Genomic DNA, 72,089 nt, shown 5'->3' with positions numbered 1-72,089 from the left:
CCTCCTGGCAAAAAACGCGGCAAAAATCGCGGAAAAATAACCGTGGCAAAAACCGCGGCATAAAAATTGCGTCAAAACACCGCGGTTTTTTTGCCAGGAGGTGTAGATTGGATGCATGAATATGGTATAAAAATTTCAGCACAAAATCTGCATCTCTTGGCCAAAAAAACTGCGATTTTACTGCTAGGAGATGCAGGTCTGTGAACTCAGTGAGCTCCACCTGAGGTCAGGCTACCTGCGATCACAGATGCAAATTACCTGAGTGACGTCACCGCTCAATGCGCAGCTCATTCATTCTCTGGAGCTCACAGAGAGCGGTCGGTCGTGCCGCTCTCTGTGATATTTAGATGTAGAAGAGCTGAAGCGGCGTGGGACGTCGTGTGGATTACATCGGAGCTGCAGGTTGTTTGGGCTTAATAAAGTGGTGAAGGAGGGGATGTTTGTACTTTATTCCAAATAAAGGATTTTTTTCTGTATCTGTGTTTATTTACTGTCACTTACAGGTTAGTGTGATGCAGGTATCTGATAGACGCCCGCACCATCACACAACCTAGGGTTTAGTAGCAGCCATGTGCTGTTATTAACCCCTGCTATTACCCCGACTGGCACCGCATCACGCCACCGGGAAGAGCCGGTATCGCACACCGAAGAGCCGGTATCGCACACCGGTATGGTCACATCTAATAGATGCGGCACTACCTGGCGGCTGTGGGCTGGAATACCAGCTGCCAGCCGGCGTTATCTTGGCTGGGGATGAAAATAGGGGGAACCGAACGTCGTTTCTTTTTTTATTTTCACCGGAATCACACATGCGAGGGGTTCACGCGAGTCTGCCATGGCAGCACCCGGCAAAGCCTTGCACGTGTGACTTTGGGCACTGTATCCACAGCACAGATACAGTGCGACAGCTGGGGCTGCAGCCGCGCGCTATAACTGTGCTGCCGAGTGCCGAGTGTTTATTTTCACCACCGTGAACTGACCGACAGTGCACTGCTTTCCCCGCCCACCGGCCGTCCTGTCGCCTGTGATTGGTTGCAGTCAGCTGACACTCCAGATGGGGGCGCGTGTAGCTGCAACCAATTACCCGCGCCGATGGGCGGGGAAAACAATGAATATTGAATTGTCGGCTCCGGAAGGTAAAAGCATGACCTGGAAGGAGTGTGCCGCCATGACAGCGCCTCGGTGAGTATGCCGCGCTCCCTCCTACCACCCTATCCCGTACACAAATTTTTATCTCCGGATTCCGGTCCCCATTGACTTATATGGGCACCGGAGTCCGGAAAGGATCGGACTTATTTTTAAGTCTATCAATGACCTGCCGACCCCGGATTATTGGCTGTTCGATCACACTATTCATAAACAGTACAAAAATTCTCAGAGAGAACAACATCCCATACAAGGGGGGCTTTACAGTGACATTAATCATATCCAAAGAAGGGCATAAGCATGTGGCAAGCAACCCGGACCAAGTCCTTCAATTATGCAAGGAATGGAACCTACTCACCCCCACCAAGGAACACCAAGATGGATTCTCACTACCACGTCATATTCCAGAAGAATGGTCGAAAGGCTAAAGCCACAGTCACATTTAGCGATCCCGAAATCAATGCGACCTGATAAGGATCGCTGGGAGGTCTCTGGTGAGATGTCACACAGTCAGACCTTACCAACGACTCAGTAACGATACAGGTCGCAGTAGGGACCTGTATAACGATCTCTGCTGTCATTGGGACCCTGTCACATAGTGTCAAACACAGCGATGTGTCCTGCCCAGCAGCCCAGAGAAAATGGTCCAGGACATTCAGCAACGACCGACGACCTTACAGCAGGGGCCAGGTCGTTGCTGGATGTCACACACAGCGACATCTCTAGCAAGATCGCTGTTGCGTCACCAAAACCGTGACTCAGCCGCGATGTCGCTAGCGATGTCGCTTAGTGAGACGAGGCCTTTAGTCTGATGAGAACTAGTCACAATCAGGCTATTGTGTGGCTCATTAACTAAAGAGACTGCTCAAGATTCCAGATAAGATGCAGTGACTGTCTTTGGTTAAAATTGGACATCTGCCCCTTCATGCCCTATCTAAAGGCCCCGTCACACTAAGCAACATCGCTAGCAACATCGCTGCTAACGAACAACTTTTGTGACGTTGCTAGCGATGTTGCTGTGTGTGACATCCAGCAACAACCCGGCCCCTGCTGTGAGGTCGTTGGTTGTTGCTGAATGTCCTGGGCCATTTTTTAGTTGTTGCTGTCCTGCTGTGAAGCACACATCGCTGTGTGTGACAGCGAGACAGCAACAACTAAATGTGCAGGCAGTAGGAGCCGGCTTCTGCAGAGGCTGGTAACCAATGTAAACATCGGGTAACCAAGAATCCCTGTCCTTGGTTACCCGATATTTACCTTTGATACCAGCCTCCGCCGCTCTCACTGTCAGTGCCGGCTCCTGCTCTGTGCACATGTAGCTGCAGGACACATCGGGTTAATTAACCCGATGTGTGCTGTAGCTAGGAGAGCAGGGAGCCAGCACTAAGCACTGTGCGCTGCTCCCTGCTCTGTGCACATTTAGCTGCAGTACACATCGGGTAATTACCCCGATGTGTGCTGTAACTAGGAGAGCAGGGAGCCAGCGCTCAGTGTGCGCTGCTCCCTGTTCTCTGCTCTGTTCTGTAGCTCCGTGCACTGGTAACCAAGGTAAATATCGGGTTGGTTACCGGATATTTACCTTAGTTACCAAGCGCAGCATCTTCCACGCGGCGCTGGGGGCTGGTCACTGGTTGCTGGTGAGCTCACCAGCAACTCGTGTAGCGACGCTCCAGCGATCCCTGCCAGGTCAGGTTGCTGGTGGGATCGCTGGAGCGTCGCAGTGTGACATCTCACCAGCAACCTCCTAGCAACTTACCAGCGATCCCTATCGTTGTTGGGATCGCTGGTAAGTTGCTTAGTGTGACTGGACCTTAAGTCAGGGGCCAGGTCGTTGCTGGATGTCACACACAACGACATCGCTAGCAAGATCGCTGTTGCGTCACCAAAACCGTGACTCTGCCGCGATGTCGCTAGCGATGTCGCTTAGGGGTGCTTCACACACAGCGAGCTCGCTGCCGAGATCGCTGCTGAGTCACGCTTTTTGTGACGCAGCAGTGACCTCATTAGCGATCTCGCTGTGTGTGACACTGAGCAGCGATCTGGCCCCTGCTGCGAGATCGCTGCTCGTTACACACAGCCCTGGTTCGTTTTCTTCAAAGCCGCTCTCCTGCTGTGACACACAGATCGCTGTGTGTGACAGCAAGAGAGCGACAAATGAAGCGAGCAGAGAGCAGGAGCCGGCGTCTGACAGCTGAGGTAAGCTGTATCCAAGATAAACATCGGGTAACCAAGGTGGTTACCCGATATTTACCTTAGTTACCAGCCTCTGCAGCTCTCACGCTGCCTGTGCTGCCGGCTCCGGCTCTCTGCACATGTAGCTGCTGTACACATCGGGTTAATTAACACGATGTGTACAGCAGCTAGGAGAGCAAGGAGCCAGCGCTAAGCAGTGTGCGCGGCTCCCTGCTCTCTGCACATGTAGCTGCATTACACATCGGGTTAATTAACCCGATGTGTACTGTAGCTAGGAGAGCAAGGAGCCAGCGCTCAGTGTGCGCGGCTCCCTGCTCCCTGCTCACACTGGTAACTAATGTAAACATCGGGTAACCATACCCGATGTTTACCTTAGTTACCAGTCTCCGCAGCTTCCAGACGGCGGCTCCGTGCAAGCGCAGCGTCGCTTGCACGTCGCTGCTGGCTGGGGGCTGTTCACTGGTCGCTGGTGAGATCTGCCTGTTTGACAGCTCACCAGCGACCATGTAGCGATGCAGCAGCGATCCTGACCAGGTCAGATCGCTGGTCGGATCGCTGCTGCATCGCTAAGTGTGAAGGTACCCTTAAGGTCCAGTCACACTAAGCAACTTACCAGCGATCCCAACAACGATAGGGATCGCTGGTAAGTTGCTAGGAGGTTGCTGGTGAGCTGTCACACTGCGATGCTCCAGCGATCCCACCAGCAACCTGACCTGGCAGGGATCGCTGGAGCGTGGCTACACGAGTTGCTGGTGAGCTCACCAGCAACCAGTGACCAGCCCCCAGTCTCCTAGTTACAGCACACATCAGGTTAATTAACCCGATGTGTGCTGCAGCTAAATGTGCACAGAGCAGGGAGCAGCGCACACTGAGCGCTGGCTCCTTGCTCTCCTAGTTACAGCACACATCGGGTTAATTGCCTGATGTGTGCTGCAGCTATCTGTGCACAGAGCAGGAGCCGGCACTGACAGTGAGAGCGGAGGAGGCTGGTATCAAAGGTAAATATCGGGTAACCAAGGACAGGGCTTCTTGGTTACCCGATGTTTACATTAGTTACCAGCCTCAGCAGAAGCTGGCTCCCTGCTCACTGCACATTAGTTGTTGCTGTCTCGCTGTCACACACAGCGATCTGTGCTTCACAGCAGGACAGCAACAACTAAAAAATGGCCCAGGACATTCAGCAACAACCAACGACCTCACAGCAGGGGCCAGGTTGTTGCTGGATGTCACACACAGCAACATCGCTAGCAACGTCACAAAAGTTGTTCGTTACCAGCGATGTTGCTAGCGATGTTGCTTAGTGTGACGGGGCCTTTAGTGAGACGAGGCCTTTAGTCTGATAACTAGTCACAATAAGGCTATTGTGTGGCTCATTAACTAAAGAGACTGCTCAAGATTCCAGATAAGATGCAGTGACTGTCTTTGGTTAAAATTGGACATCTGCCCCTTCATGCCCTATCTAAGTCAGTCTTTTATTTTGCTTCAAACCCTCTTTTTGGGACTTTTGGAGCTAGGAGCCGACCCTGCCACGGATCCCAATCCCTCCAGGCACCTGGGTCTGAATATAGACCTCTTCATCTTGCCCCTCAGAACTCCCTTGAACTTTAATTTTCTTTTTTGCTTTTTTCACTCATTGATTTTCCTGATTTTCCTTTTGAGCTTTCCCGTTTGGGATCGCCAGGTGCTTTTGTAAGGTTTTTTTTTCTCAGCACCTTGTTTAAGTTTGGGTGAAGGGCTCAGGCAGCCCCTGTTAGTGCCCTGTATTGTAGCTCAATTGAGCTATGTTGTTTGTTCTAGGTTTACTTGTTTCTTTTTTTTTTTTTTCAGATTGAGAAACTAACAGTCTGGTTGATATAACATGATCTATGTAGCAAGCAGCAATATTCTCGAAGGATGGACGTGTGCACAGGTGGTCTAGTTACTGTCACGCTCTCCGGGTCCCCTGCTCTGCTCCCCGGCTCACCTGCCACGCTCCCCGGCTTCCCTGCTTCGCTCCCCAGCTCCTCTGTCAGGCGTCCCCCGCTCCCCGGTCTCCAGCCTCCATCGCCTGCGGTCCCCAGGCGGCCCGGTCCCCGCTCCCGGCGCCCGTCGGCTACTCAGCCCCAGCCCGGCTCTCCTGCTTCCTGCTCACCGCTCCCTGCCCTGGCTTCTGGCACCCGGGCCTCGCGCATGCGCATTAGGGCGCGCGCGCGGTCATTGACCCTCTCTTAAAGGGCCAGCGTCCACTAACAGGAAATTGAACACACAGGTACAGGGTATAAAGGGGTTTAATGTCCAAGTGGACGGGGCCTGTTCTTCGTGTTTCCTAAGCTAGGAGTCAGGTCTCCTTGTCTCTGTGATATACTCACCTATCTCTCTTCTAGAGCCGCTCCTGCCTCGCCATCCGGTCCTGCCGATTCCCGAACCCCGAACGCTGACTATCTGCCATCCCGTCAGTCCGTACCATCTTTGATCCCTGTGGTGTTCCATCCTCTCGCTCCATCGGTTCCGGACTCTGCCTGACAACATCTCGGCCTCCGAACCTGAGCTCCGTCACCCGGACTACCATCAGTGACTCCGTGGTCCCAGGGACTTCTGCATTCCACTCTTTTGCACGGACTGTCCTGCTACCTGTAGTGCTCCGGCTACCGGACCCCTTGCCTTCAGTAAGGTGTTCGGCCCAGTGGATCCACCTCCTGGGTCTACCCGTCCACCTGGCCCTAACAGTAAGAACAGGCCATGGATCCCGCCCAAGCACTAGCGGCCTTGCAGGAGGAACTCACACGCCAGCGTGAGACCCAGACCCGCATGCTGAACTTCATGTCTTCTGTGGACGCCCGCCTGAACACGCTGCAAGCGTCGGTCACATCTTCGGCATCTCGAGCTTCCACTGTACAATCCACGGCCACAGCTCCCGTGGCAGCCTACTCGGATGCTTCCGGACTTAGTTTGGCCTCACCACCCCGGTACGCTGGAGATCCCAAGACCTGCAGGGGTTTCATCAATCAATGCTCTCTCCATTTCAAGCAGCTGCCGCACTTGTTTGCCTCCGACCATGCCAAGGTCGTGTTCATGATGTCCCATCTAGAGGGTGAGGCACTGGCCTGGATGAACCCCTTGTGGGAGAAGGAAGATCCGGTGACCACGAACATCCAGGAGTTCCTGCAGGCATTTCGTGGCACCTTTGACGAGCCCGGACGCGCCTCCGCGTCTGCCTCATCTCTTCTCCGGCTACGTCAGGGGACTCTGACGGTGGGCCAATATGCCATCCGTTTTCGCACCTTGGCTTCGGAACTCGGGTGGAACAATGAGGCTCTAACTGCCGCTTTCTGGGAAGGCCTCTCGGGTCGTATCAAAGATGAGCTGGCTGGTCGTGACGTGCCGTCCACCCTGGATGCCCTGATTGCCCTAGCGACTCGAGTGGATCTTCGTTTTCAGGAACGATCCAAAGAGGTGTCCCGTGAGAGACGTCCGATACGGCATTCCTCTCCTCCGCAGAAGCCCGCCGTACTTCAGTCAACGTCATCTGGTGTCTCCGTCCACGAGCCCATGCAGATCGACCGTTTGCGGCAGTCTGAACAACGCCGAGCAGAACGGCTCGCCAAGGGCCTCTGCTTCTACTGCGGAGAGGGAACACACCTTCTACGCTCCTGTCCAGAGAGGCCGGGAAACTCCAAAGCCTAGGGTTGGTAGGAGAGGCCACCCTAGGTGCTGGGATTCTCTCAGACCCGGTTACGTGGACTATTCAAGTGACAACGGGAGAGACGCGGTTCACGGCCGAGGCGTACCTCGATTCCGGGGCAGCAGGCAATTTTATCCAGCAGGCCACGGTGGACAAGTACCAGGTGCCTGTTACTCCACTCGACAAACCCCTCGTGATTGCCTCTGTGGATGGGAGACCCCTCTCTGACACCATCTCGTGGATCACTAAGCCGGTGGAACTGCGTATCGGTGCTCTACACACCGAGAACATCGCTCTCTATGTCCTCCCACACATGTCTCATCAAATCTTGCTGGGACTCCCCTGGTTACGGACACACGAACCCTCAGTCAGCTGGGGTACTGGTGAAATCACCCGATGGGGCTCCTCTTGCCACGAGAACTGTCTGAAGACTATTCAACCCATCCGACGGCCTCCGGTTCCAGAGTCCCTACCGGGACTGCCCTCGGCCTATTGGTCCTTCGCGGACATCTTTGATAAAAAGGAGTCAGAGGTACTGCCGCCACATCGTCCTTACGATTGTGCCATCGACCTGCTCCCGGGAACTACACCACCTCGAGGACGGATATATCCGCTGTCTCCTGCCGAAACAAGGGCCATGTCTACTTACATCACAGAGAACCTGGCAAGGGGATTCATTCGGAGATCCTCCTCTCCTGCTGGAGCAGGCTTTTTCTTCGTTAAGAAGAAAGAGGGCGACCTACGCCCATGCATTGACTACCGGGGATTGAACCAAATCACCGTGAAAAATAAATACCCCCTGCCGCTCATCCCCGAATTGTTTGATCGGCTTAGAGGAGCTCGTGTGTTTACCAAGTTGGATCTTCGGGGTGCCTACAACCTGGTCCGCATCCGCTCTGGGGACGAATGGAAGACCGCGTTCAATACTCGCGATGGGCACTATGAATACTGTGTGATGCCCTTCGGCCTGTGTAACGCACCAGCAGTCTTTCAAGAATTGGTGAACGACGTGTTCCGGGACCTTCTCTACATCTGTGTGGTGGTGTATCTTGATGACATCCTGGTCTTTTCTCTGGACCTCCAGACCCACAGAGAGAACGTGCAGCTGGTACTACAAAGACTGAGGGAAAATCGTCTGTACGCCAAGTACGAGAAGTATGTCTTCGAGCAGTCTTCTCTTCCCTTTCTGGGCTACGTAATCTCCGATACCGGCCTGCAGATGGATCCGGAGAAGGTCTCTTCCATTCTCAACTGGCCCCCTCCTTCTGGACTGAAGGCAATCCAACACTTTCTGGGATTCGCAAACTATTACCGTCAGTTCATCCCTCACTTCTCTGCTCTGACTGCACCTCTCTCCGCCTTGACCAAGAAGGGGGCTAATCCAAAGGACTGGTCACCTGCGGCCGACGCCGCGTTTAGCTCTCTGAAGCGGGCATTTGCTTCCTCCCCTGTGCTCCACCGTCCGGAGTTAAACCGACAGTTCACCTTGGAGGTGGATGCCTCCTCCTCGGGAGCCGGAGCAGTGCTCATGCAGAAGTCCTCCTCCGGGAAGATGGTTACTTGCGGTTTCTTCTCCAAGAGCTTCTCAGCGCCTGAACGCAACTACACCATCGGTGACCGAGAGCTATTGGCAGTCAAACTGGCGCTGGAGGAATGGCGCTACCTTCTGGAGGGAGCAGTGTACCCCGTGATCATTTACACGGACCACAAGAACCTGGAATACCTGCGGTCCGCTCAGCGACTGAACCCACGGCAAGCCAGGTGGTCCTTGTTCTTTGCCAGGTTCGATTTCCAGCTCCATTTCCGACCTGCGGACAAGAATGTACGCGCAGATGCCTTGTCCAGGTCATTCATGCCCATGGAGCAGGAGGAGGAGACATCCCAGCCCATCATCTGCCCTAGTAAAATCATTCCGGTGGCCCCTGTCACCCTGGCCCAGATACCGCCCGGGAAGACCTATGTCTCTGAGACTGACAGGCAAAAAGTGTTGCACTGGGGCCATGCCTCGAAAACAGCCGGCCATGCTGGTCAGAAGAGAACATGGAGTACGATTGTACGTCATTACTGGTGGCCATCCCTTCGCACGGACGTTGCTTCTTTTGTCTCAGCCTGCTCCTCTTGTGCCAGGAACAAGACGCCCAAACATCTGCCATATGGCCGTCTTCTGCCTCTGCCTATACCCTCAGTTCCGTGGCAACACATTGCGATGGACTTTATTACGGACTTGCCACTGTCCTCCGGACACACAGTCATATGGGTCGTGGTGGATCGGTTCTCCAAAATGGCTCATTTCGTCCCTATGGCTGGACTGCCCTCTGCCCAGGAACTCGCTGACGCCTATATACAACACATCTTCTGCTTGCATGGCTTTCCATCACACATTGTGTCCGACAGAGGAACTCAGTTCACCTCCCGCTTCTGGAGGGCCCTCTGCAAACATCTGGGAGTGACTCTGGACTTTTCTTCAGCCTACCATCCTCAGTCGAATGGCCAAGTGGAACGAGTCAATCAGATCTTGACCTCCTTTTTACGTCACTACGTCAACGCCCATCATGACGACTGGTCCACGCTTCTTCCTTGGGCTGAATTCTCCCATAACCACCACGTCAGTGAGTCCTCCTCCAGCTCTCCCTTCCATGTCGTTTACGGACTTCAGCCTTCCGTCCCATTACCTGTATCCCATTCCTCGGATGTCCCTGCTGCTGATGCTGTAGCCCGTGACTTTGCAACAATTTGGGACTCTGTCAAGGCGTCCCTTGGACGTGCTTCCCTGCGGATGAAGAGACACGCAGACAAGAGGCGTCTGGATCCTCCGTGTTTCTCTCCAGGAGATCTCGTCTGGCTTGCTTCCAAGTACGTCCGATTGAAGCTACCATCCTACAAGCTGGGTCCTCGCTACATCGGGCCGTTTAAAGTCCTCTGCAGAATAAATGAGGTCTCCTACAAGCTGCAGCTCCCGGCCACGATGAGGATACCCAACTCCTTCCACGTCTCCCTGCTCAAGCCGGTTGTCCTTGGTCCCTTCTCCGCTGCTGCCAGTTCGGCTCCTCCTCCTATTGCCGATGATGACATCTATGCGGTAAGGGATATCGTGGCCATGAAAACCGTACGGGGCCGACAGTTCTTCCTGGTGGACTGGGCAGGGTATGGTCCTGAGGATAGGTCCTGGGAACCTCGGGAGAATGTGGGTACTCCCCTGTTCCGTGCCTTCCTGTCCCGGTTGCGGGGAGGGGGGCGTGGGGGGGGGGGGGGTACTGTCACGCTCTCCGGGTCCCCTGCTCTGCTCCCCGGCTCACCTGCCACGCTCCCCGGCTTCCCTGCTTCGCTCCCCAGCTCCTCTGTCAGGCGTCCCCCGCTCCCCGGTCTCCAGCCTCCATCGCCTGCGGTCCCCAGGCGGCCCGGTCCCCGCTCCCGGCGCCCGTCGGCTACTCAGCCCCAGCCCGGCTCTCCTGCTTCCTGCTCACCGCTCCCTGCTCTGGCTTCTGGCACCCGGGCCTCGCGCATGCGCATTAGGGCGCGCGCGCGGTCAATGACCCTCTCTTAAAGGGCCAGCGTCCACTGACAGGAAATTGAACACACAGGTACAGGGTATAAAGGGGTTTAATGTCCAAGTGGGCGGGGCCTGTTCTTCGTGTTTCCTAAGCTAGGAGTCAGGTCTCCTTGTCTCTGTGATATACTCACCTATCTCTCTTCTAGAGCCGCTCCTGCCTCGCCATCCGGTCCTGCCGATTCCCGAACCCCGAACGCTGACTATCTGCCATCCCGTCAGTCCGTACCATCTTTGATCCCTGTGGTGTTCCATCCTCTCGCTCCATCGGTTCTGGACTCTGCCTGACAACATCTCAGCCTCCGAACCTGAGCTCCGTCACCCGGACTACCATCAGTGACTCCGTGGTCCCAGGGACTTCTGCATTCCACTCTTTTGAACGGACTGTCCTGCTACCTGTAGTGCTCCGGCTACCGGACCCCTTGCCTTCAGTAAGGTGTTCGGCCCAGTGGATCCACCTCCTGGGTCTACCCGTCCACCTGGCCCTAACAGTTACTCATACTAGAGTATGTAAGCTAAGATATTTTTCAGCAATTAATCTCTATTTGACTTCCCTTCCCAAAGGTTGGGATAAGATACTCAATGCAGCCCATGGCAACTCAGTAAATTTCCTCGATGGTGGTTAGATTCATGTCCGTTAATGCTAAAGGGCTAAATTCACCATTCAAGAGATCAGAACTGTGGAAGGAGGCCCTCCAAATGATCACTGATATGTTATGCATCCAGCAGACCCACTTAAACAGTGATGACAGTTTCAGGCTCAGACATAAAAAATTCCCACATATTATTGTGGCACCCGTAAGCGGAAAGAAGGGGGGGTGGCAATAGCGGTAAAGGATACAGTGGCTTTTTCCCAGGTTGAACAAATTATAGATCTATTAGGCAGATTCATAATTTTAAAATGCCATGTCAATAATATTCCATATACAGTAGTGAATATATATGCTCCCAATAAGCGACAGTACAAGAATATTAGGAACATTATTACCAAGGCATGTAAGGTTAAAATAGGTTCCTTTATCATGGTTGGAGAATTCAATTTAGCGTTATGGCCGAATATGGACACTACATCCAAGTAAAAAAAAACCTCAATCCCAGCCCACTAACAAAATTTCTTCACCTAAATGAAATAAATGTATGACATATGGAGGCTGCGAAATCCATCAGCAAGAGATTACACGTTCCTATCTCACCCCCATAAGATATGCACAAGAATAGATTACTTTTTGGTAGAAAAGGCAATAATACCGAAAGTGTTTAATACAAAAATAGCAAACATAACTTAGAGCGACCATGCTATGACCATGCCAAGTTTAAACGACGTTCTTACTGATCGCCCACTCTTAACTGCTATTAGGGGAAAACGCCTAAAGGATATGCTGTTGAAGAGCCATTACGTACCTAGGGTGCTATCTCTCCTCGGCAATTGGAGATGTGGTGGTCTTGCAATGCTTGACGTCATGTCAACTGCGGATGGATCTAAAGAGTAAAAAATCAAAAGTTACATATCATGCAGAACAAGTCACGTTATCTATTATGCAGTATGTGATTGTAGCCTAATTTATATTGAGTTACCATCAAGGGAACTACGCGTCCACACAAGGGAACATGTCAGGGACATAACTGCGGTGCGTGATGTTGCGGATCTGGATTCCCTGAGGACGATCCCGCGACATTTCAAGCTGCGCCATGACTGTGGTCCCACAGGATTGAAAATTCGTGGTATCGACCAGGTCTATTTAGGATCTAGGGGTGGAAATAAGAAACTAATTTTGGCGCAGCTGGAATGTCCCTGGGATCGTAAGATTAGGAACTATGACCCCGGATGGAATGAACAAAAAATTAAAGTTTTCCCCGTTTCTTTGAGGGTGGGAATATGATGATAGGTGTAAAGTAAAGATTTTATTCCCTCTATATCCCATTTTTAATTCATATGTGTGTGTCTTAATTTGTTTGTAACTAATGTTTTATTTCTTTTTTCCATAAGATTAATTTTGGATCATTTGGGATGGGTGAGATGAGAAAAGCTGGACTATAATCTGGATGACTTTAAAGCCAATTGAAAGATTGTATTGTGGACTATACCATCATGTATATTAATATTCATAAATGTTCTATCATGATCTGAGAAATTTAGATATTTGCCACAGTGGCCAAATACACTATTATGATGTATGGAACTATGCACCATCGCTTATCTTGTGTTCTTTTGTGGATGCCAATACCGAAAATTTGGATTTTTAAAGTTTGCAATAAATGGACTTTTTATTCATCACGGCCTGCGGTCCGCTGGATTTGCTTTTCTACTAAATGAATTATGATGTATGGGGATGATATAGAGTTGGAGATATATAGGATATATATTATTATATATTGTATATCCTTTTTCATGTTTTAGTTTATACATCTTTCCTTTTATGTCTCCTTTTCCCTGCTTCCCTATTAACTTCTTTTGTCCGGGTTGGCTTGCTCTTCAATCTACCATTACTAAAGATAGCCGAACGGATGCACTGTCATCTAATCTATTGTTATATGAATTTTGTCTCTGCATGCTATAGGGACATTAGACCATCTTTTTAAGGACTATTCATGGTCATATTCTTTAGTCTTAGGCTGATTCTTTTTATTTTTGCATGATTTTCTTACCACCCTGGTCGTGCCCTTTCACTTGCCAGCATGTGTCCCTGCCGAAGAAGCTTCCTTATTGGGAGGCCTGGGTTCACTGACATCTGCGAAAGTATTCTTCACATCTGCCGCACCTCCCATGGAATGACCGGATGAGGTGGACTCTATGTGCGGCGTCCCACCCCCTGCACGCACCCAAACAGCGACGATCTCACTCCAGACACCCCATATAAAAACATGCAAATTACACTTTACCCCTGCGCCACCCACATGGAAGCCAGATGAGAAAGGTGCGTCAGGGTAACTCATCACATTCAGGTACAAGTGCCTTTTATGGGTGAGTCTGGATCACGATAATTCATGAATGTCAGCTCTGTGGGGAATAGTAATGGTAGCCTTTGAGGCTTAAGGCCGCTTTACACGCTGTGATATCGGTACCGATATCGCTAGCGTGCGTACCCGCCTCCATCGGTTGTGCGACACGGGCAAATCACTGCCCGTGGCGCACAACATCACGCGGACCCGTCACACTACTTACCTGCCTAGCGACGTCGCTATGACCGGTGATCTGCCTCCTTTCTAAGGAGGCGGTTCGTTCAGCGTCACAGCAACGTCACTAAGCGGTCGCGAAATAGAAGCGGAGGGGCGGAAATGAGCGGGACATTACATCCCGCCCACCTCCTTCCTTCCTCATTGCGGGCGGCCGCAGGTAAGGTGAGGTGTCTCGATCCTGCGGTGTCACGCACAGCGATGTGTGCTGCCGCAGAAACGAGGAACATCGCTAGCTGCAGCGATAATCGAGAATAGGGGGGCATGTCACTGATGAGCGATTTTGAACGTTTTTGCGACAATTCAAAATCGCTTATAGGTGTCACACGAAACGACATCGCTAAAGTGGCCGGATGTGCGTCACAAATTCCGTGACCACAACGAGATCGCTTGAGCGATTTCGCAGCGTGTAAAGCGGCCTTAAGGCTGTGTTACATGGGTGGTATTGGATTTTTGTGCTATTATAGCACCACCTGGTGACTATCTGTATTAGTACATGCACCTTAAACTTAGCTGACTGTGATTTTGGACTTCTGTGCCATAACACCACCATGTGGTCACTGATGATAATACAATCTTTTCAATTAATTGAGCCTACCATGACCTAAGTGTAATCTTATTGGGGATTTTAACACTTGATTTATTTGACTAATCCTTGTAGTGTTTCTCTTTAAGATAACTTTGCATTTATTCATTTGCATTTATAAAACAGGACTCTTAAAATACTTGTATTGATTGTGGGTGGTAATGTTATTGGGCAGAATACAATGCTGTTTTTTTCTGAATTAGGTACACATATTTACATACACATAAAACACACACACACACCCACACACACACACATATATATACACACACTACTTACAAAACGTTAGGGATAATTGGCCTTTGGGTGAAGATTCAGGATGATCCTACTCTAAATTATGTAGATGAGCATAATGATAGGCCCATATAGCGCCTAAGCTTGGTGACTTCATGGTCGCACAGACCCTATAATATTACAGGTATGATATACAGTAGCTTTTATGTATACTTCCCATTTAATCCTGTTTCTTTCATCAATAGTAATTAAATAGTTAACACATTTTTAGTTATATTTAAGAGATGTTCTGAATCAGCTGTCAGATGAAGAACCAGTTTGAACCAACTACCGTTTTTTTCCAAAAATAAGACACTGTCTTGTAATTTTTTTTGCCCCACCCCCCTTCCCAAAATAAGCACTAGGGCTTGATTTTGGAGGAGGTCTTATTCTTGGAGAAACACGGTTGGGGGGTAAGTTTACCCCCCAAAAAAGCAGGCTCCCCACTTCCCAGGAGACTCATACTTACCAGACCCAGACGTTTGCGTTGCTCCCAGGTCCTCCTGTGATGTCCGGTGGGTGGTGCATGCCGTCCTACCCTGCTGCTGGTTGAAACACTGATACACACAGCAGATCGCGCGCGCGCGCACACACACACACGCACATCACATCACATCCAGCACTTCCGGTCGCAGGGAATGATGGGAGGAAGTCACGTGTGTCCGCAGGTCCTGTTGCGGCAAGTCCTTGTGCTCCACCGCACAGCCTCTCAGGATTCTGCCGTCGAGAAGAGATCGGTGTCGCTGGATGTGGTGAGTATGTGTGCAATCCGATGTGTGTGTGATGTGATGTTTGTGTGTGTGATTTGATGTTTATGTGTGTGATCCGATATTTGTGTGTGCGATCTGATTATGTGGGTGATCTGAATATGTTTGTGATCTAATTGTGTGTGCGATCCGATGTTTGTGTGTGAGATTGGATGTGTGTGTGAGATCTGATTGTGTGTGTGTGTGTGTGAGAGCTGATGTGTGCGGGGTCGCGATCACTGCAGATCCTCTCCTCGGCGTCTGGTGAGTGTGATTACAGGGTGCCTGCTGTGTATAATGAAGTGTCCTGCAGTATCTGTAACTTTTTTAGCTGCACGGACACTTCATTATTGAACCGCGACTAGGGCTTACTTTCAGGGGATGACTTATATTTAAGCCTTGCTTCGAAAATGCTGAAAATCCCTGATAGGGCTTATTTTTGGGGGAGGGCTTATTTTTGGAAAAACACGGTATTTTGAGTTTTTTTCGCATCTATGATTGGATGGTTTAAAGTGCAAGAAGAATTTACAGCATATAACCCCAACTCTGTAAATCAGGTGGTTGTCTAACAGCTGGAGCAGGAAGAAGAAACACAAGATGGCAGACTTACTTTCCCAGCTTTCTGGAAGGAGACACACAGACCCTTCGGGGCTCCAATCTTGTGGATCTGGGAATGAGAAAAAAAATGAGACTGTCAGCTGATGATGAAATAGCTAGCTAAGTTATTGATCATTATCTCAAATCCATTGCCTCCTCTCTCTAGTCCGGAGCCTTCTTTCTGCGGCGATCGCCATCCTCCTTGTTCTCAGGCCAATGTGCATGACGCGTCCTACATCATGCACACTAGGTGGCATTGAGGTCCTGCACAGGCGCACTTTGATCTGCCTGCTCAAGGCACATAAAAGTATTGTAGTGCGCATGTGCAGGCAGTCTTTAACCTTTCTTCACACTGCGCGTTACAGTATTTTGATATGACCTCAGCAGGGCAGACGAAAGTGCGCCTGCGCAGGACTGCAATATCGGCTTGTGTGGATGACGTAGACGCATCATTCACACTGGACTAGGAAGAAGGAGGCCGGAGATCACAGCAGAGAGGGGGTGTCGGACCAGAAAGAGGAGGCCCCGCACAGGAGAGCAGCCACACCCATCGGACCAGACCGTCCCCTAGGTGAGTATTATAAAAGTGTTTTTTATGTTACACAGGGCGGCCTGGGCTCTTATATACAGTATTCTGGAATGCTGTATATAAGAGCTCAATGGTATTGGCTGCAGTTTATAATCCCAAAATCTGGTGACAGGTTACCATTAAAAAATAGGAAGGAGCACAAACTTACAAAATAAATCACCAACAAACTTGTGCTTCTAAGGGCATGATTTACTACGCCTAGTATCCGTGCCAAAAAGTCTACATAGGGATGACCACAAGGGACTTAACCTCTTACGGACATTGGACGTACTGGGTACGGCCTAGACAATGTTGGTGTAATCACTGTTGGCTGCTGCAGTAAGCCAGCGGCGAATCTGATTTGAACAGCAGACATGTGTGGCCTACAGGTGTGGAGGTCGCCTGAGCTGTAGTTTGTTTGTTTAAATGTAATAAGAATATCTGTGTATGTAAATAATTAAATTATAGATGTAGTTACATAATAATCTGTCTGTCTATGTAGCCATCGCATAGACCCATAATATAATTCTAAGCTGTATAGTCATGAAGGAGTTAACCAAAGATAATGAAGCCAGAATGTGAAGCTGCAAAGTCTTATCAGTACAGTTCGCACAGAAAGAATGTACAAGAAACAAACAATATGCTGGGAGAAAATAGGGAGTGAAATACTCCTTACTCCCTTGTTCTAGCTTCAAGGTTTGAGATGCAAACTGTATAAATGGGTTTCTTCCAATACACGAGCTCAGTGGATAACGCTGGCTGAAAGAGAGAACATGTCTGTGTTCATTGTCTTATACATTGATAAATCGGCACTGATTTAAATCTAATACGGCACTGTCTCTGCATATCCCGAACGAAGACTCCATTAGCAGTCTTCACCCAAATTCCTGCCTTGACAGAGGCGCGGGTGAATCCGCGATCCACCCACGCCTGTTAATTCCTTAGACTGCTCAGTCAAATACTGACTGCGCGATGTAAATAGCCACGGTGGGGAAATTGCCTTTCCTCGCCGCCATCGGAAGCCCCGTAACGCGGTCTTGGGAAACCGATAGTTGCCATGGTAGCACAGGGTTATGTGATGACTCCTGTCGCTATCATGACTCACTTCCTGCTGCAGTCAGCTGGCTGTAACAGGAGAGAAGCATTTCAGCTGATCAGAGCTCTGCAGCTCCGATCAGCAGAAATAAACAAGCGATCAGACAGCTAATCCTTATAGTCCCCCAAGTGGGACTAGTAAAATAAAAAAAGTTAAAAAAAAATGTAGATCTGTGCAAAAATGGTACAGTCAAAAATGTCAGCTCGAGATGCCACAAATAAGCCATCACTGAGCCCCATAACCAGAAAAATTAAAACAGTATGAGTCACAAAAAATGGCACAAAAAGTGCGCCACTTTTTTGGGACAAACTTTTGAATTTTTTTAACCGCTTAGATAAAAGTAAACCTATACATGTTTGGTATCTACGAATTCGTACCAACCTGGTATTCCATCAGATAAAAATTATTTGTTATTATATGCACATGTGTACATAAGTCTATAGAAGCACTAATATACATTTTGTGCTTCATGCTATCTACATCTTACTATCAGAGGGACTTATATCGATATCCCTAGATAGTTATTTTGAATCTAATAACATCTACTATGGTTCATAATTGATGTATAGGTTTCAGGGCACAGCTGTCATTTGTATTTATTGTAACATTATTAGATGACTGCATATATGGGACATTGTTCATTCATTACGTACGGTTTTCCAGGCCGTCTCAGATTTATTTATGCTTTTAGAATTTTAATGTGTGTGTATATAAGTGCTTTTGGCTATAATAAAGAATACTTATTTTACTCATAGATTTCTCCTCCTTCTTGAATCATGTTTTCATACAGGATTCTGCACCCTTTGTTTAATTAGGTTGGCTGTGCACTCTGCTACTTAATTAATTTGCGGTTACAAGAGGGGTCACCAAGTTCAGCCTCAACTATACAGGGGGAGGTGGAGGAGAAGAGATGAGACCCCCCAGAAGTGTGGGAAAGGTCACCCAAGATGGCGCCACAGGCACTGGAGTGGCTGGAAAGGCAGGAAGATCAGCAGCAAACCAAGAAAGAAGCTGCAGCCTGCCTAGGTCAATTAGCCCGTAACAACTCTCCAGGGACAGACATGGGGACCCAGGGGACATCGTCAAGGTTACCCCGGGCCAAACAGCAGCAGTGGCAGGAGGGTACCTGTCACGCTCCCCTGCCTTGCTCCCCGGCTCCCCTGCCATGCTCCCCGGCTCATGACTGCTAGGAGGTCTAGAAACCTGTACGAAGTCACTACGTTGCTAAAGTTCCCAATCCGGTCGGATCAAGGGCTCCCAGTCATGGGTGCTTCCCGTGTGGTCATTGCCTGGCTTTTGTTCAATGTCCTACGATCTGCCACTTTCCATTCATCCAATGGTAATAACTAGGTACTATTCGGTATCCGATGGATAATGGGGTATTCAAGGTATTCGCTATGCAATGGATAATATGGTATTCACTTCAATCTTTCATTTTCATTTCTGACTTCCTGGCGCCTTTTTCCAGCCAATGAACAAATCTCATGTTGCTTGCCCTCACACTAACGCCGAAGCCATCTTTGTTGTGGTGTTACTGTGACTGGCTTGGCCGCACAGCGTCATAGGGGCTATATAAGCCAGTGGCCATTTTGGTCAGTCAGTCTCTCCCTCTCTCTTTTATACTCACCGATCACGGGCGCGACGCTGCACAGCTGTCACACTGTGGCGGGTTCTCCAGCTTTTGAAAATGCCGGCCGCTCATTATTCCATCTCGTATTCCCTGCTTCCCCCACCCACCGGCGCCTATGATTGGTTGCAGTCAGACACGCTTCCACGCTGAGTGACAGCTGTCTCACTGCAACTAATCACAGCCGCCGGTGTGCAGGTCTATATCGTGTAGTAAAATAAATAAATAATTTAAAACAACGACGTGCGGTCCCCCCCCAAATGATACCCAGCCGAGGTAAGCACACAGCAGCGGCCGGCATTCTTAGGCTGGGGAGGGTGAGGGCCATGGTTACGGACCCCCCCTCACGCAGCCGAGAATATCAGCCCACTGCTGCCCCGAAAATGTTACATCTATTAGATGCGACAGTGTCGGCGTGTCACCGGCCCTTCTCGATTGCCGTGATGCAGTGGAAATTGGGGTAACAAGGAGTTAATAGCAGCCCATAGCTGCCACTAAGTCCAAGATTAGTAATGGCAGCGTCGATGACACGCGATCACTAATCTGTAAGTAAAGTAAATAAACACACACCAAAAAATCCTTTATTTGAAATAAAACACCACAAAGCCCCCTCTGTCACCACTTTATTAACACCCCAAATACCAAGGTCCAGCGTAATGCACACTAATTCAGCAACGTCTGTGAGCTAGTGCTCAATGCAGCCTCATTCCGTGAACGATGATGCAGGTGTAGCTCCAGGTCATTTCTCACGGTCGGTGATGTCAACACATTGCCGCTCGTGAGAACTTTAGAGCTCCTGTAAAGCATAACTAAGAGTGATGTCACTGACCAGCAGTGACCCTGAGAGAACTCAGATCCAAGTCACTGTTCTATCACACATACTGTTGGGGGGGAAACACATACATCACAAATAAAAGCTGTAATATCTATCTATCTATCCATCATCAATCTATCTATCTATCCATCCATTTATCCATTATCTATCTATCTATCTATAACTATCTATCTATCTAGCTAGCTAGCTATAGATAGATAGATAATGGATAGATAGATAGATTCATGGATAGATAGATAATGGATAGATAGATGGATAGATAGGGATAGCGGGATAGATAGATGGATAGACAGATAGATAAAAAAGCATAGCTGGATAGATAGACAGGCAGATTGATGGCAAACACACATATATAATGTCCCACCTCCCTGCATATTCTAAGCTGGCATTCTTTACTGATTTTCATGTGGCATTAAAGGGCGCCAAGCTTTGTATTTTGCCAAAAAAATAAATAATTAAAAAAAAAGCGACGTGGGTTCCCCCCCATTTTTGATAGCCGGCTAAGGTAAAGCAGATGGCTGCAGCCTGTAGACCATAGCTGGCAGCTTTACCTTTGCTGGGGATCCAATTTGGAGGGCCCCCAGGCTCTTTTTTTTGTAATTAATTATAAATAAATAATTAAAAAAAAAATGGGGTGCCACCCAAATTGGTTCACCAGCCAAGGTAAAGCAGACAGCTGTGGTCTGGTATTCTCAGGGTTGGAAGGTCCATAGTTATTGGCCCTTCCCAGCCTAAAAATAGTTACTGCAGCCGCCCCAGAAGTGGCGCATCCATTAGATGCGCCAATCCTGGCTCTTCGCCCCAGCTCATTCCGTTGCCCTGGTGCAGTGGCAAATGGAGTAATAAATGGGGTTGATACCACATTTGTAATGTCACCTGACACCAAGCCCAGCAGTTCGTGATGTCATGGCGTCTATCAGATACCCGACATCACCAACTATCAGTAATAAAAATAGAAAAAAAAAAAAGAGGACAAAAAAAAAAAATTTGAAAAAACACTCCCCAAATCATTACCTCTTTCACCAATTTATTGTAAAGAAAAAAAAATCCCCTGTAATCCACTTTGGAAGTCCCACGACAACTCTGGATCTTCTAGAATATGAGGGGCACGCTCAGGGATCGCATCCCCCATTTTCTAGGAGTGCAGACTTTCCATATGAGGAGTGTGGGTGCAAAGAATCTGCACCTACTGTCCCCGGGTCCACAGTAGCAGTGTGCGTACAGCCAGCACAACTCTCACTGAACACAGGAAGCTGAGCTGACAGCCGCTCTCTGCGCATGCGCCCAGCGTTTATTGTGAAGGAGGAGGGATCGCGGGGGATCAACGCTGCAAAAAGGTACAGACACCGGGGGAACACCGGGAAATACCGGGGGGGTGTGACTTAGCTGGACCTAGCGAGGAGTTTTCTGTCGCATGACTCAAGGCACATGCGACAGAAATCAGAGGAAGAGGGTGAATGCGGGCGGCGCGTTGGTGTGCGCCCTGCCATCTTGGATTAATCGGGATGGGGCAGAAATGCAGTCAGGCACCTTCTACAGGCTATGCCCATATGGTTTCGGCCTTTTCCCATCCATTTCAGCCTCATCCTCAGTCACCACAGCTCACCGTTAGGTCCAACATGAAATTATTCTGGTTTCCCATAGACTTATATTGGGGGTCGAATATTCGCGAATACTAGAATAGCGGTGAGGTATTCGCCGGATATTCGGCGAAGCGAATACTAGGGTATTCGATCATCCCTAGTAATAACACATACTAAATTAAATATTATATTTCTTGTGACACATCGTATGTGGTGCGCTCTGCCACCTGTCCGTGTTCCCAAGTCTATGTGGGTCTCACTTCTCGTGAGCTTCGCATCAGGGTTATGGAGCACGTCAGGGACATTGGCTAGCCAGGACGGTGGATGACACCACCCTTTTGAAAATTATACCGCAACATTTCTGGTCGCACAATGACTGTGACCCCAGACTCCTACGTGTCTGGGGGATTTATGTTATTCATGGGGGAATACACGGGGGCAATCTCAAAAAGACACTTGCTAAACACAAATCTAGGTGGATTGTCACCTTAGACACCCTGGTTCCAAAAGGTCTTAATGAGTCAGTCAGCTATGCCCCCTTTTTATAATATTCAAATTAAAAATCTTTGGCCTCCACTTTCTCATATATCTTTTTATGTCTGTACTCATGATATATTTAGATAATCTCATTGGTTGTGTTTAATAGTTTTTAACCATGTGTTGTACATGACGTCTGTTCAGGTTGTTTCTTGTTTTTTATTTTGATTTTCAATATGGTTTATTATTTTTCTTCCACATGTCTCATTGCTCTTTTTCTTTTCCTCAGTCTCAGTTTGTCATGTCATATATATAATGGTTCCTAGTCCTACCTTCTGATCAGCTTTATTCTATTATATGGAAAGAATGGAGAGGAGAAAAAGAAAGAGAAAAAGAAAAAATGGATTTACCTGGAGAGGGACTTGGTTCGGTTCTCCTTGCCAATGAAAACCGTTCTGGACTGCGACCTATTGTATGAAGATCATTGCATTAATACATGTGATATTGTTTTTATATATCCTAATGACGATCTCTATTATACTCTTTAATGTACAGGGCTATATTTATGTGCTCCGATCCTCCCCAAATAATCCTCTGCCTTTTTCTTTCTCCTCTACATTTCTTCATTTTTTCATTTTAAGGGGTTCTTTAATTTATACTTACCTTCCCTGTGCGCGTGAACCTGCTGCCGACCGCTGCGTCTCCGGGTTTGTGCTGGCCGATTGTATGCCGTTTGTGCGTGAGCCATGGTGACGTATACCTGCTCCCATGCATGCGCTGTTTGCGGCTGTAGTCTGCTCTCCCGTTGTCTCGGTGGTGTGCGCATGCGTGGCTTTAGGGATAGGATTATTTCTGACAGAAGCTCCGCGCATGCGCAATTCTAGCGGCGCGGTTATTCAAACCACCTGAATGACAGACTATTTATACCTCCCTCATATTCAAGCAAAACCACTGAACCTACTTCCCTATGAGTAAGCTGTATTAACTACAGAGAAACATATGTTGGGGTCATTTCTCTGCCTGGCTGTTCCAACTAGTACTCCCAGTCTCCTCCTTTACCGGTATGTGTTTACAGGTGCATTAATGCAGACATTCCCGGGGACAGAACCTTATTTATGGGACTTCTATCCTGTTTGGAAGACTGGGTATTTCTGACTAGTACTGATTAGCACTTTAAATGGGTGGTTCTTGATGTCTTTGTCTCTAAAAATGACACCTTAACCCCTCATGCATCACAATTTCTACTAATCTATCTTTGCAACTTGAACAATTACATATCATGTGTCTATCTTCCCTCCTCACTCTTGTTACCTTGTCATCCTGTTTTTATCGCATTATATTGTTCCAATAAAGATTTTGATATTTTTTGTACAGTACACTCTGTCCTCCTTGTTATTTATGTTCCATATGGAGTTGGTATTGAATCCGGGAGTAAGTATTCCCTCACTCTTGGTTCATTAATCCCAGTATGGCCTGGATGGTGCATTTTCTTATATATATTGTTTCTGTGTTTTTCACAGTGAGCTCCATGGCTACTATGGATTTCAGAGCTCGGGACCAAACATGGCTCGTTGAATTGGATGATGCTTTCAAGGATTGTGGCGGTTTTGATTTTAATTGCACTTCCACAACCAGTGATGATATTTCTGTACAATCCACCATTTACAAATAGAAAGACCTCTTAAAGAGGCGTATTCAACTTTGGTGGAATCGTGCATTTTTACAAAATACATAGAGAAAGACTGGATTCCCCGTGGCATGAGGGTGTAGATTTTTCCCTCCTATCCCATTACTAATGAGGACTTCAAAACCCAATGGGAGCACCGTAACCTAAAAAACGGGATACCACTAAGAACAAATTGCAGGTAATCAATTTGTCAGCACATGTCCTGTCGGACGCACAATTACATGTCCTATCTAAGCATCTCAGTTTTTCACCCACAAACTCATTTAACTTTTTTTCTTGGCACTGAAAGACACTAATTTATTTGCAAAGAAACTTATTCTGAAGAAACTACATGCAAAAAAATTAACTTGTGAAGAGAAGGACCCGATTGAAAAAGAGGCCTTACAAGCCCTCCAGGATCTCCTACGGGAACAAGAGCCTCCCACAGGTGGGTTTCCCAATTCATTATTGCCCAAGTTAATGAAATTTCCCCCTTGTCCCTCTGCCTTGCCATAGACATCTTTACCAGGTTCGTTACTGAATACCTAAGAAAAGATCTCAAGTATGCGTAGGTTTGATAAACTTACACACATGCAAAGGATGTCCTTTAACCAACTACAGGGTTATACTGACATAGTTATTAAGACAGTGGACAAGGGAGGCAATATTGTGATTTGGACAACAGATCTATATGAAAGGGAAGCCCTAAGACAGCTTAGGGATAAGAAAACCTAAAATTAGTTCCCTTGTAGCCCCCACTAACAACCTTCTCCCAGGAGCTCTATATCACCTTGGAGAAAGCTCTGGAAAAAGGGGTTTATAGATAAAAAAAAAAAGTTGATAAGTCTTTTTAGTAGATTTCCTCGCGTTTCCAACTTTAACCTCCTGCCCAAAATCCATAAAGACACTGTCAACCCACCGGGGCATCTGTTTGTGTCTGCTATTGAGGGTCATGTTGACCCTATATGCAAATTCATCGACCTTTACCTAAAACCTTTAGTCGAATGCCTACCATCATATGTAAAAGACACACAGATGTCTTTCGCCGGGTTAACGGCGTCTTTATGAAGCCTGATATGCTCATGGCCACAGCTGACGTTGAGGCGCTCTATACCTGCATTGGACATGATGATGGTTTGGAGGTTTTCCGCTTCTTCCTTGGGATAAGAGGTTGGGATGGCGCCATGAATGATCTTCTCCTGGAGCTGCCTTGCTTTGCCCTCACACACAACTTTTTTGTTTTGAAGGATATTTATTATTTTTGGATGATTTTCTTACCACCCTGGTACCACCCCAGTAGAAGATATGGTCCCGCTGGGTGCGCATGAAGGGGGCAGCCTCAGCATGTGTCTCCGCCAAGAGAAGATTCCTTAGGAGGAGAGGTTATTTGATGTCAACGGAAGTATTCTTCCGATCTGCGCCTCAACTTAAATGACCGGATGAGGTGGACTCTATGTGCGGCGTCCCACCCCCTGCACGCGCCCAAACAGTGACGATCTCGCCCCAGACACCCCATAAAGCTTAGCCAATTCTATCCCGCAGCAGATGGATTTCAAGATGGTACTGGAAGATCACAGCATGGCCTGACAGCGTCTAAGAATACTACCCCCCGTAGGCTGGGCGAGTCAGAAGCTGCAGGCAGAATGAGTCACAATCAGAGTCTACCGCAGTGAGGGGGGGGGGCTGGCCTGCCTGTCAGTGCAAGATAAGGATGAATCAGACCAGGAGGACAATGGGGAGATGGGGAGCAGCCAGGACAGGGGGAGCCGGCCGTGACTTTTGAAATCTAGCCCCAGGGTTCTTCCCCCCACACAGTAGGCTCACAGGCCTCAGGCTGTAGCACAGGGAGAAACAACCAGGATCCTGGTGAATATTCCTCAGAGCCAATGACAGAATATGCTATGAGGAAACTCATGGCAGAGCTAATGGCTTCCTTTAAGAGGGACATGCAAAGTGTACTCTTGTCTATGCAAAGAGATATCACAGCAATAGGGGACCGCACATCCCATATGGAGGACAAGATGGCAGAACTAACAACTGCACACAATGAGGTGGTGGACTCTGTGGTATCTATGGATGAAGAATTGGATGCCATGAAGCTTAAAATAGCTGATATGCAAGATAGATCGCGCAGAAATAATGTCAGACTGAGGGGCATCACAGAATCTGTTAAAACAGACAATCTTAAAGAATTCCTCACAGATTACTTCTCAGGCCTGCTACCACACGCTACACAGCGGGATTTGATGATTGACAGAGCACACAGACTCCCTAAACCAAAACAATTGCCTGCCTCGACCCCCCAGAGATGTCATAATGAGAATTCATTTTTTTTCATATAAAAAAGAAATTAATGGAAGCAGCCCGCAATCCACCCTCACTGCCAGCGCGATTCCAAGACATTGCTATATTAACTGACCTATCAGCAGTCACTCTAGCCTGCAGAAGAGCCTTCATAAATAGTGTTGAGCGGACCCGGACTGTAAACGTCCGGATCCGCGTGGTTTCAGCGCTATCTCCGGGCCGGACCCGGGTGCACAATCCGGAATCGGCAATTAATAAAAATGAAAATAACTATAAATAAATGAGCGTTTCATACTTACCAAGACTCGGTGTCATGGCGGCATACTGCTTCCGGGTCGCACTTTCACTTCCTGTGCTGTGCACGCAATCACACAGCTTTCCGTGTTTTCCCCGTCCACCGGCCGTCCTCTCAGCTGTGATTGGTTGCAGGCTGACGCGCACCCCGGCCTGTGACAGTCTGCTGCGGTCATCGCTAATCGCGGCTCCGTAATAGGCTGCATTCAGAGCGGGCAGCCGTGCTCCATGGCTGTTCGCTCTGATATGTAGCAGAGCTGGATGTGTCGGCGTGGGACGTCCTATGGATTACGTCGGAGCTGCAGGGTGTTTGGGCTTAATAAAGTGGTGAAGCAGGCTGTGTTTTGTACTTTATTTCAAATAAAGGATTGTTCTCTGTGTCTGTGTTTATTTACTGTCACTTACAGGTTAGTGTGATGCAGGTATCTGATAGACGCCTGTACCATCACATAACCTAGGGTTTAGTAGAAGCTATGTGCTGTTATCAACCCCTGCTATTACCCCGACTGGCACCGCATCACGCCACCGGGAAGAGCCGGTATCGCACACCGGTATGGTCACATCTAATAGATGCGGCAATATCGGGCGGCTGCGGGATGAGAATATACCAGCCCCCAGCCGGCATTATCATAGCTGGGGATAAAAACTGGGGGGACCGCACGGCGTTTTTTTTTTTTAATCATTTATTTAAAAAAAAAAAAAAAAACAAGCTTTTTTTCTACCCCGCAGTCATACTTGCGAGGAACTCCCGCGAGTCTGACATTGCAGAACAGCTGCACACTTCTGACAGAAGCGTTCATGTGTTTCTAGGTACATGCACGCTCATGTTCAGACAGCAGCAGGCTGTGGCGGGAGATGTCAGAGCCATCTGACAGCTGGTGCAGACGATTTAAGCACCAAATGAGCACCTCCTGGCAAAAAAAACACGGCAAAAATTGCAGAAAAATAACTGCGTCAAAAACCGCAGCATAAACATTGCGTCAAAACACCATGTTTTTTTTGCCAGGAGGGGTAGATTGGATGCAGAAATATGGTGTAAAAATCTCTGCATCAAATTTGCATCCCTTGGCCCCCAAAAATTAAAAAAAAAATTCTGCCACCAGGTGGAAATTTGGTGCTGAAAGCTGGTGCAGACGATTTCAGCACCAAATGTACACCTCCTGGCAAAAAAACGCGGCAAAAATCGCGGAAAAATAACCGTGGCAAAAACCGCGGCATAAAAATTGCATCAAAACACCGCGTTTTTTTTGCCAGGAGGTGTAGATTGGATGCATGAATATGGTATAAAAATTTCAGCACAAAATCTGCATCTCTTGGCCAAAAAAACTGCGATTTTACTGCTAGGAGATGTAGGTCTGTGAACTCAGTGAGCTCCACCTGAGGTCAGGCTACCTGCGATCACAGATGAAAGACCGTGGGAACTTCCAGCAGTGACCGCAAATTACCTGAGTGACGTCACCGCTCAATGCGCAGCTCATTCATTCTCTGGAGCTCACAGAGAGCGGTCGGTCGTGCCGCTCTCTGTGATATTTAGATGTAGAAGAGCTGAAGCGGCGTGGGACGTCGTGTGGATTACATCGGAGCTGCAGGTTGTTTGGGCTTAATAAAGTGGTGAAGGAGGGAATGTTTGTACTTTATTCCAAATAAAGGATTTTTTTCTGTATCTGTGTTTATTTGCTGTCACTTACAGGTTAGTGTGATGCAGGTATCTCATAGACGCCCGCACCATCACACAACCTAGGGTTTAGTAGCAGCCATGTGCTGTTATTAACCCCTGCTATTACCCCGACTGGCACCGCATCACGCCACCGGGAAGAGCCGGTATCGCACACCGAAGAGCCGGTATCGCACACCGGTATGGTCACATCTAATAGATGCGGCACTACCTGGCGGCTGCGGGCTGGAATACCAGCTCCCAGCCGGCGTTATCTTGGCTGGGGATGAAAATAGGGGGAACCGAACATCGTTTCTTTTTTTATTTTCACCAGAATCACACATGCGAGGGGTTCACGCGAGTCTGCCATGGCAGCACCCGGCAAAGCCTTGCACGTGTGACTTTGGGAACTGTATCCACAGCACAGATACAGTGCGACAGCTGGGGCTGCAGCCGGGCGCTATAACTGTGCTGCCGAGTGCCGAGTGTTTATTTTCACCACCGTGAACTGACCGACAGTGCACTGCTTTCCCCGCCCACCGGCCGTCCTGTCGCCTGTGATTGGTTGCAATCAGCTGACACTCCAGATGGGGGCGTGTGTAGCTGCAACCAATTACCCGCGCCGATGGGCGGGGAAAACAATGAATATTGAATTGTCGGCTCCGGAAGGTAAAAGCATGACCTGGAAGGAGTGTGCCGCCATGACAGCGCCTCGGTGAGTATGCCGCGCTCCCTCCTACCACCCTATCCCGTACACAAATTTTTATCTCCGGATTCCGGTCCCCATTGACTTATATGGGCACCGGAGTCCGGAGAGGATCGGACTTATTTTTAAGTCTATCAATGACCTGCCGACCCCGGATTATTGGCCGTTCGATCACACTATTCATAAACAGTACAAAAATTCTCAGAGAGAACAACATCCCATACAAGGGGGGCTTTACAGTGACATTAATCATATCCAAAGAAGGGCATAAGCATGTGGCAAGCAACCCGGAACAAGCCCTTCAATTATGCAAGGAATGGAACCTACTCACCCCCACCAAGGAACACCAAGATGGATTCTCACTACCACATCATATTCCAGAAGAATGGTCGAAAGGCTAAAGCCACAGTCACATTTAGCGATCCCGAAATCGATGCGACCTGATAAGGATCGCTGGTAAATCGCTGGGAGGTCTCTGGTGAGATGTTGTCACGCTCCCCGGCTCCCCTGCCACGCTCCCCGGCTTCCCTGGCGCGCTGCCCGGGTCCCCTGTCCAGCTCCCCGGCTCCCCTGCCACGCTCCCCGGCTTCCCTGGCGTGCTCCCCGGCTCCGCTGTCCGGCGTCCACCGCTCCACAGCCTCCAGGCCTCCTCACCTAGGATCCCCAGGCGTCCCGGTTCCCGCTCCCAGCGTCCGCTGTCTGCTTCACTCCGGCCCGGCTCCCCTGCCTCCTGTTCGCCGCTCCCTGCCCTGGATTCTGGCACCCGGGCCTCGCGCATGCGCATTAGGGCGCGCGCGCGGTCATTGACCCTTTCTTAAAGGGCCAGCGTCCACAGACAGGATATTGAACACACAGGTACAGGGTATAAAGGGGTTTAATATCCAAGTGGGCGGGGCCTGTTCGTGTTTCCTAAGCTAGGAGTCCGGTCTCCTTGTCCCTGTGATATACTCACCTCTCTCTCTTCTAGAGCCGCTCCTGCCTCGCCATCCGGTCCTGCCGATTCCCGAACCCCGCACGCTGACTACCTGCCATCCCGTCAGTCCGTACCATCTTTGATTCCTGCGGTGACCCGTCCTCTCGCTCCATCGGTTCCGGACTCTGCCTGACAACATCTTGGCCTCCGAACCTGAGCTCCGTCACCCGGACTACCATCTGTGACTCCGTGGTCCCAGGGACTTCTACATTCTACTATTTTGCACGGACTGTCCTGCTACCTGTAGTGCTCCGGCTACCGGACCCCTTGCCTTCAGTGAGGAGTTCGGCCCAGTGGATCCACCTCCTGGGTCTGCCCGTCCACCTGGCCCTAACAGATGTCACACAGTCAGACCTTACCAACGACTCAGTAACGATACAGGTCGCAGTAGCGACCTGTATAACGATCTCTGCTGTCATTGGGACCCTGTCCAAAAAAATGGTCTGGCTCACTGAAGGTGCTCAGGAAAAGTAACAATATATACTGTAGCAAGAAAAATCCCGCCACACATCTGAATCATGAGAGACAATTGAATTGTGTTCAAACTAATATTTATTTTGATTTTTTGATTGACGTTTCGGCAATTTAGCCTTCATCAAAATGAAACTATATGGTATATAGCAGATAGCATTCTTAATATAAGGATCTTGATGGATTATCCTGAAGAGGAAATGAAAGAGGTATAGTGGAATCCAGTGGATAAAGGGTATAATGCCGCTTATATAGGAAACTGTGTCCAGGGTGATCAGCGGTGGAATGTGATATCAATCAAAAAATCAAAATAAATATTAGTTTGAACACAATTCAATTGTCTCTCATGATTCAGATTTGTCATTGGGACCCTGTCACATAGTGTCAAACACAGCGATGTGTCCTGCCCAGCAGCCCAGAGAAAATGGTCCAGGACATTCAGCAACGACCGACGACCTCACAGCAGGGGCCAGGTCGTTGCTGGATGTCACACACAGCGACATCGCTAGCAAGATCGCTGTTGCGTCACCAAAACCGTGACTCAGCCGCGATGTCGCTAGCGATGTCGCTTAGTGAGACGAGGCCTTTAGTCTGATAACTAGTCACAATAAGGCTATTCATAAACAAGGAGAGCAAACGAGTTTTTGAAGTGCAAAAAGTACATATTTATTCAAGGTGAAAGTGACAGAACTTGTGAGCATTAATAAAATATATAAGAACCTGGACCACACCAGGGTTTTGCATCCATGTGAGGACTAGATCGCAGTCGTAAAAACAATCAAATGCGTATGTACACTTGAATATTCTGTGTAAATAGTAACACAAACTCATATGGAGCAGCGATGTGGTATGTCAGCCACATATAAGACGTTAAAGAGGATAGAAGCCGCATATGATGTCTGGCCACACATGTGAGAGTGTTATTGTTTCCAAGGGTGTGACTCTCGAACCACAGGAACAATACTATATGTGGGAAAGCTCACGGACCTCCTTAAAAATATTTAAGTATCATTGCTGGCCTGTGTGCCATGTGGTCACAGCATTTTGTCATATTACTGTTGTAATGTTATACACTGTCATCATATGCGGCTTCTATCCTCTTTAACGTCTTATATGTGGCTGACATACCACATCGCTGCTCCATATGAGTTTGTGTTACTATTTACACAGAATATTCAAGTGTACATACGCATTTGATTGTTTTTACGACTGCGATCTAGTTCTCACATGGATGCAAAACCCTGGTGTGGTCCAGGTTCTTATATATTTTATTAATGCTCACAAGTTCTGTCACTTTCACCTTGAATAAATATGTACTTTTTGCACTTCAAAAACTCGTTTGCTCTCCTTGTTTATGCTTAATCATGAGTTTGTGCTACCCGTGTGGCCCTCAGACATTTAGGACCCCCGGGAATTTCTTGAGCATGGTTTTCTGGTTTTTTGTGTATACAATAAGGCTATTGTGTGGCTCATTAACTAAAGAGACTGCTCAAGATTCCAGATAAGATGCAGTGACTGTCTTTGGTTAAAATTGGACATCTGCCCCTTCATGCCATATCTAAGTCAGTCTTTTATTTTGCTTGAAACCCTCCTTTTGGGACTTTTGGAGCTAGGAGCCGACCCTGCCACGGATCCCAATCCCTCCAGGCACCTGGGTCTGAATATAGACCTCTTCATCTTGCCCCTCAGAACTCCCTTGAACTTTAATTTTCTTTTTTGCTTTTTTCACTCATTGATTTTCCTGATTTTCCTTTTGAGCTTTCCCGTTTGGGATCGCCAGGTGCTTTTGTCAGGTTTTTTTTCTCAGCACCATGTTTAAGTTTGGGTGAAGGGCTCAGGCAGCCCCTGTTAGTGCCCTGTATTGTAGCTCAATTGAGCTATGTTGTTTGTTCTAGGTTTACTTGTTTCTTTTTTTTTTTTTTCAGATTGAGAAACTAACAGCCTGGTTGATATAACATGATCTATGTAGCAAGCAGCAATATTCTCGAAGGATGGACGTGTGCACAGGTGGTCTAGTTACTCATACTAGAGTATGTAAGCTAAGATATTTTTCTGCAATTAATCTCTATTTGACTTCCCTTCCCAAAGGTTGGGATAAGGTACTCAATGCAGCCCATGGCAACTCAGTAAATTTCCTCGATGGTGGTTAGATTCATGTCCGTTAATGCTAAAGGGCTAAATTCACCATTCAAGAGATCAGAACTGTGGAAGGAGGCCCTCCAAATGATCACTGATATGTTATGCATCCAGCAGACCCACTTAAACAGTGATGACAGTTTCAGGCTCAGACATAAAAAATTCCCACATATTATTGTGGCACCCGTAAGCGGAAAGAAGGGGGGGTGGCAATAGCGGTAAAGGATACAGTGGCTTTTTCCCAGGTTGAACAAATTATAGATCTATTAGGCAGATTCATAATTTTAAAATGCCATGTCAATAATATTCCATATACAGTAGTGAATATATATGCTCCCAATAAGCGACAGTACAAGAATATTAGGAACATTATTACCAAGGCATGTAAGGTTAAAATAGGTTCCTTTATCATGGTTGGAGAATTCAATTTAGCGTTATGGCCGAATATGGACACTACATCCAAGTAAAAAAAAAACTCAATCCCAGCCCACTAACAAAATTTCTTCACCTAAATGAAATAAATGTATGACATATGGAGGCTGCGAAATCCATCAGCAAGAGATTACACGTTCCTATCTCACCCCCATAAGATATGCACAAGAATAGATTACTTTTTGGTAGAAAAGGCAATAATACCGAAAGTGTTTAATACAAAAATAGCAAACATAACTTAGAGCGACCATGCTATGACCATGCCAAGTTTAAACGACGTTCTTACTGATCGCCCACTCTTAACTGCTATTAGGGGAAAACGCCTAAAGGATATGCTGCTGAAGAGCCATTACGTACCTAGGGTGCTATCTCTTCTCGGCAATTGGAGATGTGGTGGTCTTGCAATGCTTGACGTCATGTCAACTGCGGATGGATCTAAAGAGTAAAAAATCAAAAGTTACATATCATGCAGAACAAGTCACGTTATCTATTATGCAGTATGTGATTGTAGCCTAATTTATATTGAGTTACCATCAAGGGAACTACGCGTCCACACAAGGGAACATGTCAGGGACATAACTGTGGTGCGTGATGTTGCGGATCTGGATTCCCTGAGGACGATCCCGCGACATTTCAAGCTGCGCCATGACTGTGGTCCCACAGGATTGAAAATTCGTGGTATCGACCAGGTCTATTTAGGATCTAGGGGTGGAAATAAGAAACTAATTTTGGCGCAGCTGGAATGTCCCTGGGATCGTAAGATTAGGAACTATGACCCCGGATGGAATGAACGAAAAATTAAAGTTTTCCACGTTTCTTTGAGGGTGGGAATATGATGATAGGTGTAAAGTAAAGATTTTATTCCCTCTATATCCCATTTTTAATTCATATGTGTGTGTCTTAATTTGTTTGTAACTAATGTTTTATTTCTTTTTTCCATAAGATTAATTTTGGATCATTTGGGATGGGTGAGATGATAAAAGCTGGACTATAATCCGGATGACTTTAAAGCCAATTGAAAGATTGTATTGTGGACTATACCATCATGTATATTAATATTCATAAATGTTCTATCATGATCTGAGAAATTTAGATATTTGCCACAGTGGCCAAATACACTATTATGATGTATGGAACTATGCACCATCGCTTATCTTGTGTTCTTTTGTGGATGCCAATACCGAAAATTTGGATTTTTAAAGTTTGCAATAAATGGACTTTTTATTCATCACGGCCTGCGGTCCGCTGGATTTGCTTTTCTACTAAATGAATTATGATGTATGGGGTTGATATAGAGTTGGAGATATATAGGATATATATTATTATATATTGTATATCCTTTTTCATGTTTTAGTTTATACATCTTTCCTTTTATGTCTCCTTTTCCCTGCTTCCCTATTAACTTCTTTTGTCCGGGTTGGCTTGCTCTTCAATCTACCATTACTAAAGATAGCCGAACGGATGCACTGTCATCTAATCTATTGTTATATGAATTTTGTCTCTGCATGCTATAGGGACATTAGACCATCTTTTTAAGGACTATTCATGGTCATATTCTTTAGTCTTAGGCTGATTCTTTTTATTTTTGCATGATTTTCTTACCACCCTGGTCGTGCCCTTTCACTTGCCAGCATGTGTCCCTGCCGAAGAAGCTTCCTTATTGGGAGGCCTGGGTTCACTGACATCTGCGAAAGTATTCTTCACATCTGCCGCACCTCCCATGGAATGACCGGATGAGGTGGACTCTATGTGCGGCGTCCCACCCCCTGCACGCACCCAAACAGCGACGATCTCACTCCAGACACCCCATATAAAAACATGCAAATTACACTTTACCCCTGCGCCACCCACATGGAAGCCAGATGAGAAAGGTGCGTCAGGGTAACTCAACACATTCAGGTACAAGTGCCTTTTATGGGTGAGTCTGGATCACGATAATTCATGAATGTCAGCTCTGTGGGGAATAGTAATGGTAGCCTTTGAGGCTTAAGGCCGCTTTACACGCTGTGATATCGGTACCGATATCGCTAGCGTGCGTACCCGCCTCCATCGGTTGTGCGACACGGGCAAATCACTGCCCGTGGCGCACAACATCACGCGGACCCGTCACACTACTTACCTGCCTAGCGACGTCGCTGTGACCGGTGATCTGCCTCCTTTCTAAGGAGGCGGTTCGTTCAGCGTCACAGCAACGTCACTAAGCGGTCGCGAAATAGAAGCGGAGGGGCGGAAATGAGCGGGACATTACATCCCGCCCACCTCCTTCCTTCCTCATTGCGGGCGGCCGCAGGTAAGGTGAGGTGTCTCGTTCCTGCGGTGTCACACACAGCGATGTGTGCTGCCGCAGAAACGAGGAACATCGCTAGCTGCAGCGATAATCGAGAATAGGGGGGCATGTCACTGATGAGCGATTTTGAACGTTTTTGCGACAATTCAAAATCGCTTATAGGTGTCACATGAAACGACATCGCTAAAGTGGCCGGATGTGCGTCACAAATTCCGTGACCACAATGAGATCGCTTGAGCGATTTCGCAGCGTGTAAAGCGGCATTAAGGCTGTGTTACATGGGTGGTATTGGATTTTTGTGCTATTATAGCACCACCTGGTGACTATCTGTATTAGTACATGCACCTTAAACTTAGCTGACTGTGATTTTGGACTTCTGTGCCATAACACCACCATGTGGTCACTGATGATAATACAATCTTTTCAATTAATTGAGCCTACCATGACCTAAGTGTAATCTTATTGGGGATTTTAACACTTGATTTATTTGACTAATCATTGTAGTGTTGCTCTTTAAGATAACTTTGCATTTATTCATTTGCATTTATAAAACAGGACTCTTAAAATACTTGTATTGATTGTGGGTGGTAATGTTATTGGGCAGAATACAATGCTGTTTTTTTTCTGAATTAGGTACACATATTTACATACACATAAAACACACACACACACCCACACACACACACACATATATACACACACTACTTACAAAACGTTAGGGATAATTGGCCTTTGGGTGAAGTTTCAGGATGATCCTACTCTAAATTATGTAGATGAGCATAATGATAGGCCCATATAGCGCCTAAGCTTGGTGACTTCATGGTCGCACAGACCCTATAATATTACAGGTATGATATACAGTAGCTTTTATGTATACTTCCCATTTAATCCTGTTTCTTTCATCAATAGTAATGAAAGAGTTAACACATTTTTAGTTATATTTAAGAGATGTTCTGAATCAGCTGTCAGATGAAGAACCAGTTTGAACCAACTACCGTTTTTTTCCAAAAATAAGACACTGTCTTGTAATTTTTTTTGCCCCCCCCCCCCTTTCCCAAAATAAGCACTAGGGCTTGATTTTGGAGGAGGTCTTATTCTTGGAGAAACACGGTTGGGGGGGTAAGTTTACCCCCCAAAAAAGCAGGCTCCCCACTTCCCAGGAGACTCATACTTACCAGACCCAGACGTTTGCGTTGCTCCCAGGTCCTCCTGTGATGTCCGGTGGGTGGTGCATGCCGTCCTACCCTGCTGCTGGTTGACACACTGATACACACAGCAGATCGCACGCGCGCACACACACACACACACACACACACACATCACATCACATCCAGCACTTCCGGTCGCAGGGAATGATGGGAGGAAGTCACATGTGTCCGCAGGTCCTGTTGCGGCAAGTCCTTGCGCTCCACCGCACAGCCTCTCAGGATTCTGCCGGCGAGAAGACATCGGTGTCGCTGGATGTGGTGAGTATGTGTGCAATCCGATGTGTGTGTGATGCGATGTTTGTGTGTGTGATTTGATGTTTATGTGTGTGATCCGATATTTGTGTGTGCGATCTGATTATGTGGGTGATCTGAATATGTGTGTGATCTAATTGTGTGTACGATCCGATGTTTGTGTGTGAGATGGGATGTGCGTGTGAGATCTGATTGTGTGTGTGTGTGAGAGCTGATGTGTGCGGGGTCGCGATCACTGCAGATCCTCTCCTCGGCGTCTGGTGAGTGTGATTACAGGGTGCCTGCTGTGTATAATGAAGTGTCCTGCAGTATCTGTAACTTTTTTAGCTGCTCGGACACTTCATTATTGAACCGCGACTAGGGCTTACTTTCAGGGGAGGACTTATATTTAAGCCTTGCTTCGAAAATGCTGAAAATCCCTGCTAGGGCTTATTTTTGGGGGAGGGCTTATTTTTGGAAAAACACGGTATTTTGAGTTTTTTTCGCATCTATGATTGGATGGTTTAAAGTGCAAGAAGAATTTACAGCATTTAACCCCGACTCTGTAAATCAGCTGGTTGTCTAACAGCTGGAGCAGGAAGAAGAAACACAAGATGGCAGACTTACTTTCCCAGCTTTCTGGAAGGAGACACACAGACCCTTCGGGGCTCCAATCTTGTGAATCTGGGAATGAGAAAAAAAATGAGACTGTCAGCTGATGATGAAATAGCTAGCTAAGTTATTGATCATTATCTCAAATCCATTGCCTCCTCTCTCTAGTACGGAGCCTTCTTTCTGCGGCGATCGCCATCCTCCTTCTTCTCAGGCCCATGTGCATGACGCGTCCTACATCATGCACACTAGGTGGCATTGATCTGCCTGCTCAAGGCACATCAAAGTATTGTAGTGCGCATGTGCAGGCAGTCTTTAACCTTTCTTCACACTGCGCGTTACAGTATTTTGATATGACCTCAGCAGGGCAGACGAAAGTGCGCCTGCGCAGGACTGCAATATCGGCTTGTGTGGATGACGTAGACGCATCATTCACACTGGACTAGGAAGAAGGAGGCCGGAGATCACAGCAGAGAGGGGGTGTCGGACCAGAAAGAGGAGGCCCCGCACAGGAGAGCAGCCACACCCATCGGACCAGACCGTCCCCTAGGTGAGTATTATAAAAGTGTTTTTTATGTTACACAGGGCGGCCTGGGCTCTTATATACAGTATTCTGGAATGCTGTATATAAGAGCTCAATGGTATTGGCTGCAGTTTATAATCCCAAAATCTGGTGACAGGTTACCATTAAAAAATAGGAAGGAGCACAAACTTACAAAATAAATCACCAACAAACTTGTGCTTCTAAGGGCATGATTTACTACGCCTAGTATCCGTGCCAAAAAGTCTACATAGGGATGACCACAAGGGACTTAACCTCTTACGGACATTGGACGTACTGGGTACGGCCTAGACAATGTTGGTGTAATCACTGTTGGCTGCTGCAGTAAGCCAGCGGCGAATCTGATTTGAACAGCAGACATGTGTGGCCTACAGGTGTGGAGGTCGCCTGAGCTGTAGTTTGTTTGTTTAAATGTAATAAGAATATCTGTGTATGTAAATAATTAAATTATAGATGTAGTTACATAATAATCTGTCTGTCTATGTAGCCATCGCATAGACCCATAATATAATTCTAAGCTGTATAGTCATGAAGGAGTTAACCAAAGATAATGAAGCCAGAATGTGAAGCTGCAAAGTCTTATCAGTACAGTTCGCACAGAAAGAATGTACAAGAAACAAACAATATGCTGGGAGAAAATAGGGAGTGAAATACTCCTTACTCCCTTGTTCTAGCTTCAAGGTTTGAGATGCAAACTGTATAAATGGTTTTCTTCCAATACACGAGCTCAGTGGATAATGCTGGCTGAAAGAGAGAACATGTCTGTGTTCATTGTCTTATACATTGATAAATCGGCACTGATATAAAGCTAATATGGCACTGTCTCTGCCTATTCCGAACGAAGACTCCATTAGCAGTCTTCACCCAAATTCCTGCCTTGACAGAGGCGCGGGTGAATCCGCGATCCACCCACGCCTGTTAATTCCTTAGACTGCTCAGTCAAATACTGACTGCGCGATGTAAATAGCCACGGTGGGGAAATTGCCTTTCCCCGCCGCCATCGGAAGCCCCGTAACGCGATCTTGGGAAACCGATAGTTGCCATGGTAGCACAGGGTTATGTGATGACTCCTGTCGCTATCATGACTCACTTCCTGCTGCAGTCAGCTGGCTGTAACAGGAGAGAAGCATTTCAGCTGATCAGAGCTCTGTAGCTTCGATCAGCAGAAATAAACAAGCGATCAGACAGCTAATCCTTATAGTCCCCCAAGTGGGACTAGTAAAATAAAAAAAGTTAAAAAAAAAATGTAGATCTGTGCAAAAATGGTACAGTCAAAAATGTCAGCTCGAGATGCCACAAATAAGCCATCACTGAGCCTCATAACCAGAAAAATTAAAACAGTATGAGTCACAAAAAATGGCACAAAAAGTGCGCCACTTTTTTGGGACAAACTTTTGAATTTTTTTAACCGCTTAGATAAAAGTAAACCTATACATGTTTGGTATCTACGAATTCGTACCAACCTGGTATTCCATCAGATAAAAATTATTTGTTATTATATGCACATGTGTACATAAGTCTATAGAAGCACTAATATACATTTTGTGCTTCATGCTATCTACATCTTACTATCAGAGGGACTTATATCGATATCCCTAGATAGTTATTTTGAATCTAATAACATCTACTATGGTTCATAATTGATGTATAGGTTTCAGGGCACAGCTGTCATTTGTATTTATTGTAACATTATTAGATGACTGCATATATGGGACATTGTTCATTCATTACGTACGGTTTTCCAGGCCGTCTCAGATTTATTTATGTTTTTAGAATTTTAATGTGTGTGTATATAAGTGCTTTTGGCTATAATAAAGAATACTTATTTTACTCATAGATTTCTCCTCCTTCTTGAATCATGTTTTCATACAGGATGCTGCACCCTTTGTTTAATTAGGTTGGCTGTGCACTCTGCTACTTAATTAATTTGCGGTTACAAGAGGGGTCACCAAGTTCAGCCTCAACTATACAGGGAGGTGGAGGAGAAGAGATGAGACCCCCCAGAAGTGTGGGAAAGGTCACCCAAGATGGCGCCGCAGGCACTGGAGTGGCTGGAAAGGCAGGAAGATCAGCAGCAAACCAAGAAAGAAGCTGCAGCCTGCCTAGGTCAATTAGCCCGTAACAACTCTCCAGGGACAGACATGGGGACCCAGGGGACATCGTCAAGGTTACCCCGGGCCAAACAGCAGCAGTGGCAGGAGGGTACCTGTCACGCTCCCCTGCCTTGCTCCCCGGCTCCCCTGCCATGCTCCCCTGCTCATGACTGCTAGGAGGTCTAGAAACCTGTACGAAGTCACTACGTTGCTAAAGTTCAAAATCCGGTCGGATCAAGGGCTCCCAGTCATGGGTGCTTCCCGTGTGGTCATTGCCTGGCTTTTGTTCAATGTCCTACGATCTGCCACTTTCCATTCATCCAATGGTAATAACTAGGTACTATTCGGTATCCGATGGATAATGGGGTATTCAAGGTATTCGCTATGCAATGGATAATATGGTATTCACTTCAATCTTTCATTTTCATTTCTGACTTCCTGGCGCCTTTTTCCAGCCAATGAACAAATCTCATGTTGCTTGCCCTCACACTAACGCCGCAGCCATCTTTGTTGTGGTGTTACTGTGACTGGCTTGGCCGCACAGCGTCATAGGGGCTATATAAGCCAGCGGCCATTTTGGTCAGTCAGTCTCTCCCTCTCTCTTTTATACTCACCGATCACGGGCGCGACGCTGCACAGCTGTCACACTGTGGCGGGTTCTCCAGCTTTTGAAAATGCCGGCCACTCATTATTCCATCTCGTATTCCCTGCTTCCCCCACCCACCGGCGCCTATGATTGGTTGCAGTCAGACACGCTTCCACGCTCAGTGACAGCTGTCTCACTGCAACTAATCACAGCCGCCGGTGGGCAGGTCTATATCCTGTAGTAAAATAAATAAATAATTTAAAACAACGACGTGCGGTCCCCCCCAAATGATACCCAGCCGAGGTAAGCACACAGCAGCGGCCGGCATTCTTAGGCTGGGGAGGGTGAGGGCCATGGTTACGGACCCCCCCTCACGCAGCCGAGAATATCAGCCCACTGCTGCCCCGAAAATGTTACATCCATTAGATGCGACAGTGTCGGCGTGTCACCGGCCCTTCTCGATTGCCGTGATGCAGTGGAAATTGGGGTAACAAGGAGTTAATAGCAGCCCATAGCTGCCACTAAGTCCAAGATTAGTAATGGCAGCGTCGATGACACGCGATCACTAATCTGTAAGTAAAGTAAATAAACACACACCAAAAAATCCTTTATTTGAAATAAAACACCACAAAGCCCCCTCTGTCACCACTTTATTAACACCCCAAATACCAAGGTCCGGCGTAATGCACACTAATTCAGCAACGTCTGTGAGCTAGTGCTCAATGCAGCCTCATTCCGTGAACGATGATGCAGGTGTAGCTCCAGGTCATTTCTCACGGTCGGTGATGTCAACACATTACCGCTCGTGAGAACTTCAGAGCTCCTGTAAAGCATAACTAAGAGTGATGTCACTGACCAGCAGTGACCCTGAGAGAACTCAGATCCAAGTCACTGTTCTATCACACATACTGTTGGGGGGGAAACACATACATCACAAATAAAAGCTGTAATATCTATCTATCTATCATCAATCTATCTATTGTGAACGTTGCGCCCTGCAACGTGGGGGTTTCACTCGCTTGCAGCGGTGTGAGGTAGCTTCAGCAACACACGTACACAGTCTCTTCATAGAAATTCTGGCAGTTTATTTAAAAACACTCAGCATAAACTGCCCTCAAACATAAACAATAAGTCCATAATAGAAGTTTAGCAACTTCCCCACTCTCTGGCTCCTGCCAGCGTACAACTCTAGCCAAGGTTCCTTCCAGGACCCAGGGCCCTCTGCAGACCCCTGTCTGTCTCTCCTCCTGGAGAGATTCGGCCCTACAGCCCTGGCCTGGCTTGGCCGCACTCACCTCAGACTCTATATCAGAGCCTTGTGATCAGCCTCCATGCAGGCTGATACACCCAGAGCTCCTGGCTCTGCTCTAACTTGTTTCCAGTCCACACACTGGACGTCTGGAGCTGGTCTCTCTCTAGACTGCCCTCGACACACTCCTCCCAGGTTCAGAGACAGGATTGCTTTAACCCCTGGAGCCACACCCACAGGTGGTAAGGAGTGTGTAATCAGCATCACACACCCTTCCATGGCTCTGCATGTAATGCAATCCTGTGGAACCACAGGTCCCAGCCAGCTTCACATTGCAGAGCACCCACGCTTCTGCAAAACATACCGGCCCTTTGTAATACAGCCGGTTGATACCTCACACTATCTATCCATCCATTTATCCATTATCTATCTAGCTAGCTAGCTATAGATAGATAGATAATGGATAGATAGATAGATAGATAGATTCATGGATAGATAGATAATGGATAGATAGATGGATAGATAGGGATAGCGGGATAGATAGATGGATAGACAGATAGATAAAAAAGCATAGCTGGATAGATAGACAGGCAGAACGATGGCAAACACACATATATAATGTCCCACCTCCCTGCATATTCTAAGCTGGCATTCTTTACTGATTTTCATGTGGCATTAAAGGGCGCCAAGCTTTGTATTTTGCCAAAAAAATAAATAATTAAAAAAAAAGCGACGTGGGTTCCCCCCCATTTTTGATAGCCGGCTAAGGTAAAGCAGATGGCTGCAGCCTGTAGACCATAGCTGGCAGCTTTACCTTTGCTGGGGATCCAATTTGGAGGGCCCCCAGGCTCTTTTTTTTGTAATTAATTACAAATAAATAATTAAAAAAAAAATGGGGTGCCACCCAAATTGGTTCACCAGCCAAGGTAAAGCAGACAGCTGTGGTCTGGTATTCTCAGGGTTGGAAGGTCCATAGTTATTGGCCCTTCCCAGCCTAAAAATAGTTAGCTGCAGCCGCCCCAGAAGTGGCGCATCCATTAGATGCGCCAATCCTGGCTCTTCGCCCCAGCTCATTCCGTTGCCCTGGTGCAGTGGCAAATGGAGTAATAAATGGGGTTGATACCACATTTGTAATGTCACCTGACACCAAGCCCAGCAGTTCGTGATGTCATGGCGTCTATCAGATACCCGACATCACCAACTATCAGTAATAAAAATAGAAAAAAAAAAAGAGGACAAGAAAAAAAAATTGGAAAAAACACTCCCCAAAACATTACCTCTTTCACCAATTTATTGTAAAGAAAAAAAAATCCCCTGTAATCCACTTTGGAAGTCCCACGACGACTCTGGATCTTCTAGAATATAAGGGGCACGCTCAGGGATCGCATCCCCCATTTTCTAGGAGTGCAGACTTTCCATGTGAGGAGTGTGGGTGCAAAGAATCTGCACCTACTGTCCCCGGGTCCACAGTAGCAGTGTGCGTACAGCCAGCACAACTCTCACTGAACACAGGAAGCTGAGCTGACAGCCGCTCTCTGCGCATGCGCCCAGCGTTTATTGTGAAGGAGGAGGGATCGCGGGGGATCAACGCTGCAAAAAGGTACAGACACCGGGGGAACACCGGGAAATACCGGGGGGGTGTGACTTAGCTGGACCTGGCGAGGAGTTTTCTGTCGCATGACTCAAGGCACATGCGACAGAAATCAGAGGAAGAGGGTGAATGCGAGCGGCGCGTTGGTGTGCGCCCTGCCATCTTGGATTAATCGGGATGGGGCAGAAATGCAGTCAGGCACCTTCTACAGGCTATGCCCATATGGTTTCGGCCTTTTCCCATCCATTTCAGCCTCATCCTCAGTCACCACAGCTCACCGTTAGGTCCAACATGAAATTATTCTGGTTTCCCATAGACTTATATTGGGGGTCGAATATTCGCGAATACTAGAATAGCGGCGAGGTATTCGCCGGATATTCGGCAAAGCGAATACTAGGATATTCGATCATCCCTAGTAATAACACATACTAAATTAAATATTATATTTCTTGTGACACATCGTATGTGGTGCGCTCTGCCACCTGTCCGTGTTCCCAAGTCTATGTGGGTCTCACTTCTCGTGAGCTTCGCATCAGGGTTATGGAGCACGTCAGGGACATTGGCAAGCCAGGACGGTGGATGACACCACCCTTTTGAAAATTATACCGCAACATTTCTGGTCGCACAATGACTGTGACCCCAGACTCCTACGTGTCTGGGGGATTTATGTTATTCATGGGGGAATACACGGGGGCAATCTCAAAAAGACACTTGCTAAACACAAATCTAGGTGGATTGTCACCTTAGACACCCTGGTTCCAAAAGGTCTTAATGAGTCAGTCAGCTATGCCCCCTTTTTATAATATTCAAATTAAAAATCTTTGGCCTCCACTTTCTCATATATCTTTTTATGTCTGTACTCATGATATATTTAGATAATCTCATTGGTTGTTTTTAATAGTTTTTAACCATGTGTTGTACATGACGTCTGTTCAGGTTGTTTCTTGTTTTTTATTTTGATTTTCAATATGGTTTATTATTTTTCTTCCACATGTCTCATTGCTCTTTTTCTTTTCCTCAGTCTCAGTTTGTCATGTCATATATATATAATGGTTCCTAGTCCTACCTTCTGATCAGCTTTATTCTATTATATGGAAAGAATGGAGAGGAGAAAAAGAAAGAGAAAAAGAAAAAATGGATTTACCTGGAGAGGGACTTGGTTCGGTTCTCCTTGCCAATGAAAACCGTTCTGGACTGCGACCTATTGTATGAAGATCATTGCATTAATACATGTGATATTGTTTTTATATATCCTAATGACGATCTCTATTATACTCTTTAATGTACAGGGCTATATTTATGTGCTCCGATCCTCCCCAAATAATCCTCTGCCTTTTTTCTTTCTCCTCTACATTTCTTCATTTTTTCATTTTAAGGGGTTCTTTAATTTATACTTACCTTCCCTGTGCGCGTGAACCTGCCGCCGACCGCTGCGCCTCCGGGTTTGTGCTGGCCGATTGTATGCCATTTGTGCGTGAGCCATGGTGACGTATACCTGCTCCCATGCATGCGCTGTTTGCGGCTGTAGTCTGCTCTCCCGTTGTCTCGGTGGTGTGCGCATGCGTCGCTTTAGGGATAGGATTATTTCTGACACAAGCTCCGCGCATGCGCAATTCTAGCGGCGCGGTTATTCAAACCACCTGAATGACAGACTATTTATACCTCCCTCATATTCAAGCAAAACCACTGAACCTACTTCCCTATGAGTAAGCTGTATTAACTACAGAGAAACATACGTTGGGGTCATTTCTCTGCCTGGCTGTTCCAACTAGTACTCCCAGTCTCCTCCTTTACCGGTATGTGTTTACAGGTGCATTAATGCAGACATTCCCGGGGACAGAACCTTATTTATGGGACTTCTATCCTCTTTGGAAGACTGGGTATTTCTGACTAGTACTGATTAGCACTTTAAATGGGTGGTTCTTGATGTCTTTGTCTCTAATAATGACACCTTAACCCCTCATGCATCACAATTTCTACTAATCTATCTTTGCAACTTGAACAATTACATATCATGTGTCTATCTTCCCTCCTCACTCTTGTTACCTTGTCATCCTGTTTTTATCGCATTATATTGTTCCAATAAAGATTTTGATATTTTTTGTACAGTACACTCTGTCCTCCTTGTTATTTATGTTCCATATGGAGTTGGTATTGAATCCGGGAGTAAGTATTCCCTCACTCTTGGTTCATTAATCCCAGTATGGCCTGGATGGTGCATTTTCTTATATATATTGTTTCTGTGTTTTTCACAGTGAGCTCCATGGCTACTATGGATTTCAGAGCTCGGGACCAAACATGGCTCGTTGAATTGGATGATGCTTGCAAGGATTGTGGCGGTTTTGATTTTAATTGCACTTCCACAACCAGTGATGATATTTCTGTACAATCCACCATTTACAAATAGAAAGACCTCTTAAAGAGGCGTATTCAACTTTGGTGGAATCGTGCATTTTTACAAAATACATAGAGAAAGACTGGATTCCCCGTGGCATGAGGGTGTAGATTTTTCCCTCCTATCCCATTACTAATGAGGACTTCAAAACCCAATGGGAGCACCGTAACCTAAAAAACGGGATACCACTAAGAACAAATTGCAGGTAATCAATTTGTCAGCACATGTCCTGTCGGACGCACAATTACATGTCCTATCTAAGCATCTCAGTTTTTCACCCACAAACTCATTTAACTTTTTTTCTCGGCACTGAAAGACACTAATTTATTTGCAAAGAAACTTATTCTGAAGAAACTACATGCAAAAAAATTAACTTGTGAAGAGAAGGACCCGATTGAAAAAGAGGCCTTACAAGCCCTCCAGGATCTCCTACGGGAACAAGAGCCTCCCACAGGTGGGTTTCCCAATTCATTATTGCCCAAGTTAATGAAATTTCCCCCTTGTCCCTCTGCCTTGCCATAGACATCTTTACCAGGTTCGTTACTGAATACCTAAGAAAAGATCTCAAGTATGCGTAGGTTTGATAAACTTACACACATGCAAAGGATGTCCTTTAACCAACTACAGGGTTATACTGACATAGTTATTAAGACAGTGGACAAGGGAGGCAATATTGTGATTTGGACAACAGATCTATATGAAAGGGAAGCCCTAAGACAGCTTAGGGATAAGAAAACCTAAAATTAGTTCCCTTGTAGCCCCCACTAACAACCTTCTCCCAGGAACTCTATATCACCTTGGAGAAAGCTCTGGAAAAAGGGGTTTATAGATAAAAAAAAAAAGTTGATAAGTCTTTTTAGTAGATTTCCTCGCGTTTCCAACTTTAACCTCCTGCCCAAAATCCATAAAGACACCGTCAACCCACCGGGGCGTCTGTTTGTGTCTGCTATTGAGGGTCATGTTGACCCTATATGCAAATTCATCGACCTTTACCTAAAACCTTTAGTCGAATGCCTACCATCATATGTAAAAGACACACAGATGTCTTCCGCCGGGTTAACGGCGTCTTTATGAAGCCTGATATGCTCATGGCCACAGCTGACGTTGAGGCGCTCTATACCTGCATTGGACATGATGATGGTTTGGAGGTTTTCCGCTTCTTCCTTGGGATAAGAGGTTGGGATGGCGCCATGAATGATCTTCTCCTGGAGCTGCCTTGCTTTGCCCTCACACACAACTTTTTTGTTTTGAAGGATATTTATTATTTTTGGATGATTTTCTTACCACCCTGGTACCACCCCAGTAGAAGATATGGTCCCGCTGGGTGCGCATGAAGGGGGCAGCCTCAGCATGTGTCTCCGCCAAGAGAAGCTTCCTTAGGAGGAGAGGTTATTTGATGTCAACGGAAGTATTCTTCCGATCTGCACCTCAACTTAAATGACCGGATGAGGTGGACTCCATGTGCGGCGTCCCACCCCCTGCATGCGCCCAAACAGCGACGATCTCGCCCCAGACACCCCATAAAGCTTAGCCAATTCTATCCCGCAGCAGATGGATTTCAAGATGGTACTGGAAGATCACAGCATGGCCTGACAGCGTCTAAGAATACTACCCCCCGTAGGCTGGGCAAGTCAGAAGCTGCAGGCAGAATGAGTCACAATCAGAGTCTACCGCAGTGAGGGGGGGGGGGGGGGGCTGGCCTGCCTGTCAGTGCAAGATAAGGATGAATCAGACCAGGAGGACAATGGGGAGATGGGGAGCAGCCAGGACAGGGGGAGCCGGCCGTGAATTTTGAAATCTAGCCCCAGGGTTCTTCCCCCCACACAGTAGGCTCACAGGCCTCAGGCTGTAGCACAGGGAGAAACAACCAGGATCCTGGTGAATATTCCTCAGAGCCAATGACAGAATATGCTATGAGGAAACTCATGGCAGAGCTAATGGCTTCCTTTAAGAGGGACATGCAAAGTGTACTCTTGTCTATGCAAAGAGATATCACAGCAATAGGGGACCGCACATCCCATATGGAGGACAAGATGGCAGAACTAACAACTGCACACAATGAGGTGGTGGACTCTGTGGTATCTATGGATGAAGAATTGGATGCCATGAAGCTTAAAATAGCTGATATGGAAGATAGATCGCGCAGAAATAATGTCAGACTGAGGGGCATCACAGAATCTGTTAAAACAGACAATCTTAAAGAATTCCTCACAGATTACTTCTCAGGCCTGCTACCACACGCTACACAGCGGGATTTGATGATTGACAGAGCACACAGACTCCCTAAACCGAAACAATTGCCTGCCTCGACCCCCAGAGATGTCATAATGAGAATTCATTTTTTTTTCATATAAAAAAGAAGTTAATGGAAGCAGCCCGCAATCCACCCTCACTGCCAGCGCGATTCCAAGACATTGCTATATTAACTGACCTATCAGCAGTCACTCTAGCCTGCAGAAGAGCCTTCATAAATAGTGTTGAGCGGACCCGGACTGTAAACGTCCGGATCCGCGTGGTTTCAGCGCTATCTCCGGGCCGGACCCGGGTGCACAATCCGGAATCGGCAATTAATAAAAATGAAAATAACTATAAATAAATGAGCGTTTCATACTTACCAAGACTCGGTGTCATGGCGGCATACTGCTTCCGGGTCGCACTTTCACTTCCTGTGCTGTGCACGCAATCACACAGCTTTCCGTGTTTTCCCCCGTCCACCGGCCGTCCTCTCAGCTGTGATTGGTTGCAGGCTGACGCGTACCCCGGCCTGTGACAGTCTGCTGCGGTCATCGCTAATCGCGGCTCCGTAATAGACTGCACTCAGAGCGGGCAGCCGTGCTCCATGGCTGTTCGCTCTGATATGTAGCAGAGCTGGATGTGTCGGCGTGGGACGTCCTATGGATTACGTCGGAGCTGCAGGGTGTTTGGGCTTAATAAAGTGGTGAAGCAGGCTGTGTTTTGTACTTTATTTCAAATAAAGGATTGTTCTCTGTGTCTGTGTTTATTTATTGTCACTTACAGGTTAGTGTGATGCAGGTATCTGATAGACGCCTGTACCATCACACAACCTAGGGTTTAGTAGAAGCTATGTGCTGTTATTAACCCCTGCTATTACCCCGACTGGCACCGCATCACGCCACCGGGAAGAGCCGGTATCGCACACCGGTATGGTCACAGCTAATAGATGCGGCAATATCGGGCGGCTGCGGGATGAGAATATACCAGCCCCCAGCCGGCGTTATCATGGCTGGGGATAAAAACTGGGGGGACCGCACGGCGTTTTTTTTTTAATCGTTTATTTAAAAAAAAAAACAAGCTTTTTTTTCTACCCCGCAGTCATACTTGCGAGGAACTCCCGCGAGTCTGACATTGCAGAACAGCTGCACACTTCTGACAGAAGCGTTCATGTGTTTCTAGGTACATGCACGCTCATGTTCAGACAGCAGCAGGCTGTGGCGGGGCTGGTGCAGACGATTTCAGCACCAAATGAGCACCTCCTGGCAAAAAAAACACGGCAAAAATTGCAGAAAAATAACTGCGTCAAAAACCGCGGCATAAACATTGCGTCAAAACACCACATTTTTTTGCCAGGAGGGGTAGATTGGATGCAGAAATATGGTGTAAAAATCTCTGCATCAAATTTGCATCCCTTGGCGCCCAAAAATTAAAAAAAAAAATTCTGCCACCAGGTGGAAATTTGGTGCTGAAAGCTGGTGCAGACAATTTCAGCACCAAATGTACACCTCCTGGCAAAAAACCGCGGCAAAAATCGCGGAAAAATAACCGTGGCAAAAACCGCGGCATAAAAATTGCGTCAAAACACCGCGTTTTTTTTGCCAGGAGGTGTAGATTGGATGCATGAATATGGTATAAAAATTTCAGCACAAAATCTGCATCTCTTGGCCAAAAAAACTGCGATTTTACTACTAGGAGATGCAGGTCTGTGAACTCAGTGAGCTCCACCTGAGGTCAGGCTACCTGCGATCACAGATGCAAATTACCTGAGTGACGTCACCGCTCAATGCGCAGCTCATTCATTCTCTGGAGCTCACAGAGAGCGGTCGGTCGTGCCGCTCTCTGTGATATTTAGATGTAGAAGAGCTGAAGCGGCGTGGGACGTCGTGTGGATTACATTGGAGCTGCAGGTTGTTTGGGCTTAATAAAGTGGTGAAGGAGGAGATGTTTGTACTTTATTCCAAATAAAGGATTTTTTTCTGTATCTGTGTTTATTTACTGTCACTTACAGGTTAGTGTGATGCAGGTATCTGATAGACGCCCGCACCATCACACAACCTAGGGTTTAGTAGCAGCCATGTGCTGTTATTAACCCCTGCTATTACCCCGACTGGCACCGCATCACGCCACCGGGAAGAGCCGGTATCGCACACCGAAGAGCCGGTATCGCACACCGGTATGGTTACATCTAATAGATGCGGCACTACCTGGCGGCTGTGGGCTGGAATACCAGCTGCCAGCCGGCGTTATCTTGGCTGGGGATGAAAATAGGGGGAACCGAACGTCGTTTCTTTTTTTATTTTCACCGGAATCACACATGCGAGGGGTTCACGCGAGTCTGCCATGGCAGCACCCGGCAAAGCCTTGCACGTGTGACTTTGGGCACTGTATCCACAGCACAGATACAGTGCGACAGCTGGGGCTGCAGCCGCGCGCTATAACTGTGCTGCCGAGTGCCGAGTGTTTATTTTCACCACCGTGAACTGACCGACAGTGCACTGCTTTCCCCGCCCACCGGCCGTCCTGTCGCCTGTGATTGGTTGCAGTCAGCTGACACTCCAGATGGGGGCGCGTGTAGCTGCAACCAATTACCCGCGCCGATGGGCGGGGAAAACAATGAATATTGAATTGTCGGCTCCGGAAGGTAAAAGCATGACCTGGAAGGAGTGTGCCGCAATGACAGCGCCTCGGTGAGTATGCCGCGCTCCCTCCTACCACCCTATCCCGTACACAAATTTTTATCTCCGGATTCCGGTCCCCATTGACTTATATGGGCACCGGAGTCCGGAAAGGATCGGACTTATTTTTAAGTCTATCAATGACCTGCCGACCCCGGATTATTGGCTGTTCGATCACACTATTCATAAACAGTACAAAAATTCTCAGAGAGAACAACATCCCATACAAGGGGGGCTTTACAGTGACATTAATCATATCCAAAGAAGGGCATAAGCATGTGGCAAGCAACCCGGACCAAGTCCTTCAATTATGCAAGGAATGGAACCTACTCACCCCCACCAAGGAACACCAAGATGGATTCTCACTACCACGTCATATTCCAGAAGAATGGTCGAAAGGCTAAAGCCACAGTCACATTTAGCGATCCCGAAATCAATGCGACCTGATAAGGATCGCTGGGAGGTCTCTGGTGAGATGTCACACAGTCAGACCTTACCAACGACTCAGTAACGATACAGGTCGCAGTAGCGACCTGTATAACGATCTCTGCTGTCATTGGGACCCTGTCACATAGTGTCAAACACAGCGATGTGTCCTGCCCAGCAGCCCAGAGAAAATGGTCCAGGACATTCAGCAACGACCGACGACCTTACAGCAGGGGCCAGGTCGTTGCTGGATGTCACACACAGCGACATCTCTAGCAAGATCGCTGTTGCGTCACCAAAACCGTGACTCAGCCGCGATGTCGCTAGCGATGTCGCTTAGTGAGACGAGGCCTTTAGTCTGATGAGAACTAGTCACAATAAGGCTATTGTGTGGCTCATTAACTAAAGAGACTGCTCAAGATTCCAGATAAGATGCAGTGACTGTCTTTGGTTAAAATTGGACATCTGCCCCTTCATGCCCTATCTAAGTCAGTCTTTTATTTTGCTTCAAACCCTCTTTTTGGGACTTTTGGAGCTAGGAGCCGACCCTGCCACGGATCCCAATCCCTCCAGGCACCTGGGTCTGAATATAGACCTCTTCATCTTGCCCCTCAGAACTCCCTTGAACTTTAATTTTCTTTTTTGCTTTTTTCACTCATTGATTTTCCTGATTTTCCTTTTGAGCTTTCCCGTTTGGGATCGCCAGGTGCTTTTGTAAGGTTTTTTTTTCTCAGCACCTTGTTTAAGTTTGGGTGAAGGGCTCAGGCAGCCCCTGTTAGTGCCCTGTATTGTAGCTCAATTGAGCTATGTTGTTTGTTCTAGGTTTACTTGTTTCTTTTTTTTTTTTTTCAGATTGAGAAACTAACAGTCTGGTTGATATAACATGATCTATGTAGCAAGCAGCAATATTCTCGAAGGATGGACGTGTGCACAGGTGGTCTAGTTACTGTCACGCTCTCCGGGTCCCCTGCTCTGCTCCCCGGCTCACCTGCCACGCTCCCCGGCTTCCCTGCTTCGCTCCCCAGCTCCTCTGTCAGGCGTCCCCCGCTCCCCGGTCTCCAGCCTCCATCGCCTGCGGTCCCCAGGCGGCCCGGTCCCCGCTCCCGGCGCCCGTCGGCTACTCAGCCCCAGCCCGGCTCTCCTGCTTCCTGCTCACCGCTCCCTGCCCTGGCTTCTGGCACCCGGGCCTCGCGCATGCGCATTAGGGCGCGCGCGCGGTCATTGACCCTCTCTTAAAGGGCCAGCGTCCACTAACAGGAAATTGAACACACAGGTACAGGGTATAAAGGGGTTTAATGTCCAAGTGGACGGGGCCTGTTCTTCGTGTTTCCTAAGCTAGGAGTCAGGTCTCCTTGTCTCTGTGATATACTCACCTATCTCTCTTCTAGAGCCGCTCCTGCCTCGCCATCCGGTCCTGCCGATTCCCGAACCCCGAACGCTGACTATCTGCCATCCCGTCAGTCCGTACCATCTTTGATCCCTGTGGTGTTCCATCCTCTCGCTCCATCGGTTCCGGACTCTGCCTGACAACATCTCGGCCTCCGAACCTGAGCTCCGTCACCCGGACTACCATCAGTGACTCCGTGGTCCCAGGGACTTCTGCATTCCACTCTTTTGCACGGACTGTCCTGCTACCTGTAGTGCTCCGGCTACCGGACCCCTTGCCTTCAGTAAGGTGTTCGGCCCAGTGGATCCACCTCCTGGGTCTACCCGTCCACCTGGCCCTAACAGTAAGAACAGGCCATGGATCCCGCCCAAGCACTAGCGGCCTTGCAGGAGGAACTCACACGCCAGCGTGAGACCCAGACCCGCATGCTGAACTTCATGTCTTCTGTGGACGCCCGCCTGAACACGCTGCAAGCGTCGGTCACATCTTCGGCATCTCGAGCTTCCACTGTACAATCCACGGCCACAGCTCCCGTGGCAGCCTACTCGGATGCTTCCGGACTTCGTTTGGCCTCACCACCCCGGTACGCTGGAGATCCCAAGACCTACAGGGGTTTCATCAATCAATGCTCTCTCCATTTCAAGCAGCTGCCGCACTTGTTTGCCTCCGACCATGCCAAGGTCGTGTTCATGATGTCCCATCTAGAGGGTGAGGCACTGGCCTGGATGAACCCCTTGTGGGAGAAGGAAGATCCGGTGACCACGAACATCCAGGAGTTCCTGCAGGCATTTCGTGGCACCTTTGACGAGCCCGGACGCGCCTCCGCGTCTGCCTCATCTCTTCTCCGGCTACGTCAGGGGACTCTGACGGTGGGCCAATATGCCATCCGTTTTCGCACCTTGGCTTCGGAACTCGGGTGGAACAATGAGGCTCTAACTGCCGCTTTCTGGGAAGGCCTCTCGGGTCGTATCAAAGATGAGCTGGCTGGTCGTGACGTGACGTCCACCCTGGATGCCCTGATTGCCCTAGCGACTCGAGTGGATCTTCGTTTTCAGGAACGATCCAAAGAGGTGTCCCGTGAGAGACGTCCGATACGGCATTCCTCTCCTCCGCAGAAGCCCGCCGTACTTCAGTCAACGTCATCTGGTGTCTCCGTCCACGAGCCCATGCAGATCGACCGTTTGCGGCAGTCTGAACAACGCCGAGCAGAACGGCTCGCCAAGGGCCTCTGCTTCTACTGCGGAGAGGGAACACACCTTCTACGCTCCTGTCCAGAGAGGCCGGGAAACTCCAAAGCCTAGGGTTGGTAGGAGAGGCCACCCTAGGTGCTGGGATTCTCTCAGACCCGGTTACGTGGACTATTCAAGTGACAACGGGAGAGACGCGGTTCACGGCCGAGGCGTACCTCGATTCCGGGGCAGCAGGCAATTTTATCCAGCAGGCCACGGTGGACAAGTACCAGGTGCCTGTTACTCCAATCGACAAACCCCTCGTGATTGCCTCTGTGGATGGGAGACCCCTCTCTGACACCATCTCGTGGATCACTAAGCCGGTGGAACTGCGTATCGGTGCTCTACACACCGAGAACATCGCTCTCTATGTCCTCCCACACATGTCTCATCAAATCTTGCTGGGACTCCCCTGGTTACGGACACACGAACCCTCAGTCAGCTGGGGTACTGGTGAAATCACCCGATGGGGCTCCTCTTGCCACGAGAACTGTCTGAAGACTATTCAACCCATCCGACGGCCTCCGGTTCCAGAGTCCCTACCGGGACTGCCCTCGGCCTATTGGTCCTTCGCGGACGTCTTTGATAAAAAGGAGTCAGAGGTACTGCCGCCACATCGTCCTTACGATTGTGCCATCGACCTGCTCCCGGGAACTACACCACCTCGAGGACGGATATATCCGCTGTCTCCTGCCGAAACAAGGGCCATGTCTACTTACATCACAGAGAACCTGGCAAGGGGATTCATTCGGAGATCCTCCTCTCCTGCTGGAGCAGGCTTTTTCTTCGTTAAGAAGAAAGAGGGCGACCTACGCCCATGCATTGACTACCGGGGATTGAACCAAATCACCGTGAAAAATAAATACCCCCTGCCGCTCATCCCCGAATTGTTTGATCGGCTTAGAGGAGCTCGTGTGTTTACCAAGTTGGATCTTCGGGGTGCCTACAACCTGGTCCGCATCCGCTCTGGGGACGAATGGAAGACCGCGTTCAATACTCGCGATGGGCACTATGAATACTGTGTGATGCCCTTCGGCCTGTGCAACGCACCAGCAGTCTTTCAAGAATTGGTGAACGACGTGTTCCGGGACCTTCTCTACATCTGTGTGGTGGTGTATCTTGATGACATCCTGGTCTTTTCTCTGGACCTCCAGACCCACAGAGAGAACGTGCAGCTGGTACTACAAAGACTGAGGGAAAATCGTCTGTACGCCAAGTACGAGAAGTATGTCTTCGAGCAGTCTTCTCTTTCCTTTCTGGGCTACGTAATCTCCGATACCGGCCTGCAGATGGATCCGGAGAAGGTCTCTTCCATTCTCAACTGGCCCCCTCCTTCTGGACTGAAGGCAATCCAACACTTTCTGGGATTCGCAAACTATTACCGTCAGTTCATCCCTCACTTCTCTGCTCTGACTGCACCTCTCTCCGCCTTGACCAAGAAAGGGGGCTAATCCAAAGGACTGGTCACCTGCGGCCGACGCCGCGTTTAGCTCTCTGAAGCGGGCATTTGCTTCCTCCCCTGTGCTCCACCGTCCGGAGTTAAACCGACAGTTCACCTTGGAGGTGGATGCCTCCTCCTCGGGAGCCGGAGCAGTGCTCATGCAGAAGTCCTCCTCCGGGAAGATGGTTACTTGCGGTTTCTTCTCCAAGAGCTTCTCAGCGCCTGAACGCAACTACACCATCGGTGACCGAGAGCTATTGGCAGTCAAACTGGCTCTGGAGGAATGGCGCTACCTTCTGGAGGGAGCAGTGTACCCCGTGATCATTTACACGGACCACAAGAACCTGGAATACCTGCGGTCCGCTCAGCGACTGAACCCACGGCAAGCCAGGTGGTCCTTGTTCTTTGCCAGGTTCGATTTCCAGCTCCATTTCCGACCTGCGGACAAGAATGTACGCGCAGATGCCTTATCCAGGTCATTCATGCCCATGGAGCAGGAGGAGGAGACATCCCAGCCCATCATCTGCCCTAGTAAAATCATTCCGGTGGCCCCTGTCACCCTGGCCCAGATACCGCCCGGGAAGACCTATGTCTCTGAGACTGACAGGCAAAAAGAGTTGCACTGGGGCCATGCCTCGAAAACAGCCGGCCATGCTGGTCAGAAGAGAACATGGAGTACGATTGTACGTCATTACTGGTGGCCATCCCTTCGCACGGACGTTGCTTCTTTTGTCTCAGCCTGCTCCTCTTGTGCCAGGAACAAGACGCCCAAACATCTGCCATATGGCCGTCTTCTGCCTCTGCCTATACCCTCAGTTCCGTGGCAACACATTGCGATGGACTTTATTACGGACTTGCCACTGTCCTCCGGACACACAGTCATATGGGTCGTGGTGGATCGGTTCTCCAAAATGGCTCATTTCGTCCCTATGGCTGGACTGCCCTCTGCCCAGGAACTCGCTGACGCCTATATACAACACATCTTCTGCTTGCATGGCTTTCCATCACACATTGTGTCCGACAGAGGAACTCAGTTCACCTCCCGCTTCTGGAGGGCCCTCTGCAAACATCTGGGAGTGACTCTGGACTTTTCTTCAGCCTACCATCCTCAGTCGAATGGCCAAGTGGAACGAGTCAATCAGATCTTGACCTCCTTTTTACGTCACTACGTCAACGCCCATCATGACGACTGGTCCACGCTTCTTCCTTGGGCTGAATTCTCCCATAACCACCACGTCAGTGAGTCCTCCTCCAGCTCTCCCTTCCATGTCGTTTACGGACTTCAGCCTTCCGTCCCATTACCTGTATCCCATTCCTCGGATGTCCCTGCTGCTGATGCTGTAGCCCGTGACTTTGCAACAATTTGGGACTCTGTCAAGGCGTCCCTTGGACGTGCTTCCCTGCGGATGAAGAGATACGCAGACAAGAGGCGTCTGGATCCTCCGTGTTTCTCTCCAGGAGATCTCGTCTGGCTTGCTTCCAAGTACGTCCGATTGAAGCTACCATCCTACAAGCTGGGTCCTCGCTACATCGGGCCGTTTAAAGTCCTCTGCAGAATAAATGAGGTCTCCTACAAGCTGCAGCTCCCGGCCACGATGAGGATACCCAACTCCTTCCACGTCTCCCTGCTCAAGCCGGTTGTCCTTGGTCCCTTCTCCGCTGCTGCCAGTTCGGCTCCTCCTCCTATTGCCGATGATGACATCTATGCGGTAAGGGATATCGTGGCCATGAAAACCGTACGGGGCTGACAGTTCTTCCTGGTGGACTGGGCAGGGTATGGTCCTGAGGATAGGTCCTGGGAACCTCGGGAGAATGTGGGTACTCCCCTGATCCGTGCCTTCCTGTCCCGGTTGCGGGGAGGGGGGCGTGGGGGGGGGTACTGTCACGCTCTCCGGGTCCCCTGCTCTGCTCCCCGGCTCACCTGCCACGCTCCCCGGCTTCCCTGCTTCGCTCCCCAGCTCCTCTGTCAGGCGTCCCCCGCTCCCCGGTCTCCAGCCTCCATCGCCTGCGGTCCCCAGGCGGCCCGGTCCCCGCTCCCGGCGCCCGTCGGCTACTCAGCCCCAGCCCGGCTCTCCTGCTTCCTGCTCACCGCTCCCTGCTCTGGCTCTGGCACCCGGGCCTCGCGCATGCGCATTAGGGCGCGCGCGCGGTCATTGACCCTCTCTTAAAGGGCCAGCGTCCACTGACAGGAAATTGAACACACAGGTACAGGGTATAAAGGGGTTTAATGTCCAAGTGGGCGGGGCCTGTTCTTCGTGTTTCCTAAGCTAGGAGTCAGGTCTCCTTGTCTCTGTGATATACTCACCTATCTCTCTTCTAGAGCCGCTCCTGCCTCGCCATCCGGTCCTGCCGATTCCCGAACCCCGAACGCTGACTATCTGCCATCCCGTCAGTCCGTACCATCTTTGATCCCTGTGGGGTTCCATCCTCTCGCTCCATCGGTTCTGGACTCTGCCTGACAACATCTCAGCCTCCGAACCTGAGCTCCGTCACCCGGACTACCATCAGTGACTCCGTGGTCCCAGGGACTTCTGCATTCCACTCTTTTGAACGGACTGTCCTGCTACCTGTAGTGCTCCGGCTACCGGACCCCTTGCCTTCAGTAAGGTGTTCGGCCCAGTGGATCCACCTCCTGGGTCTACCCGTCCACCTGGCCCTAACAGTTACTCATACTAGAGTATGTAAGCTAAGATATTTTTCTGCAATTAATCTCTATTTGACTTCCCTTCCCAAAGGTTGGGATAAGGTACTCAATGCAGCCCATGGCAACTCAGTAAATTTCCTCGATGGTGGTTAGATTCATGTCCGTTAATGCTAAAGGGCTAAATTCACCATTCAAGAGATCAGAACTGTGGAAGGAGGCCCTCCAAATGATCACTGATATGTTATGCATCCAGCAGACCCACTTAAACAGTGATGACAGTTTCAGGCTCAGACATAAAAAATTCCCACATATTATTGTGGCACCCGTAAGCGGAAAGAAGGGGGGGTGGCAATAGCGGTAAAGGATACAGTGGCTTTTTCCCAGGTTGAACAAATTATAGATCTATTAGGCAGATTCATAATTTTAAAATGCCATGTCAATAATATTCCATATACAGTAGTGAATATATATGCTCCCAATAAGCGACAGTACAAGAATATTAGGAACATTATTACCAAGGCATGTAAGGTTAAAATAGGTTCCTTTATCATGGTTGGAGAATTCAATTTAGCGTTATGGCCGAATATGGACACTACATCCAAGTAAAAAAAAACTCAATCCCAGCCCACTAACAAAATTTCTTCACCTAAATGAAATAAATGTATGACATATGGAGGCTGCGAAATCCATCAGCAAGAGATTACACGTTCCTATCTCACCCCCATAAGATATGCACAAGAATAGATTACTTTTTGGTAGAAAAGGCAATAATACCGAAAGTGTTTAATACAAAAATAGCAAACATAACTTAGAGCGACCATGCTATGACCATGCCAAGTTTAAACGACGTTCTTACTGATCGCCCACTCTTAACTGCTATTAGGGGAAAACGCCTAAAGGATATGCTGTTGAAGAGCCATTACGTACCTAGGGTGCTATCTCTCCTCGGCAATTGGAGATGTGGTGGTCTTGCAATGCTTGACGTCATGTCAACTGCGGATGGATCTAAAGAGTAAAAAATCAAAAGTTACATATCATACAGAACAAGTCACGTTATCTATTATGCAGTATGTGATTGTAGCCTAATTTATATTGAGTTACCATCAAGGGAACTACGCGTCCACACAAGGGAACATGTCAGGGACATAACTGCGGTGCGTGATGTTGCGGATCTGGATTCCCTGAGGACGATCCCGCGACATTTCAAGCTGCGCCGTGACTGTGGTCCCACAGGATTGAAAATTCGTGGTATCGACCAGGTCTATTTAGGATCTAGGGGTGGAAATAAGAAACTAATTTTGGCGCAGCTGGAATGTCCCTGGGATCGTAAGATTAGGAACTATGACCCCGGATGGAATGAACGAAAAATTAAAGTTTTCCACGTTTCTTTGAGGGTGGGAATATGATGATAGGTGTAAAGTAAAGATTTTATTCCCTCTATATCCCATTTTTAATTCATATGTGTGTGTCTTAATTTGTTTGTAACTAATGTTTTATTTCTTTTTTCCATAAGGTTAATTTTGGATCATTTTGGATGGGTGAGATGAGAAAAGCTGGACTATAATCTGGATGACTTTAAAGCCAATTGAAAGATTGTATTGTGGACTATACTATCATGTATATTAATATTCATAAATGTTCTATCATGATCTGAGAAATTTAGATATTTGCCGCAGTGGCCAAATACACAATTATGATGTATGGAACTATGCACCATCGCTTATCTTGTGTTCTTTTGTGGATGCCAATACCGAAAATTTGGATTTTTAAAGTTTGCAATAAATGGACTTTTTATTCATCACGGCCTGCGGTCCGCTGGATTTGCTTTTCTACTAAATGAATTATGATGTATGGGGATGATATAGAGTTGGAGATATATAGGATATATATTATTATATATTGTATATCCTTTTTCATGTTTTAGTTTATACATCTTTCCTTTTATGTCTCCTTTTCCCTGCTTCCCTATTAACTTCTTTTGTCCGGGTTGGCTTGCTCTTCAATCTACCATTACTAAAGATAGCCGAACGGATGCACTGTCATCTAATCTATTGTTATATGAATTTTGTCTCTGCATGCTATAGGGACATTAGACCATCTTTTTAAGGACTATTCATGGTCATATTCTTTAGTCTTAGGCTGATTCTTTTTATTTTTGCATGATTTTCTTACCACCCTGGTCGTGCCCTTTCACTTGCCAGCATGTGTCCCTGCCGAAGAAGCTTCCTTATTGGGAGGCCTGGGTTCACTGACATCTGCGGAAGTATTCTTCACATCTGCCGCGCCTCCCATGGAATGACCGGATGAGGTGGACTCTATGTGCGGCGTCCCACCCCCTGCACACACCCAAACAGCGACGATCTCACCCCAGACACCCCATATAAAAACATGCAAATTACACTTTACCCCTGCGCCACCCACATGGAAGCCAGATGAGAAAGGTGCGTCAGGGTAACTCAACACATTCAGGTACAATTGCCTTTTATGGGTGAGTCTGGATCACGATAATTCATGAATGTCAGCTCTGTGGGGAATAGTAATGGTAGCCTTTGAGGCTTAAGGCCGCTTTACACGCTGTGATATCGGTACCGATATCGCTAGCGTGCGTACCCGCCCCCATCGGTTGTGCGACACGGGCAAATCACTGCCCGTGGCGCACAACATCACGCGGACCCGTCACACTACTTACCTGCCTAGCGACGTCGCTGTGACCGGTGATCTGCCTCCTTTCTAAGGAAGCGGTTCGTTCAGCGTCACAGCGACGTCACTAAGCGGCCGCGAAATAGAAGCGGAGGGGCGGAAATGAGCGGGACGTTACATCCCGCCCACCTCCTTCCTTCCTCATTGCGGGCGGCCGCAGGTAAGGTGAGGTGTCTCGTTCCTGCGGTGTCACACACAGCGATGTGTGCTGCCGCAGAAACGAGGAACATCGCTAGCTGCAGCAATAATCGAGAATAGGGGGGCATGTCACTGATGAGCGATTTTGAACGTTTTTGCGACAATTCAAAATCGCTTATAGGTGTCACATGAAACGACATCGCTAAAGTGGCCGGATGTGCGTCACAAATTCTGTGGCCACAACGAGATCGCTTGAGCGACCTTAAGGCTGTGTTACATGGGTGGTATTGGATTTTTGTGCTATTATAGCACCACCTGGTGACTATCTGTATTAGTACATGCACCCTAAACTTAGCTGACTGTGATTTTGGACTTCTGTGCCATAACACCACCATGTGGTCACTGATGATAATACAATCTTTTCAATTAATTGAGCCTACCATGACCTAAGTGTAATCTTATTGGGGATTTTAACACTTGATTTATTTGACTAATCCTTGTAGTGTTGCTCTTTAAGATAACCTTGTCATTTATTCATTTGCATTTATAAAACAGGACTCTTAAAATACTTGTATTGATTGTGGGTGGTAATGTTATTGGGCAGAATACAATGCTGTTTTTTTCTGAATTAGGTACACATATTTACATACATATAAAACACACACACACACCCACACACACATATATATACACACACACTACTTACAAAACGTTAGGGATAATTGGCCTTTGAGTGAAGTTTCAGGATGATCCTACTCTAAATTATGTAGATGAGCATAATGATAGGCCCATATAGCGCCTAAGCTTGGTGACTTCATGGTCGCACAGACCCTATATTACAGGTATGATATACAGAAGCTTTTATGTATATTTCCCATTTAATCCTGTTTCTTTCATCAATAGTAATGAAAGAGTTAACACATTTTTAGTTATATTTAAGAGATGTTCTGAATCAGCTGTCAGATGAAGAACCAGTTTGAACCAACTACCGTTTTTTTCCAAAAATAAGACACAGTCTAGTAATTTTTTTTTGCCCCCCCCCCTTTCCCAAAATAAGCACTAGGGCTTGATTTTGGAGGAGGTCTTATTCTTGGAGAAACACGGTTGGGGGGTAAGTTTACCCCCCAAAAAAGCAGGCTCCCCACTTCCCAGGAGACTCATACTTACCAGACCCAGACGTCTGCGTTGCTCCCAGGTCCTCCTGTGATGTCCGGTGGGTGGTGCATGCCGTCCTCCCCTGCTGCTGGTTGACACACTGATACACACAGCAGATCGCGCGCGCGCACACACACACACACATCACATCCAGCACTTCCGGTCGCAGGGAATGATGGGAGGAAGTCACGTGTGTCCGCAGGTCCTGTTGCGGCAAGTCCTTGCGCTCCACCGCACAGCCTCTCAGGATTCTGCCGTCGAGAAGAGATCGGTGTCGCTGGATGTGGTATGTGTGCAATCCGATGTGTGTGTGATGCGATGTTTGTGTGTGTGATTTGATATTTATGTGTGTGATCCGATATTTGTGTGTGCGATCTGATTATGTGGGCGATCTGAATATGTGTGTGATCTAATTGTGTGTGCGATCCAATGTTTGTGTGTGAGATTGGATGTGTGTGTGAGATCTGATTGTGTGTGTGTGAGAGCTGATGTGTGCGGGGTCGCGATCACTGCAGATCCTCTCCTCGGCGTCTGGTGAGTGTGATTACAGGGTGCCTGCTGTGTATAATGAAGTGTCCTGCAGTATCTGTAACTTTTTTAGCTGCACGGACACTTCATTATTGAACCGCGACTAGGGCTTACTTTCAGGGGATGACTTATATTTAAGCCTTGCTTCGAAAATGCTGAAAATCCCTGATAGGGCTTATTTTTGGGGGAGGGCTTATTTTTGGAAAAACACGGTATTTTGAGTTTTTTTCGCATCTATGATTGGATGGTTTAAAGTGCAAGAAGAATTTACAGCATATAACCCCAACTCTGTAAATCAGGTGGTTGTCTAATAGCTGGAGCAGGAAGAAGAAACACAAGATGGCAGACTTACTTTCCCAGCTTTCTGGAAGGAGACACACAGACCCTTCGGGGCTCCAATCTTGTGGATCTGGGAATGAGAAAAAAAATGAGACTGTCAGCTGATGATGAAATAGCTAGCTAAGTTATTGATCATTATCTCAAATCCATTGCCTCCTCTCTCTAGTCCGGAGCCTTCTTTCTGCGGCGATCGCCATCCTCCTTGTTCTCAGGCCAATGTGCATGACGCTTCCTACATCATGCACACTAGGTGGCATTGAGGTCCTGCACAGGCGCACTTTGATCTGCCTGCTCAAGGCACATAAAAGTATTGTAGTGCGCATGTGCAGGCAGTCTTTAACCTTTCTTCACACTGCGCGTTACAGTATTTTGATATGACCTCAGCAGGGCAGACGAAAGTGCGCCTGCGCAGGACTGCAATATCGGCTTGTGTGGATGACGTAGACGCATCATTCACACTGGACTAGGAAGAAGGAGGCCGGAGATCACAGCAGAGAGGGGGTGTCGGACCAGAAAGAGGAGGCCCCGCACAGGAGAGCAGCCACACCCATCGGACCAGACCGTCCCCTAGGTGAGTATTATAAAAGTGTTTTTTATGTTACACAGGGCGGCCTGGGCTCTTATATACAGTATTCTGGAATGCTGTATATAAGAGCTCAATGTTATTGGCTGCAGTTTATAATCCCCAAATCTGGTGACAGGTTACCATTAAAAAATAGGAAGGAGCACAAACTTACAAAATAAATCACCAACAAACTTGTGCTTCTAAGGGCATGATTTATTACGCCTAGTATCCGTGCCAAAAAGTCTACATAGGGATGACCACAAGGGACTTAACCTCTTACGGACATTGGACGTACTGGGTACGGCCTAGACAATGTTGGTGTAATCACTGTTGGCTGCTGCAGCAAGCCGGCGGCGAATCTGATTTGAACAGCAGACATGTGTGGCCTACAGGTGTGGAGGTCGCCTGAGCTGTAGTTTGTTTGTTTAAATGTAATAAGAATATCTGTGTATGTAAATAATTAAAATATAGATGTAGTTGCATAATAATCTATCTGTCTATGTAGCCATCGCATAGACCCATAATATAATTCTAAGCTGTATAGTCATGAAGGAGTTAACCAAAGATAATGAAGCCAGAATGTGAAGCTGCAAAGTCTTATCAGTAGAGTTCGCACAGAAAGAATGTACAAGAAACAAACAATATGCTGGGAGAAAATAGGGAGTGAAATACTCCTTACTCCCTTGTTCTAGCTTCAAGGTTTGAGATGCAAACTGTATAAATGGGTTTCTTCCAATACACCAGCTCAGTGGATAACGCTGGCTGAAAGAGAGAACATGTCTGTGTTCATTGTCTTATACATTGATAAATTGGCACTGATATAAAGCTAATACGGCACTGTCTCTGCATATCCCGAACGAAGACTCCATTAGCAGTCTTCACCCAAATTCCTCCCTTGACAGAGGCGTGGGTGAATCCGCGATCCACCCACGCCTGTTAATTCCTTAGACTGCTCAGTCAAATACTGACTGCGCGATGTAAATAGCCACGGTGGGGAAATTGCCTTTCCCCGCCGCCATCGGAAGCCCCGTAACGCGATCATGGGAAACCGATAGTTGCCATGGTAGCACAGGGTTATGTGATGACTCCTGTCGCTATCATGACTCACTTCCTGCTGCAGTCAGCTGGCTGTAACAGGAGAGAAGCATTTCAGCTGATCAGAGCTCTGCAGCTCCGATCAGCAGAAATAAACAAGCGATCAGACAGCTAATCCTTATAGTCCCCCAAGTGGGACTAGTAAAATAAAAAAAGTTACAAAAAAATGTAGATCTGTGCAAAAATGGTACAGTCAAAAATGTCAGCTCGAGATGCCACAAATAAGCCATCACTGAGCCCCATAACCAGAAAAATTAAAACAGTATGAGTCACAAAAAATGGCACAAAAAGTGCGCCACTTTTTTGGGACAAACTTTTGAATTTTTTTAACCACTTAGATAAAAGTAAACCTATACATGTTTGGTATCTACGAATTCGTACCAACCTGGTATTCCATCAGATAAAAATTATTTGTTATTATATGCACATGTGTACATAAGTCTATAGAAGCACTAATATACATTTTGTGCTTCATGATATCTACATCTTACTATCAGAGGGACTTATATCGATATCCCTAGATAGTTATTTTGAATCTAATAACATCTACTATGGTTCATAATTGATGTATAGGTTTCAGGGCACAGCTGTCATTTGTATTTATTGTAACATTATTAGATGACTGCATATATGGGACATTGTTCATTCATTACGTACGGTTTTCAAGGCCGTCTCAGATTTATTTATGCTTTTAGAATTTTAATGTGTGTGTATATAAGTGCTTTTGGCTATAATAAAGAATACTTATTTTACTCATAGATTTCTCCTCCTTCTTGAATCATGATTTCATACAGGATGCTGCACCCTTTGTTTAATTAGGTTGGCTGTGCACTCTGCTACTTAATTAATTTGCGGTTACAAGAGGGGTCACCAAGTTCCAAAGAGAGATAACCCCGGCACTCTACTACTCCCAAAAAAAGAGACGTGTGTTGATATAATGCTGAATTTTATTTTTGATTCAAATAGTAGAAAATGTGTACACGTGATTCGTCCACAATAAGTCGACGTTTCGGCAGTATGCCTTCGTCAGACTGGACTTTTTTATCAAAATAAGTATGTTGGAGAAAAAGATCTGTAATAGGTAGATCCTATCGCCTAAGTGGCTTGAAAGAACTTTTTTAGACTCGAAGTAGGGACGCCCTGGGGTGCTTTATGCACTATATCCTTTATGCACTATATCCTAGGGTCACTTCTGCAATAGGGTTGCGCCACAGTGGTCTATGCTATGAGCTGTATGTCAAAATTAAACGGCTAGGATTAGACCTCAGCGACATTGGTCAATCAAGACCTATGGACTGTATGGCAATATTAAAGTTACACCTCAGCAAGATCGGACAGTCAAATCCTGCAGGTAGCAATAGGATATGATGATTATGTAGTCACATGGGTATAATTATGTGCAGGCTTGTGCCTGCATCGTTCAATTGATAGCAGTCTGTATGTGCAATATCGCCGGTGGGACCGGGAAGGTAAAAGACCGTATTCCTGTGCTACCGCGGGACGTGTGGACTGGTGTAAAGATCCTGCATCCTTACCAGTCCACACGTCCCGCGGTAGCACAGGAATACGGTCTTTTACCTTCCCGGTCCCACCGGCGATATTGCACATACAGACCGCTATCTATTGAACGATGCAGGCACAAGCCTGCACATAATTATACCCATGTGACTACATAATCATCATATCCCATTGCTACCTGCAGGATTTGACTGTCCGATCTTGCTGAGGTGTAACTTTAATATTGCCATACAGTCCATAGGTCTTGATTGACTAATGTCGCTGAGGTCTAATCCTAGCCGTTTAATTTTGACATACAGCTCATAGCATAGACCACTGTGGCGCAACCCTATTGCAGAAGTGACCCTAAAAAGGATATAGTGCATAAAGCACCCCAGGGCGTCCCTACTTCGAGTCTAAAAAAGTTCTTTCAAGCCACTTAGGCGATAGGATCTACCTATTACAGATCTTTTTCTCCAACATACTTATTTTGATAAAAAAAGTCCAGTCTGACGAAGGCATACTGCCGAAACGTCGACTTATTGTGGACGAATCACGTGTACACATTTTCTACTATTTGAATCAAAAATAAAATTCAGCATTATATCAACACACGTCTCTTTTTTTGGGAGTAGTAGAGTGCCGGGGTTATCTCTCTTTGGTTGTCGATTTTTTACTCCCGTGCACCTACCTACCGGTGACGCAGGGCTTCCTCTCTATTGGGTCACCAAGTTCAGCCTCAACTGTACAGGGAGGTGGAGGAGAAGAGATGAGACCCCCCAGAAGTGTGGGAAAGGTCACCCAAGATGGCGCCGCAGGCACTGGAGTGGCTGGTAAGGCAGGAAGATCAGCAGCAAACCAAGAAAGAAGCTGCAGCCTGCCTAGGTCAATTTGCCCGTAACAACTCTCCAGGAACAGACATGGGGACCCAGGGGACATCGTCAAGGTTACCCCGGGCCAAACAGCAGCAGTGGCAGGAGGGTACCCACCAGTTGCAGGACCCACGAGCTTTAATGGAGGATAGGGAGGAGGACCCATCCTTTTCACCTTCGTCACCCCTAACGGACGGACCTCTGCAGACATCCCCGCAATTAGAATTCAAGGACCTGAGGTCGCCCACAGAGAACCTTCTCTCGCTGATGTCATGGCAGCCATAGGAGTTTGTAATAGCTCCTTAACAACCTCACGTAAGGATGTGCAGACACATGGCAAGATTATGGAGGTCATTCGGGCAAAACAAGATGATCTGGAGAACCGCATGCACAGAAAAAATATCCGTATAGTGGGGGTGCCGGAGAGGGCGGAAGGAAGACAGCCTGTTGAATTCTTTGAGAACTGGATTATACGGACTTTTAAAAAAGATACGCTGACACCGCTATTTGCTATTGAGCGAGCTCACCGGGTACCTACTAGGCCCCTTCCTCTGGGGAGCCCGCCACGTGCTTATGAAGATCCTGCACTACAGAGACAGGGACAGTATCTTAAGAGCGGCAAGAAACATCCCAAATCTCTCTATAGATGGTCATAAAGTGTCGCTCTTCCCTGATTACTCAACAGAGGTTCAGAAAAAAAGGGCACAATTCCTGGACATCAAGAGCAGACTACGTCAAGCTGGATATACCCTATTCTATGCTGTATCCGTCGCGGCTCCAGGTTGCGGTTCTGAACTCTATGCATTTCTTTGAGTCCCCGAATGACACGCTTGGATGGCTGGACAAGAATGAGAAAACCATTCGTGATTCAAGGGCGGAGGCCTCCTACTGAATGAAAGTGGACTCATGTTGCATTTTCTCATCACCGGATCCACTCTACTCCATATTTGCCGGGAAAGGCCAGTCCTCAGGTTTCTTGTCAGATAAGGCGGATATTTGGCAAGGGGAGATGATGTGGACTGCATTCCTTAGTTGACATTTGAGCCCGCTTGGTAACCTCATATGAAGGACTGGTTATACAGCATAGATGTGTCCGATTATGTCTCCCGGGACTATCTCTGGTTCACGCGCCCTCTTGCCTACTCTTCAGGCATTTCTACCTACCTGATGCTCCCCCTCTCCCTACCCTCCCTCCTCCCCCCTCTTTTATATATTTTTTTTATTTATTCTCTCTCCTTCCCACACTATTTCTCCCCTTTCTTCTCTTTTTCTACACCTTTATGTCTATGGTAATATGAGATATAGGGTCTATGATCCAATGCTGGATGTCGGTGGGGGGAGGGGGATACAGTACTGTGATGATAATGTATCCCTATGTACAGCAGCAGGAGAAGCTCACCAAGGCTGATAAGCGACCCTTGCTTAGCATACGTTCCCCACGGAGTATGAGTAGTTGAGTATTGACAGTGGTTTTTGGTCTGGACTCCTACTGGTGAGGAGGGTGTTTGGTAGACCCTACTGTCAACTAGTTGATGGTTATGGTTGTTAGGTTGTTTGGGGGGGAGTTGGGGAAGGGTACAGTTTCTGATTACACAGCACAAGGCTAGATCTGAAGACGCTTTGATGGCGTCTGGGGAAAATCCGACCCATGGTCAATCTGTCTCGTATAATATGATGGCTGAACAGGTGACAATGTTAACTTGGAAAGTTAGGGGCCTAAATGACGGAGTGAAACGCAGGATGGTGCTAGACTATGCAAAAGATTTCCCATCCTCAATAGTGTCTTTACAAAAGACTCATTTGACTAAGGACAGGACCAACCTGTTGAAAGCGAGGTGGATTGGTCAGTTTTCATGCCACCTACTCAAGTTACTCCAGGGTGGTCAGCTTGCTAGTGCATCGTAATGTGCTATTTGTGTGCCAGTCTGTCAAAATAGATGTAGAGGGGAGATACATCTGCCTTCTAGCATGGCTAGTGGGGGTAGCATATATTATAGTGGTGGTTTACATCCCTCCCCCATATTCGGGATGAGTTCTCCAGGAAGCTCTTCAATTTGCTGCACAGGCGCCCCTACTGCCCCTTCTGATTCTAGGGATTATAATAACACGATCAATGACGAATTGGATAGGATGAGACAGATGAGGTGGAGAAGGAGGGGGGCTGACTCCATTTGGGAGACTTCTGTCCGAGGTGGAATTGATAGACCTATGGAGGATCCGAAACCCGGGTGTAAAAGTCTATTCTTGTCTTTCTACATCCTATGGCTCCCTTTCAAGGACTGACCTGGCTCTTGGCAATGCGCAGATGTCAAGGACAGTGGGTCTGGTGGAGTACCTGCCCCGTAGTGTCTCGAGCTATACCCCACTTCGACTGGTGATACGGCTGGGGGCAAGGGAGGGAGGGGCCCCTATTCTCTGGGAATTCAACCCATTATGGCTCTCCATATTCCCTAAAGTAGTAGGATCCACAAAAGGGGTCGTCCTTAGGGGCTATAGTATGGGACACAATGAAGGCATTTTTAGGGGTCTTCTTATCAAGGAGGTAAATAAGATTAAAAATTAATCTAAACAGTTTGGTAGTACATTAACCCCTTCAGCCCCCAGCCTATTGTGACCTTACTGACCTCGCCATTTTGCGCAATTCTGACCAGTGTCCCTTTATGAGGTTATAACTCTGGAACGCTTCAACGGATCCTGGCGATTCTGACAATGTTTTTTTGTGACATATTGTACTTCATGAAAGTGGTAGATTTAGGCCGATATTTTTTGCGTTCATTTTTGAAAATTTAGAAAATTGCGCAATTTTCAAAATTTGAAATTTTATGCCCGTAAATCTGAGAAATATGTCACACAAAATAGTTACTAAATAAAATTTCCCACGTGTCTACTTTACACCAGCGCAATTTTCAAAACAAAATTTTTTTTTGTTAGGAAGTTAGAAGGGGTCAAAGTTCATCAGCAATTTCTCATTTTTCCAACAAAATTTACAAAAAACTTTTTTTTAGGGACCACATCACATTTGAAGCGACTTTGAGAGGCCTAGGTGACAGAAAATACCCAAAAGTAACCCCATTCTAAGAACTGTACCGCTCAGGCTACTCAAAACCACATGCAAGAAGTTTATTACCCCTTTAGGTGCTTCACAAGAATCAAAGCAATGTGGAAGGAAAAAATGAAAATTTACTTTTTTTACACAAAAATGTTACTATAGCCATAAAATGTAGCATTTCACAAGGGTATCAGGAAAAATTACACCATAAAATTTATTGTGCAATTTCTCCTGAGCACACAGATACCTCATACGTGGTGGAAATCAAATGTTTGTGTGCACGGCAGGGCTCAGAAGGCAAGAAGCGCCATTTAACTTTTCAAACGCAAAATTGTCTGGAATCGTAAGGGGACGCCATGTTGCGTTTGGAGACCCCCTGAGGTACCTAAACAATGGAACTCCTGCACAAGTGACCCCATTTTGGAAACTAGACCCATCATGGAAATTTTTTTTAGAGGTTTAGTGAGCCCTTTGAACCCCTGGGGGATTCACAGAAGTTTATAATGTTGAGCCGTGAAAATATTTATATTTTTTTTTACCACAAAATTGTTACTTCAACCTGGTAGCTTTTTATTCACAAGGGTATCAGGAAAAATTACACCATAAAATGTATTGTGCAATTTCTCCTGAGTACACAGATACCTCATATGTGGTGGAAATCAAGTGTTTGGGTGCACGGCAAGGCTCGGAAGCCAAGAAGCGCCATTTAACTTTTCAAACGCAAAATTGTCTGGAATCGTAAGGGGACGCCATGTTGCGTTTGTAGACCCCCTGAGGTACCTAAACAATGGAACTCCTGCACAAGTGACCCCATTTTGGAAACTAGACCCATCATGGAATTTTTTTTTAGAGGTTTAGTGAGCCCTTTGAACCCCTGGGGGATTCACAGAAGTTTATAATGTTGAGCCGTGAAAATATTTATATTTTTTTTTACCACAAAATTGTTACTTCAACCAGGTAGCTTTTTATTCACAAGGGTATCAGGAAAAATTACACCATAAAATGTATTGTGCAATTTCTCCTGAGTACACAGATACCTCATATGTGGTGGAAATCAAGTGTTTGGGTGCACGGCAAGGCTCGGAAGCCAAGAAGCGCCATTTAACTTTTCAAACGCAAAATTGTCTGGAATCGTAAGGGGACGCCATGTTGCGTTTGTAGACCCCCTGAGGTACCTAAACAATGGAACTCCTGCACAAGTGACCCCATTTTGGACACTAGACCCATCATGGAATTTTTTTTAGAGGTTTAGTGAGCCCTTTGAACCCCTGGGGGCTTCACAGAAGTTTATAACGTTGAGCCGTGAAAATATTTATACTTTTTTTTTACCACAAAATTGTTACTTCAACCAGGTAGCGTTTTTTTCACAAGGGTATCAGGAAAAATTGCACCATAACATTTATTGTGCAATTTCTCCTGAGTACACAGATACCTCATATGTGGTGGAAATCAAGTATTTGGGCGCACAGCAGGGCTCGGAAGACAAGGAGCGCTATTTGACTTTTGGAGCTAATTATCCATTCAAAAAGTCAAATGGCGCTCCTTCCCTTCCGAGCCCTGCCGTGCACCCAAACAGTGGTTTATGACCACATATGAGGTATCTACGTACTCAGGAGAAATTGCCCAACAAATTTTAGGATCCATTTTATCCTGTTGCCCATGTGAAAATGAAAAAAATTGAGGCTAAAAGAAAATTTGTGGAAAAAAAAAAAAAGTAATTTTTCATTTTTACGGATCAATTTGTGAAGCACCTTGAGGTTCAAAGTACTCACTATGCATCTAGATAAGTTCCTTGTGAGGTCTAGTTTCCAAAATGGAGGTCACTTTTGGGGAGCACCAATGTGTAGGCACACAGGGGCTCTCCATACGCGACATGGTGTCTGCTAACAATTTGAATGGAAAATTAGCTCCAATTATTTACGGACACCATGTGGCGTATGGAGAATATGTAGTGTATGTCAGGTTGGTGTGTGTGTGTGTGTAGTGTAGTATACGTCAGGTTGGTGTGTGTATGTACTGTAGTATACATCAGGTTGGTGTGTGTGTAGTGTAGTATACATCAGGTTGGAGTGTGTGTGTAGTGTAGTATACATCAGGTTGGTGTGTGTGGTGTTTACCACATACACATCAACCTGACGTACACTACACCCCACACCAAACTAACATACACTACACCCCACACCACACACCAACCTGACTTAGTGTATGTTAGGTTGGTGTGTGGTGTATGTCAGGATGGTGTGTGTGGTGTATACTACACGACACATACCAACCTGACGTACACTACACTACACACACACACATCAACCTGACCTACACTACACCATATACCAACCTGACGTAGTGTATGTCAAGTTGGTATGTGGTGTAGTGTAGGTCAGGTTGATGTGTGTGTGTGGTGTAGTGTACGTCAGGTTGGTACGTGTGGTGTAGTATACACCACACACACCATCCTGACATGCACCACACACCAACCTAACAGATTTCGGTATGTGTAACTCATCACCCCGTTTATTGTGTCCGCGTTCGCAGCAGTAGCTCTATATTACTAATATAAG

At 47.3% G+C, this 72,089-nt stretch overlaps 1 long non-coding RNA gene across 1 annotated transcript; it reads right to left on the bottom strand.

The window, feature by feature from the left end:
* Nucleotides 1–33,107: 33,107 nt before the first annotated feature.
* On the bottom strand, nt 33,108–44,365 carry LOC142293857 (uncharacterized). The gene is made up of 3 exons (XR_012751295.1): nt 44,306–44,365; nt 37,096–37,152; nt 33,108–33,177 (listed from the first exon to the last, which is right to left on the bottom strand). It is a non-coding gene; the product is annotated as an uncharacterized LOC142293857 (long non-coding RNA).
* Between the last annotated feature and the right edge of the window lie 27,724 nt (nt 44,366–72,089).

Source organism: Anomaloglossus baeobatrachus, chromosome 1 (assembly GCF_048569485.1).
Source record: "Anomaloglossus baeobatrachus isolate aAnoBae1 chromosome 1, aAnoBae1.hap1, whole genome shotgun sequence".
NCBI classification, from domain to species: Eukaryota; Metazoa; Chordata; class Amphibia; order Anura; family Aromobatidae; genus Anomaloglossus; species Anomaloglossus baeobatrachus.
The sequence above is the reverse complement of the archived record's forward strand: the minus strand, read 5'-3'. Positions and strand labels throughout refer to the sequence as shown.